Source organism: Scatophagus argus, chromosome 15, assembly GCF_020382885.2.
Source record: "Scatophagus argus isolate fScaArg1 chromosome 15, fScaArg1.pri, whole genome shotgun sequence".
Classification (NCBI taxonomy): domain Eukaryota; kingdom Metazoa; phylum Chordata; class Actinopteri; family Scatophagidae; genus Scatophagus; species Scatophagus argus.
Genome location: NC_058507.1, coordinates 20,753,374 through 20,825,462, shown reverse-complemented (window position 1 = coordinate 20,825,462; position 72,089 = coordinate 20,753,374). Strand labels below are relative to the sequence as shown.

General features: G+C 41.5%; 3 protein-coding genes and 1 non-coding gene across 4 annotated transcripts in view; all 4 read left to right on the top strand.

Annotated features, from left to right (window-relative positions):
- Positions 1–2,877, top strand: part of LOC124071991 (dehydrogenase/reductase SDR family member 13-like) — a 4,607-nt gene extending 1,730 nt beyond the window's left edge. The window contains exons 4-5 of the mRNA XM_046413107.1: positions 1,275–1,601; positions 2,285–2,877. Of these exons, the coding sequence (XP_046269063.1) occupies positions 1,275–1,601; positions 2,285–2,547 (590 nt within the window). The 3' untranslated portion in view covers positions 2,548–2,877. The remainder of the gene's footprint in view (positions 1–1,274; positions 1,602–2,284) is intronic.
- A 130-nt stretch (positions 2,878–3,007) lies between these two features.
- On the top strand, positions 3,008–6,166 carry LOC124071992 (dehydrogenase/reductase SDR family member 13-like). The gene is made up of 4 exons (XM_046413108.1): positions 3,008–3,794; positions 4,561–4,660; positions 4,702–4,713; positions 4,868–6,166. The coding sequence occupies exons 1-4, from the start codon at positions 3,618–3,620 to the stop codon at positions 5,125–5,127; spliced, it is 549 nt and encodes a 182-aa protein (XP_046269064.1). The 5' UTR covers positions 3,008–3,617; the 3' UTR covers positions 5,128–6,166.
- A 5,381-nt stretch (positions 6,167–11,547) lies between these two features.
- On the top strand, positions 11,548–64,097 carry gabrb1 (gamma-aminobutyric acid type A receptor subunit beta1). The gene is made up of 9 exons (XM_046413301.1): positions 11,548–12,044; positions 12,133–12,224; positions 12,311–12,378; positions 42,766–42,986; positions 53,309–53,391; positions 58,638–58,781; positions 61,792–61,944; positions 62,958–63,211; positions 63,533–64,097. Exons 1-9 carry the CDS (start codon positions 11,965–11,967, stop codon positions 63,872–63,874), a joined length of 1,437 nt encoding a protein of 478 aa, XP_046269257.1. The 5' UTR covers positions 11,548–11,964; the 3' UTR covers positions 63,875–64,097.
- trnav-uac lies at positions 28,457–28,529 on the top strand. The gene has a single exon. It is a non-coding gene; the product is annotated as a tRNA-Val (tRNA).
- Positions 64,098–72,089: the final 7,992 nt, after the last annotated feature.

The window sequence follows — 72,089 nt, the reverse complement described above, 5'->3', positions numbered from 1 at the left end:
ACATACAGCACCCACAACTAGTGCTGTACCTGAAATGAAAGTGTAGAACCATTTCCAACAAGGTGTCATATTGGTTTGATTAGATCCAAGTGTCTTTGGGATCTGCTACGTCCCTTCCTGACTATTTCAGCCCAGTCCAGTTTCACTGTCCACTCTTTCCACTTCTGATGACAACTGGGGCCTCCTGTCCTTCTGGTGGTCCACCTCCAGTTCTTGGTGTTGTTGATGTTGAGCTTGTGGCTCTGTATCGGTTCTCTTTACTTTTCCTTGTTGTCACTGTTGCATCAGACAGTGGAGGCAAACATTTGGAAGCAGAGCTGAAGCAGAAGTGTGAGGGAGGATGGCAGCAGTGCAGTTCCTTCCACCGCGACATGCTGCGGCTTGCCGGTGAGGGGGATCTGCAGGGGACTGCAGTCACATTTGCAGGAGCTTGTCCCTTACAAACCAGAGCTGGGTGCTGTTGAGAGCACCGGAGGAGTCACAGAACCAAACTTTCACAGCTTGCTTCCCTGCTTCTCCAAACCTTGTGGGCCTTGTGTGTCATGAAGACGACAGCCTCCTCCAGTCTGATGTCTGGCTGATATGCACTCAGCTTGTAAGAAGCACAGGTTTGTGGTCATGACGAGCGCTGGGCACGACCTCAGCCTCAGGGTAAGACCGAGGAGGTGCCGGAGAACTGGACCCCTGGCTTTGTTTACTGGGCCCTGGAGAACCTCCTTTCAGTCTGGCTGCTTGTTAGGGTGGGGCCAGTGGTTGGGGGCCTGTCATCTGAGGTTTGTCCAGATGGGGAGGACGGTATAGTCTGAAGAGGTGCGAACGCTTTCTCTGAGTTACTGTTGTAGTTGGAAAGTTTGCAACATTTTCTGCTTTCTTTTGCTTTTGTGTTTTTGTCTTTTGAAAGGCAGACTCTTCAATGGTCTGGTCAAGGCAGATTTTATTTACATCTTTACAATCTATACAGCACACAAGACCCCCGTCCTCAGACCCTCGTTTCAGGCAAAGTTTTTGTTCGAGAACAATGCAAAATTAGACAACAGATGAAAAGACGCTAAAAGCAGATCTGCTCAGACAGGTTAGGTAAGTAAGAGAGGCCTCGTTTATTAGTAGAAGGCCTTTATTCCACATCCCCCTCCCCCGTTCTGTTCAGTACATGTCAGTACTCCGCTAGTCTTTGTTCCAAGCTGGGCTAAACAAGTCCTGGAGCAATCTGTGCTCGAGGCAAAACAGCCACAGTTCAAATGTAAGTCTATTGTTCGTGGTGTTTGTGCCTTCAGGTCTGATAAACGGCGGAAAGACGGAGGACGGCTTCGGGATGATCTTTGGCGTCAATCACTTGGGTCACTTCCTGCTGACGGTGTTGCTCCTGGACCGGCTGAAGGCGAGCGGGCCGAGCCGCGTGGTGACGGTGGCCTCCAAAGCGTACAGAATGGGGAAGGTTGATTTCAACTGTCTGACGACGCACAAAGACTTGGATTTGGGCGGCAACGACTATCAGCTCTTTAAGAAGTACTGTCACAGCAAACTGTGCAACATCCTGTTCACCTACGAGCTCGCCAAGAGGCTGCAGGGCACCAGCGTCACCTGCTACAGCCTCCACCCCGGTCAGTAAGCACCAGCCCACGTCTGCCAGGAGTAACAAAATCAAGGAATGAAATGTTGGAGAGAAAAAGACAAAAATTAGAGATAAATTATAAGATCTGTGCATGTGAATCAAAACTTGACTTAGAAATGTTAAGAAATCAATAACTAAACATTTTTATGTAACTTTGCTTTTAGGCGAGTATTTTAATTTTTGTCATTCATTAGTCAGTTATTTGTTCCTGACAGAAGTGGACGTCCATACACCGTAAATGTATTGTTAGTCATATGTTTTATTTAGCCTGTAAGAGCAACAGCCTGCACATCCGTATTAAAATCCCGTCTGCTGACTGCTGGTACAGATTAATCTGTGGTGTGCAGCGCTCGTCCATATTCTTGTCCCTGGGGACATAAACATTGAATATATGAACCGGGGCGCTGCCGTTGGATACGAGTTCATGTGTCAGTCTTCAGTTTCTGGTCTCCTCAGCTGTCAGTCATTTAAAAAAATGCACAAAACTGTTCATATTCTGTACGAGGACGGTGGTTGATATAATTTTGACTTAATCGCAGTTTGAACTCTTGATTCTTGATGATTCTTGATTTTTGCACACATTACAGTTGATCTTTTCTGACAGATTTGGTCTTCCATGCAGATCAGTTAAATGTGTTGTTAAACTTTCCGTCCTTTGTCTTCTCTGTCCAGGAGCAATAAAAACGGAAATCGGACGTCATGGCGGCTTCTGGTGGAATCTCATTCTCACACCCATTGTCTTTCTTCTCTTCGTGGATGCTGAGTCCGGAGCTCAGACTACACTCCACTGTGCCCTGGAGCAAGGCATCGAGCCCCTCAGCGGTCACTTCTTCAGCCGCTGTGCGCCGCTGCTGAACATCGAATCGAAGGCGAGAGACGACGCTGCGGCCAAGAAGCTGTGGGAGCTCAGCGAGAGTTTCTGTGGTTTGTCCTAAAGCCACACCTGACACCTCGCTGTCACCACGAGACACTGATTGCAGGACGAGGTCTCCGTTTTGTGTGTGTGTGTTTCCTGTGTGGCGCTTTGAAAACAAAAGAGTCTGACCATCCTTGACGGGCTCTAAACCGTCTCTTAGGTATGTACGATAAAAATAACGTGTTTGAAAGGTTTGAAAGTGAAACTCTTGTTATCTGTCACAAGTTTGTCTTAAACAGAAGTAATGGAAACTCATCTGTTGTGATGTAACTGCAGTGTTTAATTAAAAACTACAATCAGTCTCATTTCATAAATCAAGTCAAAAATATAAAGTAATATCTTAAGTTTGTGTCCTGTGTTTGGTGTTTTGTTTAAAGCACTTGTAGCACACAGTTTACATCTGTCCTATACAACGTCTCTTCACATTTGTAGCACATTTTTTATTTTGAAGGCTTTGACAGGAAGTGCAGTTTTAGCCTCTCTGAGGGCTCAGGGTAAACCACTGGGTCAGAGGTCAAACAACAGGAGGAAGCAGACCGGATCAGTCGGACGGTGTGCCGGACTCTCCAGTCGGGTCTACAGACCGCCTCGGAAAACAAAATTAGATTCTAAGGTTTGTTTTGAGTTGATCTTGAGAACATTCCTTTATGATCCGACAACATGAGCTGGCTTCTCTGAAATTACAAAAACATGAGAAAATATCAAAGTTGATGGACTTGAAGTGAACCATAAGAAAAGTTTTGATCAAATGAATGAAAAGTGAAGAGAGTAAAGCAAGCCAAACGCTGGGGTCTACTTCTGGTTAACATCATGCTCAGCTGATGATGATGTTGTTCCAGGAAACAGGAAGTACTGACGTGCTCTACATGCTGTTGGACTTCAGTTAACTTACAGCAGCACATGGTAACGTCTTGTAGCATGCGGACAGAAAACGTGACACGTTGATGAAAGGAAACGCAGAGGAAGGGAAGTTATAAGGGCTATAAAACGTTAAATGTTGGACCTGTCGTCTCTTCAGAGAAGCTCTTTGACAGCAGACGCTGTGAAGACATTGTGAGACCGGTGAAGTGGGACACCCGATGTGGTCCAATGAAACAAAATGTTCACTGGGACAAAAATCTCCTGACTTCCGTCTTCCTCTTGATCGTTCAACAGACACCAGAATTCCATTCAGGGCAAACCTGGGAGAAGCCAAAGATTACACGCGGAGGACGCGTGGTCACCGTGTCCTCCATGGCTCATCGCTGGGGACAAATCGACTTTGATGTGAGCTTTTAAATTGCTGCTCCAACATACACTCGGAAGTATTTTTACACTTCAGGGACAACACTTTAATGTAGACTTCAGACACAAATACCAGAAAGTGAGCAAACTCCTGTCAGGACCGAATTATCCCAATTTCGACCTCGCGGTGCGTAGACCAGCACCAGTCATTACAGTCACTGCAGCTTCCTTCAGTGTTTCAGCTCTTGTTCCTTTTCCATTTCTTCCATGATGGGCTGTGACTCAGTACATTTACTCGAGTACTCTACATATATTTATATATAGTGTTCTCATTTGTGCACCTTCTACTGCATTACATTCCAGAGGGAAATATTTTACTTTTTTACTGCACTACACTTAATATTTACTTTACAAATTAAGACTTTAAAACACAATAAGCTTATAAAACACAGAAGATATGAATGAGATCAGTGTGTCGTGTCTCCTGTCACGTTTCAGAGTCTTTTGAGCTGTCGTTTCTCTGCTGGGTTCCATTTCAATAACCGTTCAAGCAAATTTGCTTAAGTTTATAAAACAGGCTTGACAGTCTGAAGATAAGGAAGGTTTCCCTCCAGCATTCCTCACACCTGAACAGATCTGTTTGTGTTCAGGCCTGACATGATGTCATCAACTCTGTCAGCCAAAGGGAATCCTTCATGCGAGTGCGCCCTCTGCTGAGAACACTCCTCAGTCTCTGTCAACACCTGCACAGGTGATGTCAGCACACGCCTTTCCTTGTCACCTGTGTTAATGCTGCTGTTGTGTGCAGGCTCTGGCAGTGAACAGACACCTGGGCACCGGCAGGTACAGCTGGCAGTTCTTCCAGGCGTACTGCAACAGTAAACTGTGTAACGTGCTCTTCACCCACGCGCTCGCCAAGAGGCTGAAAGGAACCAACGTGACCTGCTACAGCGTCCACCAGGTAACGCGCTCTGAGCAAACTAAACCCCATGTGTGAACTGAAATGAAGCGCAGAGCTGTGACGGTGGGTGCGCTCGGTATTGTGCAGCCTTCAGTTCGTTGTTAACCCCAGTGACACTTTAGACCACGTGTCTCTCGACCATCTTGCCCCGCAGGTGTCGTTCGGACCGAGCTTTCACGTCACGTCAGCCTGTGGCAGAAGGTTTTCATCGAGCCCGTGGCCCGGCTGCTGTTCCTGGACCCAGAGGCCGGAGCTCAGACCACGCTGCACTGCAGCCTGCGGGAGGGAATCGAACCTCTGAGCGGACGTTACTTCTCCTGCTGTGCCGCACAGGAAATGTGCGCCCAGGCCCGAGACGATGCCGTGGCTCGGATACTGTGGGAGGTCAGCGAGACGCTGTGTGGTCTGTCCTGACGGTGGAATGGCCACAGAGGACTTGTTCTTGGTCTTAACCGTGTAAATAGCTGTTACAGTACAAGCAGTGCTCATGTGTAGGAGTGTATGGGGTACTGCAGATGTCACTTGTACTCATCTGCGCATTATAAGCAGGGGACCTCATCATTTAACAGTGTACCTCTTCTATGTGTGTCAGGCAGTGTAAGGATAATACACATGCACACACAAGATTGAAAGCCAGTATCAAAAGTCTACAGAATAAATATATTTATCTACATTTGGCAAGATGGATTGAGCAGTATGCTGCTCTGTTGCTCTCTGCTCTGGTTTGTAATGTAGGTTAAAGTATGGTAGCCTCACTTCCAATCACGAGCTGTGCTTGAATGGGGAGTTCACCAAAGTTCATGGCGATGCTGAAAGATTCCCGATATGTTTTTGCCGTAGGTGGTCTGTGTCAGCCTGTGATGTCTTCATTTTTGTAAACTAAAGTGACACAATACAATACTGACAGCTGCATACTAATTAAATGAGCAACCAGCTTAACAATGGCCAGCGGTTTTTTACACTTGTAACAGTGATGATGTACATGATCATAAGAGTCAGCAGCAGAACACTTCCACAGAATAAAATACAGAGGCCTGTTCACACACAGAGTCACATGCTACACATTATTCAATCAATCACCTATCAGCTTGTACACAGGCCTGCCTACAAACCCACTGAGCAAAGCTAATGAGATGTTTATTTAAAAGACTGTATAAATATCAGGAATATGCAAGTGTTCTAACACCTAATCAAGCTGACACATGTTTACTTTTCAACAGTGTTGAAATGTGTTCACTCTCCACTGAGATTGCTTTAGTTGCAGGGTCTGAACTGATTACATGGATAGCATGAGTAACGTTTGTGTTTGCTTAAAAATGTTTAGTATGACTGAGTTTTTCGGCCCACTTTTAAAAATGAATAATTGAAATTTCAAGAATCAAGTTGTTATATTTTGGGGGAAATGCAATAGGTAGTGTATTGTTGTAAAAATAAAGCCAGTTTTGTTAGTGAAAAGTCATTCCATTATAAGACTAAAATTTATTTATAATAAAATTGTAATTTAAAACAAAATTTAAATAGTCAAAGTTAACAAAGTTATAATTCTGTGAGAAAAGTAAACATGGGATAAGAGTGTAATTTTGAAAGAAAAAGTTTATATTACAAGATAAAGTCATAGTTTCACAAGGAAAAGTTTCATTATGTGATATTAAAACATCACTAGACAAGGTTGTAATTCCACTAGAAAAAACCCTTAACAGTATAGTATAGTGTTACGACTGATGTGCAGAGGAAGAGGAAAGTTGGAGAAAGACCTAACTGCAAATGACTGAGGCAGAGCTGAACTCAGCTCAGTGATTTAATAATAGAAAGGTGGGGTGACGTGGGGCGCAGTGAGTTAGTGCAGTCACCCCATGTACAGAAGGTTGAATCCCTTTATAGCAGAAAAAGTTTCAGATCCATCCAAACAGCTGTATATGGTGCTGTAATACTAACTCTTTAGATGATTCATATTCTGTTCTTTCAGAACCTGAGCCTGGACTTGTTTGTGGAACATTTCATCACAAATCTTAATCTACACTGTATAGACATGACTGTAATTAATTCAATTCATTTGCACTTTGAGACACCTTTCATTTGTATATATTTTATGATATAAAGTGCACAAGCAAACATTTTAAACTAAACCATATATAAATACAAACATATACTGTATAGACAAAAGTATCCAGACACATCTCTTTATGGGGCTCTTTTACAGGGGTTGGGTTTAGTTGCCTTATTTCCAGTGAAGGGAAATCTTAAAGTTTCAGCATACCAAGACATTTTGGTCAATGCTATGCTTCCAACTTTGTGGCAACAGTTTGGGGAAGGCTCTTTTCTATTCCAGCATGACTGTGCCCCAGTGCACAAAGCAAAGCTCCATAAAGATATTGTTTGATGAGTTTGGTGTGGAACAACTTGACAAGCCTGCACAGAGCCCTGACCCGAACACCTCTGGGATGAACTGGAAAGGAGAATGCAAGCCAGGCTTTTTCACTGAACATCAGTGCCTGACCTCATTATTGCTCTACTGCATATACATGCAAAATTTACCACAAAAACACTCCTAAATCTTGTGAAAAGCCTTCCCAGAAGAGTGGAAGTTGTTATAGCTGCAAAGCTGACTATTTAGAATGCAATGTCATTAATGTCCTTCGTGACATAATGGTCAGGTGCCCTGAAACTATTGTATATACTAAGTATATTCAGAATAAACATAGTCATTTTGGTTATATTTTCCTGTTCATATTCTCCAGGAGATGGAAAATTTTGGACACTTGGTGATCTTTAATCTAGTGTCTCCAGGACAAAAGTTTTACTTCTATGCAAGAGATATCAAAATCTAAATCATGACAAATATTAGATTTAAACTTTGACATTCTTTTTGTTTATTTCAGACCAGAATTCAAGATCACTGTGTCTCACTGAGAATCATCTTCTTAAAATACCTTCCCCGTGAAAAAGAGTTGCTGGAGGAAATGAGAGGTACAAAATTCAGAACCACCAGGCCCAGCAGTAGAAGAAGCATTCAGACCCTTTACTTAAGTAAAAGCAAATCCACACTGAAAAATACTCCACTACAAACACAGAATCTTGCATTCAAAACCTTATGCATTATCAACCACATTAACTTAATGAAATGTAATGTCATGTGTGTTAAAGTAAAATGTCATCAATAATGTCAGTGTAATAAACTACATAACAAGTCATATTTTTTTGTCTTAGCATCATTTTCCAGAATCACAGATATATTGAGTTTGAACATCTCATATGTTGGAGGGGTCAGTAGTGGCATCAAACAGTGAGACGAGTACCAAGAAAGAGATACAGTTCCTCCAAAAATTTGTAAAAAAGAAAAATGATGTCCTCCAGGATTTCCCTGTGTTTTTCTGCATTCATTTTACCCTCTACCTTTACAATCCTTTCAGGGCCTGCTGCTGAGAAGCATCACCACAGCATGATGCTGCCACCACCATGCTTCATGGAGGGGACGGTGTGTTCGTGGTGATGTGTATTGTCTGATTGCCAAAAAGCTTCATTTTGTTCTCGTCAAAAAATCTTCTATCAGTTGACCTTGGAGTCTCCCACATGCCTCTGGGCAAATTCTAGTTGAGATTTAATATGAGCTCTCTTCAGCAGTGGTTTTCTCCCATAAAGCTTTGACTGGTGAAGAACCCAGGCAGCAGTTGTTGTATACAGTCTCCCCCATCTCAGCTGCTACTCTTTCAGAGTAGTCATAGTTGTCTTGGTGACCTCCTTCACCAGTCTCCTCAGTTTGTGAGGATGGCCACAGACTTACACATGTGCCATGCATTTGTTAATGATGGATTTCACTGAACACCAGGGGATGTTTAGTGACTTGTGATTTTTTTTTGTGTCTATTTACTACACACTTGTCAATTACCTTTTCTCTGAGTTGCCTGAAGCACTCTTATTTTCATGGTGTAATTGTAGCCAGGAATACTGATTAACCAGTGACAGGACCTTCCAGATGCAGGTGTCTTTATATTACAATCACTTGAGACACATTCACTCAGGTGGTGTCCATTTCACTAATTGTGAGATTACTAGCACCAACTGGCTGGACCTCTGCTGAAAAACATCACTCACTTTAAAGGGAGTGAATATTTATGTGATGACATTTACATTATGTTTAATTAATTCATAATGCTTTGTAGAAATCTGTTTTTGTTTTGACATTAAGGACATGTTATTATTATTTTTTTTTTTAATTTTTTGCCAAGAGAGGAAATGCTTTCTATAGGCATGGTATCTGTTTTAGCCTGTTTCAAATGATATTCTCCAGCCATTTCTGTGGCAACAAAACCAGAGGATTTTTATCAAGACATCAGGATGTTTTACAGCCGAAGGCCAGATATCTTTACTGTTGCAGGGACATTTTCCAACCATGTTTGCAGTGACCAATCTAGGCATTTAGCCAAAACATGAGCTTCTCCTCACCTTAACCACGTGATAACCTAACCAGACCTTAAAGGCATAATATGACACAATTATCTATTCAATTTCAATTCAGTTTATTCACAACAAAAGTTATCTCGTGACACTTTCCAATTAGAGCAGGTCTAGACCAAACTCTTTAATTAAGTTGTAATACAGAGAGCCCAACATTCCTCCTTGAGCAAGCACTTGGCAACAGTGGCGAGGAAAAATTGCCTTTTAGAATGCAGAAACCTCGGAGCAGACCCCGGCTCAAGATGGGCGGCCATCTGCCTTGACTGGTTGGGTTGATGTTGCTGTAAGCACAGATTCCGTAGAACAGTAGTTGATTAATCATTCACAGGCTGTCATATTGCCACCGACCTAAAAAGTCAGCATTTATATATTGGACACTTTGGGTCAGCTATTAAATCCTAATGAGACTTTTTTTAGGATGTTGCTGCATATTGTTCTTTTAAGCACAGAACATGAAACTGAAATGTAAAGTCTAAAACATAATGAAATGTAAAGTTTCAACTTATCTGTGGTTTGCAAAAGTGTTTAGTGCTAACATTTATCCTGGTGACTGGGTTGTTCGTGGTCAGAGGGAGGAGCAGGAGGAGAGGAGGCAGATGGAGGAAAAGCAGGAGCAGAAGGAGGAGCAGAGGGGGGGCAGGAGCACAGGAGGAGCAGCAGCTGGTGTTATCTGCTCATGTGGATGACACCTCTGGGTGCCCCACAGTGATTTGGAGGAGAGAATGAGAGGGGAGAGGGAAGCGTGGTATATAAAAATATACAGTGTACAATACAAACTGTATGCTATAAAATGAATATATGTATATCATTCAATGTGCACTGCATGTGTAGTTTTCAGTCCGTTATACTATGCATGAGTACACTTTGATTCATTATTTGAATCTTCAGACATGGCAGTGGAATCTAAAAGTAATGTACGTTTTTTACATACCGGTGAACCGTTTAACAATCTCGATTCAAGGAAACTGTGACCAGGTTTAAAACTAAATAAATAAATACAGAATGCATTCATTTGGAAAAAAAAAATGTTACTGAGTGTCACCAAGTCAGTGTAATATTGTTTATGACCACGTTTATGATCCTTGCTTGTGAACAACTGACCCTTTTAAGGTTACTGCTTTCATACCCAGTAATGATAGTATCACCTGTTACCAACGAACCTGTTCACCTGTTCACCTGTGGAATGTTGTGACATCAGTCTTTGTACTTTTTTCAATCAAGCATGTCAAAAACAATTAGGAAATGATCAAATTCTGTTGATTTATGTTTTACACTGTAACCCAGTTTTTGTTTTTTGTACACACGGATTCTAGAAAGCATCAGGACATGCACCATGCCACAGTTTTGCTTTTCTTCTGGGGTAATGTCACTCTCGTGCACACGTAAATGTACCCACGAGCTTAACCGGTGTCAAAGCTCCTTCCGCTCCTGTGTGTGTTTCACTGCATGTAATTTGCCGGGTGTTGCATGTGTGTGTTCAACTAAGGATGGGTCAAAAGCAGAGTATGTAAAAATATATATACTGATTCTTCTTCTTCTATTCTCAGCAGACTTTACTGCAAACTCCATTGCAGTACCCAGTACCACATGTGACTCTGTGGAAGTAAAGAAGATCTGCAATGACTTAAATCGTATGAGCAACTGAAAATCAAGTTGTGAAAGTAAGTCATTAATGAATGCATAATTCTCTCATCTAAGCATGACCCAGCGATATTTACTTTCACCAGCCATTCACAAACTTCTTCTGGCATACCACCCCTCAGAAACTGATAAAAGGTCATGTCTCCTATATTCATTCATCTTAGTTTCACTCAATATTGTTCCCATAGAGGGGTGTCAGGCGTTCTTAACGAAGCCGCACTGGCCCTTCAGGGGTTTCCAGGGGTCCTTCTAGTGGATATAGAGATGGTTCCGTGAGTGGCTGAAGGATGTGAGGGATCATTTTATTTATTCATTTAAGTGCACTAAACATTGACATAATGGCAATAACAACAGCCTCACGAATAAAATTGTGTTATTCTGTGGGGCAGTGAAACGACGGGTTAAATTCAGAGTAGTTCTTCTCCATTCCCTTCACGCCCTGCAGTCGCAGCAGAAGCCATTTCAGTTCCCGTACACCGCGTCTTATCTGTTCTCTCATCAGTTAGTCGTGCGTTGCGTTTTGTAATGCGTTTTCTAGGATTTTAAACAATTAATTAAGCCGGTGTGCAGCCCGTGACGCGAGCTGAATGGGTTGCCTGGCGGAGCCCCGAAAATGCGCAGCTCCTCAGATGTGCTTGTGTTGCATGAAGCATCTCTCTCTCTCTCTCTCTCTCTCTCTCTCTCTCTCTCTCTCTCTCTCTCTCTCTCTCTCCTCCGGCTTACTAAAGGTGACCGGGGAGCGCGCGCTCACTGCTCATTATTTAACGTCTTCAAATTGAGCGGCAGCGGAAAGACGAGCTTGACGCAGATCGGACGCTGTTGTGACTGTTGGAATAAGCTGGTAGGGCTGCCGGAGGAGGAGGAGGAGGAGGAGGAAGGGGGGGGTCTGCATGTGTATTGACATCTGAAGTGCTGGGAGCCTGTATGCGCCGCTTCATGCGCCAACCTTCACTCCTCAGGTGAAGCGTCCGCACCTATGGGCTGTTATTTTTCATCTCGACAACATTTTCTTTCAGGCTAATCTTGTCTCACCTCGCAGCTGACGCTTCGATGTTGATAAAACGACGCGCATGCGTTTCTCTTGGAATAATTTTGCAATCTAAGTTGCATCCCTGAGAGCTTGTGTCAAAGTCGTTGGCAGGATCAGAGTTAGTGATGTGGAGTACTCTGGACCGCGGACGCTGGGGGGTCTGCTGTTTGTCCCTGCTGGTGACTGTAGTCTGCGGGGCGCAAAGGTGAGATCTGATAAGACCTTCAATGTGTCATGTCTTATTTTAAACAGATTTCCTTACCTCTTCAATGAAATTTGTTTTCTGTCCTCAGTGCCAACGAGCCTAGCAATATGTCATATGTGAAAGCCACCGTGGACAAGCTGCTGAAGGGCTATGACATCCGTCTGCGGCCTGATTTTGGAGGTAAAAGCAACCAGTGCCCGTTTTGTTCACGTAACCTGCATGAGATGCTGCTGCGATGCTTACTAATACTCTGCTGTCACATACAGGCGCCCCTGTGGATGTTGGCATGAGCATAGACATCGCCAGTATTGACATGGTGTCTGAAGTCAACATGGTAAGTTCCAACCGTCCACATTGTCACTAGTTGCGATGCAGTAGTCTCCTCCAGGCGACAGCCGGAGTTTCTTGCGTTTTCAGTGCTCTCTTCAGCAAACAGACAGAGAGGCTAGAAAGCCGTGTCAGTCCGGTTCGCCCCTGTACTTGGTGCAGCGCCGCTCCTGAAGGAAACTAAAAAGATTCCCCGTGCTGCCCTCCTCCTCCTCCTCCTCCTCCTCCTCCTCCTCCTCCCACCCTGCTCCCTTTTCAGCACCGTGGAGAGATCCGCAATGTGTCAAAGCCAATCCGTATGCATCAAGTATTCCCCGCGGTGTCACAACCGGCGGAGGCAGAGAATTAACAAGACAGAGACCGACAGACATAGAAAATGAGAGGAGAGAGAGAGAGATACTGTTCAGGGATTCCACGCACGCATTTGCGGCCACAGTATGCGTGGAGAGCCCGGTGTCACAGAAGCCTCAGGGAGCGGTGGGAGAAACGGACACAAGGAGGAAAAGAAAGGGGAAAACAGCGTCTGTGTGCATGATTTGGTCTTTTTTTTTTGGGCCTGAATGCAGTAATTACATAACGACTGTCAGTGAGTCAACAGGAGGAAGGAGGCCCAGAAAAGCAGAATGTCTGCAGAATATGATTTGACCACTTAATACAGAGCATGAGTGCAGTGCTGCCAAGGTGCCCAGGGAATGCACACATACAAAAGCAGGCTGTGGTCGAGCAGAGGACCTGTGTGTGTGTCTGGGAGAGAAGTTCGGCCCTGTCACATTATGAAGACGTACTGGATTAGTATTTTGTGTGTGCTGTTGCCTTTACTGCAGCTTTACATACAGCCAGATCTCTGTTTTGTTAAGTGCCTTTATCCGCCTGGTTCAGTCTCTTATTAGATGTGAATATATCACACACGTCTTGTTCATGAAAAACAGACATTTGTAAGTGCGAGAATACGAATAGTTAGCAAACCTTCAACAAATTATCTTCATTAGTCCTTAGGAAGTTGTGCTCAAAGTGGAAGTAGAATGGTGGAAACAAAAGCAGATCCTGCTATCATGTATACGTGTGTTTGTTAAGATAAGATACAATAAGATAAGATCTTGCTCTCTAGCTCCTGCAAGCTAGAACACACTCACATTCAGCATTGGAATGTTGGAAGTGCTACAGTGTTGGAGTCATTCAGTATTGTTTTACAGCCTCAAGCTGCTGTATGTATTTGTGTCTCAGAATGATATAAGGCCAGCATTATGCTTAGTTGGTCCTCGGTTTTAAACAGTGGATGTGACTCTGCTTCTCATCTCCCTCACATTGCTTAAAGAGGAATTCTGATATGTTTAAAGCTTTGCCTTGTATTTGCATATTTTGGTGTGAACGTGATTCAGACTTAAGAGAAGTTTTGGAGTTGGTGCAGTAGTTTTCCTCGGCTGGCGCTCGTGACACGGCTGCAATGGCTGTAAAATGCTGCAATGTAATCCTTTGGGGCAACTTCAACCATCAGAGTTCTGCCCAAGAAAAGTGCTTTTTTGCCTATCATAAGCTGAGATTGTTACTCTAAGTGTCTGACATCCTTACAGAAAGGATCCCTATTGAGACAGACCTTTCTTGTGAAAGCGTAAAATCCTTTTTGTTTATCCAAAAACACAATTCTCGCTCAGGGAGAAGTCTCTGAAATTCAGAGGGACGCTGGTGGAAACATGAGTCAGAGTGAGACAGTGACTACAACAACTCGCCTCCCATGAGACTTCAGACTTCTCCTTGAGTGGGACTTGTGCTTCTGGTTAACGAGTGTCATACTGAAACAGTCTCAGTCGGTGATTGGCAAAAGAAAAGCACTTTTGGTGGACGTGGCTTTGACGGTCGGAGTTGCTTCAGAGGATTAAATTGCAGCCACTGCAGCTGATTCCAAAACAACTTTTGGTAAAGTATGAATATGTAACAACTCATATGGGTTGTTATAGGCTGATAGTGATGCCAGTCATTTAGTTTGAAGATACCACAGCAAACATTTTGTCTGTAGGGTATTATTTCTTTGAACATTTTAATAATCGTTCATAATCAATAATCATTTCAACCTTTTTCAAGACTTTTTCACTAGCGGCTTTGGTAGTTGTCTGCAAGTGGCTCTAGTCAATAATACAATCTTCTATAAGTCAATAACCTGCTTCGGGACAAAGCCTTCTACAATGCACATTTAAGCCCTCATCCATAAGTCATCTTTACATGAGACTGTGAATTTACACAAGTAAATATACACAGTGTTTGTGCAATTAACGATGTGCTGTCAGTGTGAGCCCAGGTTATGAATTGCTTATCAGCTTGACTCAGAGCTTTTAAAAGTTCCTATGGGAAATGGGCAGAGTCCACCTGATTAGATGGTGTTATTCATACCTGTCCACACTGGACCATGGTGCACTGCCTGATTTTCCATTTCACTGAAAGCAATAAAGGGGAGGGTTTATACTGCTTTGTCTGAGGGAAACTCTGGGACAAGATTCCACTTGAGTGGGAGCAAAGCTAAACCCTGAATGGTCTTATGACATACAGTAAACTGTGTATTGATTTTGAGGTAAAAATCTCCTGGCTTCAGGAAAGTGTGAAAGTGAGAATTTCTTTTTCAGCTCACCCTTTTCCCTCTACTTCAGTAGTTGAGATACTGTAGGTAGGTTCGATCAGTCAAAATTAAATTTTGTTGCCAGTGACAACGCTTCAGCAAATAGAAAGAGACAACTTCAGTGAGACAATGATGACTGAGCGCTCCATACAGAGGGGTGAAGATCCGCTGGTGGGATGTACACCCAATGCAAACAATCAAGAGGATAATGTGGAGTGACACTGAAGTTATCTAGCTATATATGAAATATGAAAGCAAAAAATATGAAAACAACTCAGTCATGTGAAATATCTCATTTCGCTAGATTTACTTTACATTTTTAATCTCTTTCAGCTCCGGTTTATAAGGTGCAAAGTTTTATTGTTTTGGTTTAGTCTTGCCATGCTCTTCAGCCTCAGGTCCAGCAGCGGCAAGGCAGTTGTTTTCAGTGAAAAAGCTCTGATGAAGCCACTATACAGTAATGCCGAGCGCCAAACGGCAGAGAGATACTGTTATAGACTAGCTAGTGCAGAAACTGCAGTATTTAGCAGCTAAACAGAGAGAGATTTTTCTCAGTTGGTGGAGACCCAAAGAGACAAGTGAGTGAATAGTGGACTTAACATTCAACAGCTGGACTCAAATTGTTCTTGTGTATTAGCGGGATGCGTAAAAAGGCAAATGTCTGCTAACACATTAGCTTATGCCACGGGTCACTTTCAGTTTGTTGAAGCCTTTTTCCCACGAGTGGCCAAAAAACAATTTCTAACAACAGCTTCGTTAATTTCAGAAACAGCTTCGTCGTCATTTGCAGGAAAGTAATGACAAACTGTCAGTCTTCTGACTGCTCATACTTATAGTCCCCTCAGACTTTGGTGTATGTCACAGTGTTCCCACATCTCGGGAAATAAACCTTGAAAACTGCAAGAATGAGACCCAAGGTATAATAAATCAGGATTATTCTCAGAGGCGTCTTGCACACACAACTGCACAATTTGAGAAAGCATTTGATCAGAGTTTATATATTAGGTGCCATGCAGTTCAGCTGACATTTTCTGTTGGCCTCTTCTCCTTCTTTAACTATGGGGGGTCATTTTATTCAACATAAAACAAATAAATATGGCTATGAAATAAAAACAATAAATGAAATAAATACATCTATCTATTTCAAAATGATGTTTTCCAAGACTACATTTATTTATTTCGCAGGACTTTTACTTCATAATGCCAAATTGATTTATTTCATGGCACCATTTTTGGCCTGCGATGAAGGTTTTGAAGGTACAAAAGGTACATTAAAGGTACATTTCCGCAGGATCCGTCATTTACACAATTCCCCTTTGATATTGATGTGAAATGCTTTGCAATATATTCTGGTAGCGCTGCATCACATTTCGAGAGAAGGGGCGCTGAGGTCATTTGCATAAAGCTGAAATTTTCCAACTTCATGCAAATGAGCAGCGTCCAGCAGGACCAGACACCTCTCGAAACTCCAGCCAAAAATGCATTAACTGTCTTTCTAAACTGAAGGTATATTCAGAAACTGCGTGATTTTTTTTCTCACCTCAAATGTTTTCAGAAACATCCATCCATCCATTTTCTATACCGCTTATCCGTCAGGGTTGCGGGGGAGCTGGAGCCTATCCCAGCTGACTACGGACGAGAGGCGGGGTTCACCCTGGACTGGTCGCCAGTCAATCACAGGGCCAACACACAAAGACAGACAACCACACACTCTCACACTCACACCTAGGGGCAATTTAGAGTAGCCAATTAACCTAATGTGCATGTTTTTGGTATTGTGGGAGGAAGCCGGAGAACCCAGAGAAAACCCACGCAGGCACAGGGAGAACATGCAAACTCCACATAGAAGGGCCCAGACCGGGATTCGAACCTGGAACCCTCTTGCTATGAGGCGACAGTGCTAACCACTGCACCACCGTGCTGGTTTTCAGAAACACATTTTCCCAAACTATTTATAAGATAAGTGCGAAACACGTGAGCGTTCCATCAATTGGTTCCTACTTCCTGGACGTCTTGCACATTAACTTGGTACTCGAGAAGTCTCAACCAATTTAAGACTTTTTCATATATATTGTTCTTCCGTAGAGCACTTATCCACCCAAATACTTCTACAAAATCTTCAGTGCATGCCAAAATGATGTCTCCTGACAAGCCATGTTGATCAGTTTCCACAGCAAGGTCAGCATGTTATCTCTGACACCGCTAACATCTCCTGTCCTATCTGCACAATGGCTTTCACTATCTGGTGCATTTGCTGTGACCTGAAGATAACCATGCCGCCTCATTTGCATATTTCAAATGGAAATAAATAGAGCCATGAAATAGATAAATAAATAAATACATACATGTGGCATTATGAAATAAAAGTGCCCTGAAGTAAATAAATATGGCATTAGGAAATAAAAGTCCTGTTAAATAAATAAATGCAGTCTCATGAAAAACATCAATTTGAAATAATTTTATTAATAACAGTATTTATTATTATTTATTGTAGCCATAATTATTTATTTCATTTCCATATTTAACTGTTGATCCTCTCAGTTTCTGCTTTGTCTGTCACCTGTCTTGCAGCTTCCAACCACCATTTCTCAGTAACCTCTCATCTGCTAGGACGTACTGAGATCCCTCAAATAACTTTCATCACACTCTGTGGTGAAGTAAACTTCATTGTTCTCACCTCTGATGGGAGAAAACATGTTTCCGTCACCCTCACACCATCTCAGTGTATCTCACTGAACCGATATCACAGTAAAACCTAATTTAACTGACAAACTGACTCTGCCATGCACCTCACTCATTTCCCTTCAGAGGACCTTTCTCGTTCATGTTCATGGTATTATTTGTATTTCTGACCATTGATTTTCTCATCTGAACTCAGATCAGGTCCAGAGTTGCCCGGTCACATGTGTCAGATGTGCTCTCACCTCCCTTCACTTCTGAAAGTCATTAAATGGGGCATAAAATGACACAAAAATCCTAAAATGTGTTAAATGAAAAGTAAAATGTCCTCGCATGCTATTCACGCACCATCCCATGAAATCATCTTTTGTTTTGTTTTGGTTTTTTTTTCTAAAACCTAATCTGTCATGTTCTAGCTGTGCTGGGACTCATTACAACCATTGCTTAACAGGCATTGCTTAAAATATGCAGCTGGTCTATTTTTGATGGAAGGTGCATCAAGCTGCATGGAGCAAGTGGAGTTAGGCAGGAAATCAGACATAGGAAAAGTATAGAGAATAGGATCAAGTTTCAAAATAAAACACCTGTGCTGATAGTATATCTTATATGAACAGACAACAAAAAGCAGACAAAATGCTACACTCTTGAAACATTTAGAATGAGGTATGAAGCCACATGAAGCAACTGCATCATAGGTGGGACACAATGCAGCTGTACTCAGTGGACTCAAACAAGTAAATGTTACCGTTACTTTTTACTGGGTACAGTAGCAAAAGGGAAGAGAGAACTGTTGAAATAGTGCATTTCTAAATCACAGCAAGGTCTTTTATGGACTAGCTTTCACAGAGCAATTTATTATGGAAAAAAAACATGCACACTGGGGTCAAATAAATGCAGTTTCAACAAGGGACATTCCATCTGTTTTTGTTCCTTATTTTGGTCTTTGGGCTCAGTTTAAAATGAGTTATGTTTAAAAGGTCCCCAGTATCCTTAGGAAGTATGACAATTCCTCACCTCATCATTCACATCCAGTGTCAGTGTTCAGTGCCAATGCAGAAAGATGCTTTGCCCTTGATGTAACAAGGCAGGAAGTGGAGAAAGAAAGCAAGAATTTCGTTCAACATAATCAGAGGTTTTCACAGATTTTAGAGTATAAATAACAAATATACTCTACAGTTATACTCCACAGCAATTACATTTTTTGGTAAAATTGTCACAAATATATGGCAGTCATTTTCATAATGATTTGTATAAACTGTGATCAAGAGATTGCTGAGTCATACAAACAGCATACATTCACATAAATTATTAATCAGCTGATCCCATGTTCCTGTTGCCATTGTTGTTTCATTTGATTTTTCACACACACCAACAACACAGAAAGTAGTGCACATACCAACTTTACACACCTCTCTGACATCAGACTCTGTGGTTCTAGTGGAGCTGCTACTCGGAAAAACCAGATGCTAGTTTGTACTTCTGCCCCTGTTGTTGCATTTTCTCAGCAGTGTGAAGGCCATTTTGGCTATCTGTAACAGCAGATTGAGCTTTAGTGATGTCCCTGATGCTTCATGCATACAGAGAAGAGAGAACCAAACTTTTCTCAGCCAAAATTCAAAACATGTCAATTGATGCCAAAAGTAAACATTGCTGTTACAGTTGGCGACTGAGAACACCAGGAGGAAGTGAGCCTGTGGTCATGTCTGCTTTATGACTAATACATGGAAACAAGACAAAAAAACTGGAAATGTGTTTTCTTTATTGTTCCTTTAAGCTTCAAAGTTTTGCTGAAAAGCACTGCACTGATCAGGCACAATGCAATGGACCCTAAGGATCCAACAGAATATCCCCAGATGTGCTGTGCCCCTTCTCTGTCAGAGCTGTTTTTGCAGAACAAAAGGGGACCCACAAAATATTAAGCAGGTGGCGCTAATGTTGTGGCTCATCAATGTATATTCCTTTTTGCGCCCAGCCCAGGGGAACATAATCATCCAGTTGCACTTAAAGGCACAATGTGCAGAATGTTTCGGCTGGTGTTTAAAAACACACAATTCAAAGTTGCCCTCTTGTCTGCACAAAGAGAGAGATCGAATGATCAGAGAAATAAAACATTATTTAAAATCAGATGAAAATTGAGATGAATTGAGATGAAATTGTTGGTGGGAAAATTGTTGATGAGCGGGGCAGGTGCAGGGAGTTCGGAGGGAGGGCAAAGCTTGGCTGGAGGATACCAGTTTAATTTGAGAGACATGAAAAGTAGGATGAACTCTCAGCTAGGTTTGACCACAGAAAGACCGACTGTTTAAACAATGGAGAACAGACCCAAAAAACAGAGAGATGTGTCTTTATCCAATAACCAAACCTCCTGTTCTACTTAATGGCTGGAGGGTTGGGACCTGACATGATCCTCTGGTTGGCCTCCGAGGTGCAAAAAGCAGTGCCACCCTGGCATCCCTCTAGAACTTGTGACAGCACCGAAGGTGGTGTTGTACAGATGGTACCACCAAATCTGTGTTCTGGGAGGGAAAAGCACCCCAAGGATCCTTCAAAGGGTGACATATTAGTGGCAGAGCTGGTCAGGGAATTATGGACGTACTCCACTCAGGATAGGTGTTCACTCCAGGAAGCTGGGTTGGAGGATGCAAAACACCAGAGGGCAGACTAAGATCTTGGTTGGCTCTTTGCATTTGTCCATTAGTCTTTGGATGAAATCCAGAGATTACACTGACTGAGGCCCCCGGGGTGATGGTAAAGTCCTTTCAAACTTGGTGACTTGAAGAAAAACAATGTTCAAAGGGATGCCGTGAAGTCTGAAAACATGGTTAACCAATAAGTTGGCAGTCTCTTGAGCTGATGGTAACTTGGCCAGAGGTGTGAAATGTACAACCTTGGAAAATCTATGTACTGTTGTAGGCACAGACGGTGCAACCAGACACATACTCCCTGGTGTCAGCTCCCATAGACCTCCACCAGAAATGGCGTTTGAGGAGACACAGCTTGGTGTACCTCCCGATGGCAACCTGGTAGTGTGCACCCACTGAAGCACCTGGGATTGTACCAGCTCAGGAGTGTGAAGACAACCTGAAGAGCTGTTTCCAGGGTCAGGGTCGTGTTGTTGAGCTTCATGGACAGCTGATTCACTTGCACAGGAACACAGCCACAGCCACCACTAAACTAGGTGGAAGGATAGGATCAGGAGATAAATCACCATCAGATTCGGCAAACTGATAGGAAAGCACATCAAGTTTTACATTGCTTGACTTGGGTGTCAATATCAGGGAAAAGTTAAATTGGTTAAAGAACAAAGGCCACCTGGCTTGCCCAGAGTTCAGCCTTTTGGCTGACTTAATGTTAACTACGATTGGTCCAGACCAAAAAAAGGCATCTCAGTCCCCAGCCAGTGCCTCCACTCCTCTAAAGCAAATTTTGGAGGGTTGGTGTTGAGGAGGGTGAGAGGGACTGGGAGTGGTTGCTCTCATCTTCCTGGTTATTTAGGCTGGTTATCATATTTGGCTATCTAGGCTAATAGCAAGAGAGACAAGACTGTTTAGGTTAGCAGGTTCAGTGCAGGTTGACAACGGTCTGTTAAAGGCGTTTCCAAAATAGTCAGTGTGATCAAACAACCTACTTTAAAATGTTCATTTAAACTTAGGTCTCAAAAGAAGTAGTAAGTTTAAGTTCACATGAGAAAATGGCCTCTGCCCAATCTAAAGCTCTGTCCATTAGAAACCCTGGAATATAATTTACCTTAGACTGGTTAGTAAGAAAAGTCAGAGGTCTTTGTTTAAACACCGTGTAAACATTGTAAAAAGAAACCGCGGCAGCAGTCAAGATCACCGAGGATCTGCCACGTGGGAGTCCCAGAGAGTTGACTGGGTGGTTAATAGGATAGATGTTGCTGTCGTGGTAGGAGGAGTAGCGGCTGGAGAGGAAGCAATGGTTAGAGAGATGTCTGATGGGTTAGGTCAGAGGACTGAGTTGACAGCACCTGGTTACTTTCCAAAACAGAGGTAATTGCCTGGTTGTGCTGACCAAGCATGGTGCCATGAGCTGGGAGTGCCTGCCGGAAATAAGTTGGTTCATGCAGGGTCCATATTTTGCCAGATTGTTTTGTTAAGGTTTAGACAAAAATGGAACCCCAAAAGAAGAACACTGAAGTCCAATAGATTGGTTGGTTGGTAGTTTAAATAAGGAAGTTTTCCAAAAGTTAAGTTCACAAGCACAAGTCTCTGGAATTAAAGCTAACAATAACTCGACCAACATGGGCAGCAGTCTGTCCTTCTCCAGGGAAGAAGGAAGTGGAGTGAGAGCCTGAACACAGGAAACGGGTATTAAATCCACAAAACAACACAGGACAAAACTATGACACTGAGAGTCAGCCTGACATGAATACCACAAAGTTCCAGGTAGCAATTTGGCAATCTGGTCAAAGATACAGGACTGCCCAGCTCTGCTCCGGATAGGCTTGAGGGGAGACACACTACACACACACCCACATACAGTGAGAGAGAGAGGAGAGGGGGAGATGACACATAATGGAAAAATACCAGAAACAGAGCCCAACACACAGATGATGTATTTCTTTAGTAGAAGTGGAAATCATGGCACAAGAAATTATTGCTGCTATCAGGAAAAGTCCAGGGGTCAATGAAAACAAAATTATTCATCCTCAAGAGACAATGAATACCCACATCTAATTTAATTCAAAAGTAGCCATTTATTTCATGTGTTATTTAAAAGGAAGGAACCAGTTGACTGTAGCACTAGACGAAAGTTCAGGAGGCCAGTAGAATGACTAGAATTCAATTTCAGGGGATCATTGATCCGTTCCTGTGAGCACTAGTTTTCTGCTTGTTTACCAATGGACAAAGAGTTTGCAGGAAGAAGAAGCTTCGTTCAGATTTCCCTGAGGTCATTTCTCATGTCACATTGGGATAAATCAAGTGACCTTGTGCGTGACATTGACGCAAGGCCTGCAGACACAAGCATACAGGCCCTGTATGTTTGTGGAGCTCCACCTAACTTGGCAGTTAGTGAACAGATTACAGAGAGATTTCAAATCATTGTCAGGCCTGTACTGGCCTTAGTCATCAGACATGCTGTGCTGTCAGAAGCGAGAGCAGCTGGTGAGGTAAAGCAACAGCGACATGAGGTTTTGCTGTTCGCTTGCTGAGGTCCAGCTCCTTCTCTCAGGATACAGACTGATCGGCTGTGGCATCATTTCTGCCTGGACGATGCACAGCGCTTTCTGTATTCATGTTTGGAGATACAGTTTTAAATGTCCTGCAGCTGGAGTTTCGCCATTTTCCCAGAATTCCCTGCAAATACAAGGATTTCTCAGTCAATGAAATGTTTTTGTTAGGAAAGTAGTGTGCTTTTTTTCCTGTTGAGTTCATTAAAGCCATAAAACTGGCTATAAAACATGTTATATTGCTACAAGTAGTGCTTTGTTGCTATGTACATGCCAGTGTTTGTAATTAGTAATAACAAAACAATGTATAATAATCTGAAAACATTTGGATTACTTCAAAATCAGACGCTGAAAATGTTGCCCCTAAAAAATGGACTCAGCCACAAAAAGCCACTTGGGTTCCACATATATTGTTTTTCATTTAAACTTTTCAAACATATTCAGTGAAGATACAATTCTGCATATTCAGCATTTATAGTTGGTCGAATTAAAGGACTCTTACAAAAACAATACTCACACAAATTATGGGTGTACTGTGCAATGGTTTTGTTGCTCGCTTTTTAATTAAAGGCCGTATGGAGGTTTTGCTGTTGTAACTCAAGAGCAGCACTTTATTCAAAATGTTTATTTTCCATTTTTAGTGTAAATAAAAAAAATAATAAAACTCTTAAATTACTCTCTGTTTTTAAATGTGGTAATTACATATACTAGTAATAATCATTCAGACAACAGGGTTGTCAGAGAAGATATTTGCTATATAGTGCACTATATTTACCCTCCACTGTGTTATCTGAATGTGTATGCTCTATATAGTGACCTCAGTAATTCCCACAATAGAAAAGACATATCATGCACACAAACTACAATGTGATGTATCACATTTTGTAGGTGCAAAAACAGTAAACACCTGTCGTTGATGAATCATAAATGACCATAATTAGTGGTGGCTATGCAGTACAGTCTGTACAGTACACTGCTGAGTGTCTGTTATACAGGAGGTAGTGACTGAGTGAGCTTCCAACACAGCTGACAAGAGCTTAACTAAGTTTTGCCTAGCCCACCTGATCAGACCGGCATAACTTTGCACAATCAGATTTGACGTTCCGCTTTAAGGTAGATTTCTCTAGTACTTGAAACGTGTAAGAGAATTCAGGATCCCTGTGCTGTACTTTAATTTGCTGTGCTTTACTGTGGCTAAGAGAAAAATAACTAAAGGTAAAGGTAACTCCATCCTGCCTGTGAATATTCTCATTCATCCAGGTCATGGTTATCTCAAGGAAATTCAATCGAAAGCAACTGGACTTAGTTATTTGTCTTTGAAGACGTTTCACCTCTCATCCAAGAGGCTTCATCAGTTCATGCTCGCTTGACTAGGCTGGGACTAGTCCAACTAGCTGGTGTGGAGACCCAGGTATTTAACCTCTGTGGAGGCATTCACATGACCAGTGGTGTCATAAGCTCGTTTAGTGTTCCATTGTGACAAACGACAGTCGTTGAGACAGTCGTTGGGGATGGTAAAGTTGGTTTCGACTTCGTTACTGCTCTGTTGTGTTGTAACGACAGTCGTTAGAGTCACATGGGGTCCTTTGTGAATGCCAGTTTTCCTTAGAGGCTAAGTTGTGGAATCTCCTGGGAAGAGATGAAAGGGCAGCATTGTAAATTGGAGATAGGTGGTGTCGCAGACCTCCTCCTCTGTTGAGAGATGGTTTTTCTAATTTCACATAGATGGCTTCTTCTAGAAGTTGACCCCAGAGCTGAATGAGCTGTTGGAAAGCAGGACACATCCTGACACCATCCTGTTCACTTTGCGCCTGTCAACACTAGAATGAACTTGTCTTTTTCTTTCTGCTTTAGAGCCTGTTTGCAGTTGAAGTCCAGCAGAACAGTTTGACTTGTGTTTTGTTGCTGATGAGGAGAAGTTGATTTGTTACCAGCACAGTGATTTGGTCTGCCTCAGTGCTGCAGTGTACTTCCTCGGTGATATCTGAGCGTGTCTTTGCATGAACTCTTTGAGCGTTATGTGTTTTGATGACACACCTTGTGATTGAAAACACTGTCCCGAGGCTGTAGAAAGCTTGCTGCTGCCAAAATCAATCAATAGCATCAAGCAGCTCATCAGCTTCTAATGAAAATGTGAACATTGCCTTCAGTCCCATCACCATCTATCTGTGCATTACACTGACAGCCGACTAATACGATTACATAGCAGTCAATGCATCTGATATCTTTGTCTATTAGTAGCCATTTAATTCATCTTAATAGCAGTAACTACTCGTGAATGCTTTGAAATGGTTTCACATCTATAGACCTGGTATTACAGCTCTCTTACAAACTTTTGTTGTCCACTGGCTAATATCATAACCTATTTACAATTTCAAATTTTACCGACATGATTTTTCAAAAAAGAGAGATAAAAGCCTCATACAGACTGTGGTGCTCATTTAGAGTGAGTCATGTGTTATCGGTGCGCGTCCCAGCAGCTGTTATCGATTGGCCCGGCAGAGTGATGTGTCCAGCACCACCTCAGGATTAGGATTTATGAGAAGCTCTGCAGACAGCACTTCATCTCTGCAATGAGAAGATATCAAGGTGTCAGGATGTGTCCTGCTTTCCAACAGCTCATTCAGCTCTGGGGTCAACTAGGGTCACATAGCTTTACAGCTTTAATGCGCCACATTAGTATGGGCAGTTTAACTTTATAGAGGCCCGTAATTCAATAACTGCTAACAACTGACAAATGCCAATGACATATTAAGACTAACTGTAACGAGGCTAGTAGGTCACCGTGTAGTAATAGTTTTCAATAATGAAATAGTTAACATTAATGCAATACTGTAATGTTAAATACTCGGTTCACACACATTATAAAACATGTTTTCTCACTTCCATCTATAGTGGTACCTAGCAATGCATGGTATCTTTGCTTTTTTGCTTTGCGTTGCGATTTCTGCCTCCACCTATATATAAAACAGGAGAATTAAATTTTATTAGTGTGTTATTTATTAGTTATTTACTGTGTTTGCTGTGTTGAAAAATGACATTTGAAAAGTTCAACCACAACATTTATTTCACTGAACAGTGTTCTTTCTAGTCTGGATAAATCATGGACTTCACTCAACACTTTTGACTACTTTTTTTGAGAAGGTAGATAAAACTAAACATCTTACAGGGATGTGTAGGGAGAATTCAAATAATAAATTGATGTGTATCCCACCAAAGCAGAATACTCAATAAAAATATAATGGCAACACTTTTGCTTTGGCTCACAAGACTTTTTAATGTACACTAAAGACTTATCTCAGATTTTAAGCACACATTTGTGATAAGCAGTACAGAAAATGGATGGATGGATTTGTCAAAATCCAGTCAGTATCTGGTATGACCATCATTAGTCTCATGCAGTGTGACACATTCCCACACAGAGTGATCTGTGGAATGTGGATCCACTCCCCTTCAGGGAAGTGGATATATATGGCCAAGAGCTTGAAGATGCTGTTGTACATGTTAATCCAGAGCACCCCAAACATGATCAGTGGGTGACATGTCTAGTGAGTCTGCAGGTCATGCAAAAACTCGAATGTTTTCAACTTCCAGGAATTAAGTACAGATCCTTGTATCATGGGGATGTGCAATATCATACTGCAGCATGAGGCCTCAGGAACTCATCATGGTCTTTGTGCATTCAAACTTTCATCAATTAAATACCTCCACGTTTATTGTCCATAACTGAAGTCTGCCCATATCATAACCCTACCACCACCATGGGACACTCTGTTCACAAAGTTTGAGCAAACAGTTCAGTCCCACAAGTCATACACATTGTCTATCTTCAGCTTGGGAACTCTTCTCCAAAGTGCTGCTATATAAGGTGAGCATTTGTCCACTCAAATCAGCTATGAGGACATACTGCAGTCAGATCAAGACTGGTGAGGACGTGGGCAGTGAGCACAAATAGTTCCTGACAGTTAGAGCAGACATTCTTTGGTTTCACAAACCAGCTATTGCATCAGCTATCAAAGTGGCGGGTTTCAGACAATCGTGCAGGTGAAGAAGCCGGATGTGAAGATTGTGGACTTGTGGGGTTGCCTGTGGTCGGTAGTTATGAGACCAGTTAGATGTACTGCCAAATTTTCTGAAACAACACTGAAGATAGCTCCTGATAGTCAGATGAACATTCGGTTCTGGCAGCAGCTCTGATGGACATTCCTGCAGCCAGCCTGCAAACTGTGCTTTCTCCCAAAACTTGTGACTTGTAGAATAGTGTTGTGTGATAAAATAAAAGGCCAATCCAAACTTTTATTGTGACCAGCCCAAAGCACACCTGTGCAATAATCATGTCCTTTAATCTGCATCTTAATATGCCGCACCTGTCAGCTGGATGGATAACTTTCCAAAGAATACTCACTAACAAGTCTTTTTTTTTTTTGGTGCATAAAATAGTCTTAATCTTTTTTATTCAAAAACAAAAGTGGTGTATTTATATTTTTACAATACTGGTAAAACTGTGTTGTATAACAAGAGGGTCATTTTAAGTTTAATTTTGTTAAGGATGGGAATCTGCATAGACCTTGTTACAAAACTATACAATACTTCTACACCACCTTAACCTTTTCTTTACTCTTAGCTGAACTTTTGGTATTATTGTTTTTCCTAATGGAGGATTAGTTCTGCTACTGAATCCTTGTTGCTGCTCACATTATTTAAGAGCTGTTTCTACCAAATCGAACTGTATGACTGTTTGGATTAAATATGCCTACGCCTTCCAAATAAAATAAAATAATAAAAAAAAGCAAGAACAAAAAAACATCATTACATCACAATTTGGTCACAACGAAATGAATGTCAGCCAGCATTTCTCCTATTTGCAAATAGCTAGATTTCCCTGAGCCAAGCTTAATAAAGCTCCCTTTGATCACATGGTCAGAGATGGCATATCTGAGAAGAGAGATGAAGAGCAGGACTGACCTGAACTGGGCAGGGAGCTCAGCCTACTGGGCGAAGGTGAAATATGAGTCTGTGGACAACACGAGGCTGTTTCTGAAATATGAGCCTGTGGGTTTTATGATAAATGTTATCCTGATCTGTATGCAAACCACACAATGGGGAAAAGAATCTGATGCAACTTTTTATATAAATATAAATAAACAGTGATTCTTGGTGCATCCCATTATCCTTAGGTATTACACTCATCGTGGATTTTACTGCTCTTCATAATATAAGGAGATAGCATGTCCTGCATGTACAAAGGCGTACGGCAAGCACATGAACATCGGGGCAGCCTATTCATGTAATTCCTAGAAAGGGTAGTAAAATCAAACCTGGTATCATTCCCAACGCATCTCATATCACCCTTCTGGCACATCCCTCAGCACCTCATTCAGAAACAGAAGGTACCCTTGTTCAACGTGATGTGACACCTCCAGGTTTTAATGCACCTCCAATGCAAACACGTTCTCATCAGTATTGGAAAATCATCACTTTACAAGTTCATGTCCCATGGCAAAAGAAACATGGCACTAGATCTTATCCTAAACCTACCACATAGGTTTTTTTTTTTTGCCTAAATATGTCCAAACTTGTGTGTCAAGTTAAGGAGATGGTTTAGCTGGTTCCATAGTGTAGCGGTTATCATGTCTGCTTTACACGCAGAAGGTCCTGGGTTCAAGCCCCAGTGGAACCAGTAATTGTTTTCTGTCCAGGATATTCCCCTCTCTACCTTTACCACTTACACCAGTGAACATCCAGGGCTCTGACATTGAGATGGTACCTGGGTGTTCACCTCAACCATAAACTGGACTGGTCACATAACACAGATGCCCTGTACAAGAAGGGCCAAAGTTCCTTGTGAGGTCCTTTGGAGCGTGCAGGCCCCTCCTAAGGACTTTTTATGACTCTGTGGTAGCCTCTGATATTCACTATGCTGTGGTCTGTTGGGGACCGGGACAGGAAGAGACTAAATAAGCTGGTCAGGAGGGCCAGCTCTGTCCTGGGATGCCCACTGGACTCCATGGAGGAGGTGGGTGAGAGGAGGACGTTAGCCAAGCTGACATCCATCATGGACAACACCTCTCACCCTCTGCATCAGACAGTGGAGGCTCTGAGCAGCTCCTTCAACAGCAGACTGCTACACCCTCAGTGTAGGAAGGAGCTACAGCAGGTCCTTCATTCCCACTGCTGTTAGACTGTATAATTCTACGGGCTCGTCCTCTTTTCCTCCCTTATGAGGACATGTATACAGCTATACAGTATACAGCCCTATACTGTACTGTGTGTACTTGTATATTGTTAATTTATTTTACCTCTATATTTTTTTGTAACTGTTTTTGCACACTTTTTGTTTTGCACTCTTCTTCTGTTCTTGTTAGCTGCCACGACAAGTGAATTTCCCCACTGTGGGAAGTTTATCTTATCTTATTTTATCTTATCTTATAGGTGCCAAAAGGTACCTTGCTTATGTGGATGTGATGCACAAGGACAAGACAAAGAATTGGTGTGTGATGACCTGGGTTGAGATAATATTGTAAAATCATAGTTGACAAAAACAAGAAAGTTAAAGGTCTAATTTGTAGCATTATGCGCATAATCACCTGAAACAAGCTGAAACACCATGTTTCTAGAGTAACACAGAACAGACAAACCAAACACCTGCTCTAGACATGGCCTTTCACTTTATTAGAGGTGAGGTCTATATGCTTAGATATAGATAGGATGTTGAGTAAAGGGGTATACCACTGATAGCAATCTGCAACCTTCCACTATATGCCATTAAATCCTGCTCACTGGTCCTTTACACTTTAAAAAGCCAAATTTCTGATTTAGATTTTTAGATTTTCCCTTTAACAAAGCAGTCAAACTCTCATTCAGTTCTTGTCTCTTGGTGGTGGGAGTTGTTCTTCTCATCCTTGTATTTACTTCTACCAGAACCTTGACTTGTATTGAGTTTTCACTTTCTACCTGTATGGAAGTGCATGATGCAGTTGGCATGGAAACAAGGGGAGGGATGGGAGCATGCTGGCTGACTTGGCAACAACAACAGGTCTGATTGGTCACACAGTGTCAGTATCTGTCTTTTTTTGTGGATTGCCATGAGATCTGTTGATTATATCAGCATTGGAAATATGTACATCACTGACGATGCAGTGATCGTAATATAAAAATAGACCATGACATTACAGTGGACTCGGTTTTCTGCTGAGTCAGAGGGACACTTTCCTCCATATCATTACATAACAGCATGGTTTCTGATTGGTTCATCACGAGCAAATCAGGACACCTCAATCTAAATCAGAGTCCTGTACGTAACCATAGCAACAGTACTGATGAGTCATGTTAAACTGCCAGGTAAAGCAGATTGTTGAAGTCAACCTTGCTGAAAATGAATACAAAGGCACCTTTAACATTAAATTCAATTTAAATAAAAGCAACTCTTTTAATCAATTCACCAATAACACTAATTCCTGAGAAAGCTTAAGCTTTAAACATCCCACCATTGTGCACCATCTTGTCACTGACTGTGCCTGGTGTTGAGCAGGTAGCATGGGTTTATCAGTGTTCTCACTGAAAAGAGCTGCCTGCTGCTGCTGCTGCTGGGAATGAGGATGCAGAGAGAAAAGCTGTGGGCTGTAACACCAAAACAAGGAGCTAAAAGGGGCTGAAAATCTCCTTAGGGCTGAGAAGAAGTGCAGAATTGTGTTCTCAGTCCATCACTGAGCACTACTGCCTTTTTAAATCAGAAAAAAGGCTGCAGAATAACTGCACTCTTACCCCACCACCTAAACCACCCCCTTTCTTTATGATTTCTTCTATGCTGCACCCAGAGAAAACAGTGGGTAGGGAAGAATTAGGTCAGGCAGAAGCACACTGCAGTGGGGTTAGCGTGGCATTGGTGCCCAAGTTCTGCTGTGCGTCTTGTTTGTTTGCTACTCTAAAATATGGACAGAGAGAGGTAGATAGATATGCAGACATACAGTGTAGAGAGAGAGAAAGAGAAGAAATATAGCAGCCTTTCGCACATCAACACAGACTACTGAAGGGAAACAAACCAAGGGCATTTACTGGCCCTGTTCTCTTGTCTGCCTGGAGTGCAGTGCAGTGTGGTGCAGCAGCAGTGAGCTCTGCCTCTCCCTGCCACCGTGCTTTAGCACAGCTCATATGCATAACAGTATTCAGCTCACGTTAAGGCCATCGCTCTGCCATGGATACACAGGGGTGCCAGAACTGTGACGGCAAAGTGGGTGCTGAGGGGAACAGCTGTTTCTAATAATAGTCTTTTAGAAAGTCTTCATCCCCAATGGGACTGTAACCCCCACCCACATCCAACACACACACACACACACCCACATGCAGGTTGTCCTCCTTCTTAATCTGTGTTCTCAGCTTTATGAGGCAGTGGTGAGAAACTGCTGCCTCATGAGAGGTGATGTCATCTCCAGTTTATTATTGGCCACTAACATTTCCAGTGGCTAGCTAAATGGCGTATCCTTCTTTTTTATTACTCATTACTGTACTGTTGCAATACACAGAGAAGGACACTTGTATCTAACTTGTCCTCTGTTACTGTAAATAGATATTTGATTGTAAAGCCATGTCATTTTCCTAATTGTAGATATTCACAGGTGAATGAAGCAAGACTTGGGGGGATATGTACTATACATTTGCAAGTGAAACACTGACACAGTTGAGTTGAGTTTAGTTAAGTTGATCTGTTATCAGTTATCCAATTGTGAAGTAATGTGCAGTTGCAAAGTTTTATTCTATCCTTCACTCCGAGAGACAAGTGAAATAGTTGTGCACAGGTGATTGTTGAGCAGGAATAATAGCCTGACAGAAGAAGAAAAACAGTGATAAAAGTATTAAGTTAACTGTAAAAATTTTTGAAAGTGAAGAGAAGAAGTGAGTGCCATACAGTAGTAGTCTTGGATTGGTCGACCCCCCATGATCAGCAAAACTTACCTTAATGCCTGGCACTGACAACTTAATAAACATATTCATGTAATTAATTAGCTTGTTGGGAGGATCGTTGTAGGTTTCATTGTTTTTGATGACGTTAAAGGTCAGCCAATGACTTTGTCTAAAATTCCTTACCAACATGATATTTATATGTATGATATTTTTAGTATGGAATCTGATTACAAAAGCAAGATTACATGAATTTTACACTATGCAAGCACTGTGGTAGTAACAATAACAACATAACAACAGGTAATACCAGTGTTTCTTCTTCTGGGTTAAAACAGACTAGAATGTGCAATAGCATATTGCTGCCTTCTGTTTGCCCCTTCATAGGGGCAGCAGTCTTAGCAGGGAAGCCCAGACTGTCCTACCCCGGCTACTTCCCCCTGCTCGTCTGGGAGAACACAGAGGCATTCCCAGGTGAGGCAAGAGACATAGTCACTCCACCATTTCCTGGACCTGCTCCTGGGCCTCCTCCCAGATGGACATGCATGAAACAACTCCCCAGGGACATGTACGGAAGGCATCCTAAATGAGTTCCTCTCGGTTGTTCAAGCTCTTCACCCTATCTCTAAGGCTGAGCCCAGCCACCCTGTGGAGGAAACTCATTTTGTATTGTATTCACTATCTTGTTCGTTCAGTCACTACCCATAGCTCGTGACCATAGGTGAGGGTTGGAATGTAGATTGACAGGTAAATTGAGAGCCTCGTCTTTCGGCTCAGCTCTCTCTTCACCACAATAGAAAGGTACAGTGTCTGCATCACAGCAGACACTGTACCTCCATTTTTCCCTCACTCCTGAACAAGACCTCAAGATACTTAAACTCCTCCACTTGGGGCAGCAACTCTCCTCCGACCTGGAGTGGGGAATCTACTCTTTTCTGGCTGAGAACCGTGGCCTTTGGACTTAGAGGTGCTGATCTTCATCCCAGCCGCTTCACACTTGGCTGCAAACTGCCCTAGTGCAAGCTGGAGGTCACTGTTCGATGAAGCCAATAAGACCACGTCATCTGCAAAAAACAGAGACGGAATCTTAAGGTCACTGAACCCTCCGCAACTTGGCCTAGAAACTCCATCCATTCATCCACCTTCTATACCGCTTATCCATCAGGGTAAGGAGCCTATCTGGAGCCTGGAGCCTATTCCAGCTGACTACAGGCGAGAGGCAGGGTACACCCTAGAATGGTCGCCAGTCAATCGCAGGGCTGACACACAAAGACAGACAACTACACACAGTCACCCTCTCTCTCTCACACCTAGGGGCAATTAACCTAATGTGCATGTTTTTGGTATTGTGGGAGGAAGCCGGAGTACCCGGAGAAAACCCACGCAGGCAAGGGGAAGAACATGCAGACTCCACACAGAAGGGCCCAGACCAGGATTCGAACCCAGAACCCTCTTGCTATGAGGCGACAGTGCTAACCACTGCATGGGTCATTGTAAGGTCAAGAAGTAAACTTTCCTCCTTTTAATCAGGTAGTCAGCTAGCTAGTTTATGTCCATCAAACCCTTTTGACGAAGAAGATGGCGAAAAGAAAAAAATATGAGGAGTACCGTACATTTCAGGACGAATGGACAGAGGAATTTGCCTTTGTGGAGAGAGCAATTTCTGCGGTGTGTCTATTATGCAATGATAGAACTTCATCGATGAAACGGTCAAATATAAAGCGGCACTTCGATACACACCATGCTTCATTTGCATCAAAATATCCAGCAGGGAACAGCAGGAAAAAGCATGCCAAGAGCTACTGTGCAAAATGCAAGCCAGTCAGCAGCAACTCTGTGTATGAACCCATCAAGGTGACTGGAATTCGGCTAGCTTTGCTGGTTCTTTAGCAATAGTAAGGAATGGAAAACCATTCACAGATGGCGAGTAGCCTCAACGCCTGCATGAAGCTTAACCTCACCACGTATCAACCAGACTACAAGGCTATCAGCAAAGCCATGCTGCATCAGAAGTTGCATAAATGGTAAGAGGTATTTAATTTAGAGACGCGTTATACTTTAAAAAATCAGTGTTGGTAAATATTATATGGCTCTCACAGAAGTAAATTTTAAAATATTTAACTTTCATGGCTATCTCAGCCAAAAAGGTTCCCGACCCCTGCAGTAGACTTTCCCAGGGAGGCTGAGGAATGTGATCCTTCTATAGTTGGAACACACCCTGCAGTCCCCCTTCTTAAAAAGGGGGACCACCACCCTGGTCTGCCACTCCAAAGGCACTGTCCCCAATGACCCCGCAATGTTGCAGAGGCATGACAACACTACAACATCCAGAGCCTTGAGGAACTCAGGACGGATCTCAGGTATTCCTTCCACGAATCGATGATATCCTCAGTCGAGGTCAACAGCCTGCCATCCCACTGTAAACAGTGTGGAGGTAGTGCTGGTTCCCCTTCCTGACTCACCGGGTGGTTTGCCAGAATTTCTGGCAACCAACTGAAAGGCTCTCTCCATGGTCTCACTGAACTTCTCCCACATCTGGGTTTTTGCTTGTGCAACTGTCTGAGCCACGTATTGTTTGGCCTGCCAGTAGTTGTCAGCTACCACAGAAGTCCCACAAGCCAACCATGCTCTGTAGGACACCTTCTTCAACTTGATGGCCGCAGTTCTGAACAGCCGTCTCAGGAATGGCAGTGTGGAACACACGTGCCCTTTTGGATTCCATGCAGTTGAAGCTCTGCCTTAGAAGGGAGTTGAAGACCATCCTGACAGAGTCATCAGTCAGACGTTCCCAGCAATCCCTCACTGTTCATTTAGGTCTGCTGGGTCCACCAGGTGGTGATCAGTTGACAGCTCTGCTCCTCTCCTCACTTCACCATTGTCCAGAACAGAGAGGGTAAATTACCAAACTCGAGTGTGCGTCATGAAAGTCAGACACACTACACACCACTTTGACCTCCACACCCTTGCTTTTCCTTTGGCTAAGCAAAGGACACGTTGCTTCCTACAATGGTATGTGGACATAAATCACGAGGTGCTGATTATCCAATATTGAAGATACTGAAAATACATTTTGAATATTGTATAATATATGAAGCATTCATTTGCTAAAACAGATAAACGCCATTCTTAAAATGAATAAACCAACATGAATTTGACTTTTTCTATAGTGTACAAGAAAACACATGAGTTAGGATTATAAATGAGTGCAGAAAAGTTTGAGTGATTAAAGAATGAAAAAAATAAGCAAAAGAAAAAAAGAGCTGAATCAGTAAGTCATTTGCATGCCTTTTGTGTGTGCAATAAGCTATTAAATTTTTAAAAATTGATTAATGAAGTGAAACAAACTGGCATTAGGCTGAAAAACATTTTTGGCATATGCATCCAGCAAGCAAGTTTAATATGAATGAATGTGATGCGAACTTAGAACCCTTTATCTAGTTCATCCATGGATGAAAAAGCCCAATGATATAACTCTTAGTGTTAACACTTTTCAGTTATTTTACCAGCTAAAACTTCAATGCAGCTGCATAGTAAACATACAATTCCACTGTGTTGTGACCCAAAAATGAGGCTTTGACACATTTGCTCTAGGGTGATTTAAATCAAACAGTCTCTTTGGGGCATTTTATGTGAAACTTCTGAATAGTTTAAGAGATATTAGGCTCATGGTGGTATTCAGAATCAATTTCTCGAGGCCAATAAAATGTCCAAAGCATAATTAATAGCAGTCTACAACAGTCACATTAAAATAAAGCTAATAAAGCTAAACTAAAGCTTTCTCCTTGCTGTCATTTGCACATGGCTTGTGATCTTGAGTGTTCATATCTGTTCATAAAATACTTTTTATGATGTAAGACTCTGAATGCTCCAGTTAAAGTATTTAGCAGTTTAAAGAGCTAGCAGTGGTTGTCTTTAGGCTACCCATGTCTTTGTGTTGTTCTGTGAGCACAGAGGCAAAGTGTTCAGATGTGCCTCAAGAACGTGCTTGCCTTTTTTTCACAAAGTTTCTTTCCCTCCGGTTTGTTGGGAAATGCATGCCTAAGCATCTTTGCAAACTGCAACGAATGCTGGAAAGCCGTGAGAGCTGTGAGTGGAATCTTAACTGCAGCTTTGCACCTCAGATTAGCTTGATAGAAGAGCACTGATGCAACATTCTCCTGGCAGCCTTCTACAAAGGTTACCTGCAGTCAACTGAAACATTTTGATGAGTAGTTCATCAGAATGCCTGCAAGGCTTTTAGGAGCTAATATAAATTACTTAAATGAATTACTTTATACATTATTTTTATGCCTTGTTTCTACGTGCTTTATTACCTCTGTCATGTTTTTTTTTCTTACTGACCTTGAGCAGATTGCAAAGACCACAGCTGCACATCCTGCGAGCTAATGATTAACGTCCTTTTTATACATTACTTGTCCTTGTCTCTTACTCCATCATGACAACCAATCAATATGCAGGTGAAGACAACCAGGCATCTTAGATTGGGTGTTTACAATCCAATTTAAAAATACCTTCATTTATCATGACATTGGTTCGGAAACAGTCTCTTCTCAGATAAATCATTTTACACAATACAAAATAATATGGGTTTTTCAACTGTGTATCTACATGTCTTTAATCCACCACCCACAAATATTAATGACCTTAGCTAAATGTTTTCGTAATGCAAAACAATGAATGGGTTTTCTTTTCTGAACCAGAGTTCACGAAGAGTTCAGGGTTGGTAGTTTGATGTATTTTGACATATGTCATTTAATATACAACCAGTCTGCTGTCAAACCAAGAGTGTTTTCTATTTTTTAAAGGATGCTGTACAGCTGAGAATGTCTGGAAAGAGAGAGCATGAGTGTTTGGCCTCCATAAACCTGAATATATGCGGACCATCTTAATGTGCTGTGACACAATGCATTTCACACAGTGTAGAGTGTTATTGCTGAAATGTAGTCTGAGAACGAGGGACAGCAGCAGAAACACATGTTCCCTGAGGCTCAGACATCACACATCAGCTTGCAGAGCAGCAAAACAACAGCACTACAAAGAGACAATTCAGCATGTTAAAGCTCCTGAAAATCCTGTTTTTACCCATGTTTTGTCTCCATGTTTGGAGCCAAGCAAAAAAGGATTTTTGTACAACAATAGCTAACATCACCAGTCAGTCAAGTCTAGTGCATACTGGACTTGTATCATACACTGGACAACGTAGCTCCAAAGAACAACATTTAGGAAGGCAGTTACAAACTGTGGTTTTAATTTGTTTGGTTTGTAATAAATGCCGTACCAATTTAAATCAAGTCTTCATAGTTTAAAAAATATTCAATAAATAACCAACCTACTCATACATAAATGACTGAAAAGGTCAACTGATCACCCTGTCAAGTAATTGCTTAATTCTGGGAAGATGTCACCATGTTCTTGCCACCAAGTTCATTTCACCAAAAACACAGACAGTCAGACAGCATGAAAACAAACTATTTAGGTCCAGTAATATTTAATAAAATAGCTCAGTGCTATGCGCAAATGAGGCAAATTTGACTTTGCTGAGCCAACTGCACGACTGACCGTAATTTTACTCCGATAATAAATGACAGTACAGAAAGAGACGTCATCCTTCACCCAATGCAGAGTGAAAGAGCTCATTAAGTGGCTGGTTGTAGTGTTGTCTGGTAACATATCAAAAACACGCATTGTGTTTGTACTACAATTTCTACTCAGTGTCGTACCTGATCTGTCACTGTTATTGTGAGGTTACTGTCAGTGTTATCGTACTGTGATCCCATCAGAACATCTAGAGATGATGCAAATCGATAATTTGTGCTTCTTTCTTTTAAATGTGATGTTTGTTGAGTCAATCTAACTTGTTTGACCATGAAGTATTGACATTTCACAAGTCATTTTGAAGAATTATTGAGTGTTCTGTGATGTGGCAAGTGGTGCAGGAGACAGCTGTCAGATTATTCAACTCAGAAGAGTGGAAGAATATTATTGTTATGGAAACGCTGACTGGAGAACAGATACTTACATCAAATTATACGAGCTGTCATAACTTTATGATGGGATGAAGATGTGGAGGAGCAGCAGCGGTTCAGTGGAGTTAGGAGTAGGTGGATACGCTGACCACGGGACTGAAGCAGCTGAAGTCTTTGGGCTGATGTGGTGACAGGATCAACTGAAGGGCAGGTGAAGGAGGGAGCTCCAGCTCTCTAAGGAGTAGTGGAAAGAATTGGAGCGAGCATTCCAGTGACTGTTCCTGCTACTTAATAACAACTGACGTTACATAACATAATCCACCTCAGCAGTCTGTGATGTGGCTGGAACAAGTTATTTTTGAAAAGAAGGTACAGACTGCATGGAAGGTTGCAACACTCATCCCTCTGACTGCCCAGATTCCAAAGCATGGTGTTCACTTCTCTCTCACATACACAAGTAGCCTACTATTCAGGCACACAATGACACTGACACACACAGTTGTCCAAATGTTCCCCAGCCTTGTAACTTTCTTGTTTTGCACTAATTGTACTAACTCACCTAAGCACAATTATAATCTTCAAAGATACATGAGAAATAACAGTTTAGAGAAAGTTATTCTTTGTGTTTAGTCCACATTAGCCTTGACAATATTCCAAAGCACTCTTTACCATGGCCTCTAGTTTTACAGTAGGGTGGTATGGTGGTGTGCTGGCAGAGGAAAATAAAACAAAGCCAGTCAATCATTCTGTCAATATTTATTTTTCAGCACTGATCCTGAGTCCTTAAACCCACTGGAGTTGAGAGCGCGTCTTTATCACTTGACCAATTTAAGACGACGTAGCTGCAAGACGCAGCCTCGCTGAGTCTCTGTTTTAATTTGTGTCAAAAGTGGGGACTTCAAACCATAGACAAGTTTTTAAATTTTGTAATATGTCAAATAAAACCCGAGTTATGATAAACAATATGTGCATTGCTTTTTCCTGAACACTGTCATCACATTTGCTGCGTGTTTGGTGCGAGTTTTAGAAATGATATAAATAAATAATATAAATAAGTTTTAAGTTTTATAAATAGTTTGTGGTGTGTTTCATTGTGACACCTGATTCAATTCAATTCAGTTCAATTTTATTCAATTTTTAAGTGCCAATTCATAACACAGTTATCTCAAGACACTTTACAGGTGTGTAAACAACACAAACAACCAAAGAGAAGAGAATCAGAGAAAAACAGGTCCCAGGGCAAAACCCCACACTGAGTAAGCATATAAGCATATAATTGTGTTGTAAATAGCTGTACAAAAACACCTGAGGCATTTACTGCATTTTAAGGTAAACAGTTGTAAATAACTTGTTGTTTGCTAAATTTGTACATATTTTTTTTAAAATTTACAATTTATATTTGCATTCTAAGTTATAAAAATGGTTTGTTAAATTGGTCATGCGACGAAGACGCACTGGCGCAGTTCAGTCATGACTCTGAATTACACATAGTGGAGCATGTTCTGTCACAAATCATCTTTGGCTGGGGTACAGAACATTTTAACCACATCACAGACTGGTTGAATTTTGGTCTGTTATTAATTTAATCTCAGAATTGACATTAATTAGTGACATCCGCATGCAGTCAAACTCGTGAACTGAATATTCAGAACACACCTGCATCAAGTCAGTACGTACACCTGGTGAATATCAGACATTACATTTAGAATAAAATTTTATTATTTTTGATGATGTTCACCTTTCACACATAGAATTCACATTGTGTGCCCATGCATAAGAACTTCACCCGAAACAAGCTTTGCATTGGCTGGACCTGAAGTCAAAAGCCGCTCCATGAGCTCAGTCGTGGATCAGCGGTTAGGGTGTCTTTTTTACATTCCAATACTTTCTTGGTAATACTGCCCCCACTCTGCCTCTGTCTCCTTTGTTGTTTTTTTAGTTGGTAAGGTTTCGGCATGAGAAATGATATTGTTTAGGATTAGGGTAATACTAGTAAGGTAAGTAAGTAGGGCGGGTCTTGTCAAAAGATTCATAATAATGCTACGTGAGCAGCCAGATGGGGATGTTGTCTCTGTCGCCAAAGCCGTCAAAGGCTGTAATGAAACTGGATCTCATGAGGCCTGTCCTGAGAAAGGAAGAATAAGAGTTACCTTTGCCACAGCCGTGGCCACAGGTTTATTCAATTCAGTTCAGTTTTTCAATTCAGTTTATTTACATAGAGCCAATTCACAACACAGTTATCTCATGTCACTTTCCAATTAGAGCAGGTCTAGACCAAACTCTTTAATTAAATTGTAATACAGAGAGCCCAACATTCCCCTTGAGCAAGCACTTGGCGACAGTGGCGAGGAAAAACTGCCTTTTAGAAGGCAGAATCCTCTGAGCAGACCCCGGCTCAAGATGGGCGGAGACTTTCAGTCATTCGCAAACTCAGAGATCTGTCCGTCTCACCTCAACCTATCCCACTATTATATAGCATCATCTAGCCCATCCTTTTATATCGCTCACTGTATTTCTTCACCATACCAACAGTCGCAAACAGGAACAAACTCCTCCGGATCACATACAATGCCTCAAAAATAATTGGTTTGCCTATTCAAAATCTGTCTGATCAAAACCACAGAGCCCTAACACACTGAACACTCACCATAGCCCAGGATCCCACTTGCCCACTTAACCCACTTTTCTCCTTGTTACCATCTGGCTGCAGATCCTTTTCTCTAACCTGGAAAAGGGTACAGTTCAAAAAAAGCTTTGTACCCTCAGCCATTGAAGCCCTCAATAAATCGCCACACTGAGTGCTGAGTGTGTGTTGATATGTGTGTTGTTATCTGCTAGTTCTTTCTGTCCGGTGTGCTGTTATTGTATGTATGCATCCATGTACCAGCTGTGTAAGCTGTGACAACAAATTTCACTTTGAGACAATAAAGTATTATATTGTAAGCTTTATGGGAGAAAGTTACCGTTCGAGTTAGAGAGCTCATTTTAAATCTCAAATGGAGTTTGCACAAAGTCATGTGGAGGACTCCAAGGTCGACTGAAAGAAGGTTCTTTACTCTGATTGGTCCAAAATGGAGCTTTTTGGCAGTTTGGCATGGTGGTGGCAGCATCATACTGTGGTGATGCTTCTCAGCAGCAGGCCCTGGAAGGTTTGTAAAGGTAGGGGGTAAAATGAATGCAGCAAAATAGAGTGAATTTTTAGTTTTTTGGGGGGTTTTTTTGCTGATTCAGTCTGCAAGAGAACTACGACTTGGGTAAGGATTTGTTTTCCATCAAGACAATTACCTGAAGCTTAAGGCAAAAGATACACAGAAATGGTTTAAAGACAACAAGGTGAACACTCTGAAGTGGCCAAGTCACAGCCCAGTCCTCAATCCAACAGAGAATTTGTGGCTGGACTTGAAAAGGACTGTTCACGCCCAATCACTGTGCAACCTGGCAGAGTTTGAGCAGTTTTGCAAAGAAGAATGGAGTGAAATTACAGTGTCCAGTGTGCAATCCTGATTGAGACCTATGTACACGCCTCAGTGCACGCCACAGTGCTGTGACTGGGGCCATAGGTTCATCTACTAAATACTGACTTGAGGGGGGTGAATATTTATGCAGTCACTTATTTTGCATTATAAATATTTTAATTAATTGACATTACTTTTTAGCAATCTGTTTTCACTTTGACATTAGAGATTTTTTTTTAAATTTATGTCAAAAAAATCAAATGTCAAATCATCAATTTAAAAGATTATTTTATTATATTAAAACTATGATTCCATTTTTAAAAGCGATACAAGGGGAAAACATCCAAGAGGGTGAATACTTTTCATATGCACTGTATAAATGTTTGTACCATTTATGTATATCTGCATGTAAATTGTTTTTATTACTCATTCTTTTAAGACTGTCTAAGAAGTCTTTATCAAAACTTTTTTGATCCCACAAAGTAGACATTGCCTTCATGGTTTTCCACCAGAAAGTCAGTTGGCGCAGTATAAAGAGCAACAAAGCTGCATTTCAGAAGAAAGTCGTGGTGAATGAATGCATGAAGCAAAAGACTGTCAAGCTGGAAACTTCAGTTTGTGTACCCACATGAGCCAATGTTGACTTTTTTGTTTTTTAGCAGAATTACATCATATTATTATGAGGAGTTTAAGTATCTCGGAGTCTTGTTCACGAGTGAGGGAAGATGGGAGCGTGAGATTGACAGGCGGATTGGTGCAGCGACAGCAGTAATGGGGTCGTTGTACCGGCCCGTCGTGGTGAAGAGAGAGCTGAGCCGCAAGGTGAAGCTCTCAATTTACCAGTCGATCTACGTTCCTACCCTCACCTATGGCCATGAACTTTGGGTCATGACCGAAAGAACGAGATCTCGGATACAAGCGGCTGAAATGAGCTTTCTCCGCAGGGTGGCGGGGCGCTCCCTTAGGGATAGGGTGAGGAGCTCTGTCACCCGGGAGGAGCTCAGAGTAGAGCCGCTGCTCCTCCACATCGAAAGGAGCCAGTTGAGGTGGCTCGGGCATTTGTTTCGAATGCCCCCTGGACGCCTTCCTGGGGAGGTGTTCCGGGCATGCCCCACCGGGAGGATGCCCCGAGGAAGACCCAGGACACGCTGGAGGGACTATGTCACTCAGCTGGCCTGGGAACACCTTGGGGTCCACCCGGAAGAGCTGGAGGAAGTGTCTGGGGAGAGGGAAGTCTGGGTATCCCTGCTCAAGCTGCTGCCCCCGCGACCCGGTCCCGGATAAAGCGGAAGAAGATGGATGGATTATTATTTTGGAACTTCTTTTGAACCATAATGAGATTTCTTGACTTAATGTTCTAACAATGGTCATTTCACATAATAGGCCAAAGCCCAGATAAACATTGTCAAAATAACCATTCAAAGTTCCTTAATTGCTCATAGACAACTTTTGCAACCATTTTACTTTCAAAATGAAACTTTGTTGTTGCTAATCACAGATGTCACACTCTGTTTCAACTCATAGGAATATTACATGAGCTATCAGTCCTTTCATGTTGATGTGCTAACCTTCCTTTCACCTTGTCTCATTCCTGCAGGACTACACCATCACCATGTACTTCCAGCAGTCCTGGAGAGACAAGCGCCTCTCTTATACAGGCATTCCTCTCAACCTCACCCTGGACAACCGGGTGGCAGACCAGCTGTGGGTCCCTGACACCTACTTCATTAATGACAAGAAGTCCTTTGTCCATGGGGTGACAGTGAAGAACCGGATGATCAGACTGCACCCTGATGGAACTGTGCTCTATGGTCTGAGGTAGGAGCTGTTTTCACTCTCCACTTTATAGATCTTTTCACTGCAGAGACTCAGGCTTCATTCACACTGCCTCTGGGCTCAATTCTCATTTATTGCTCTCAGATACATATTTTGTTTTTCTCTGAGTGTTCAGATTGTTGTTTAAATGTGGTATTAGATTCCAGTGTGAACTGTTGATGGTGCAGCAGAAACAGAAACACGCACACACACGCTCACACGCAGCACAGTTTATCATGTAAATTAAGCAGTAACCTACCACAGCTCTTGCTAACTGTAGCGAAATAAATCAATAAACAGCAATAAGCTAGGTCGTTTACTTAAATGTGAATGTTTGTCTTTTCGCAAAAAATGCAGTGAAAGTATCAAAGTAAAACTACTCTCTCTCTCTCGCTTTTTGAAGAAAAAAGTTCTGCTTGTGACCAATAATTAAAAATGAAATTATTAGATTTTTATTACTGATGTTTCAACATGGAAGAAGAATTTTACTGCTGTGTCTGCTCGAAGCAAAGCTAGTTTCAACTTTAGATACAGTCATGTAAGTTCTTGGGAGTCAGGCACCCCTTAAGTGTCACCATATAAATCTGAAATGATTAAAAAAAAAAGAAAGAAAAGTTGTGATAGATAAGTCTGTTTTACATGTTGGAAGGTTTCTATATTTTTAATAATAACCCTTCTCTACAACTTTGTGCCTCTTAACAGTTAAAATGAAATAATCTGCATCTCAAGTGTCTCAAAATTTTACTTAGGTACAATCCATAAGTAAATCTATTAGTTACTTTCTCCTGCATGAATTTAATACCTATTTTTGAGGCAGCAGTACAAACTTTTTTAATCCAAGGTACTGCTAATGATTTTTTGTTTTCATAGCATCTCCCCATCTTTCCCATGATGTGCATATACATGCAACCTTTTCAGTTAAAAAAACACAGTAATAGATGCAGTAATGGAGCTTTATACCCCACACTTTTCCTTTCCTCGAAGGCTTCCATTAGAGACTAAGTGTTGCTCTGTCTATGTCTCCACTGGAGCTTTGAGGCAGAACCACTTGGTAAATTTATGAAGCTTCTCCTGGTGCAGTGTACACATGGCTGTGCCCTCTGCAGCAGAGCACAGCTGCGATGAAGTGAGCTGTGTGGAGTTAACAACGGGATGGTCACTGTCAGTAATTCAGTCCTCGGAGTTCAAAGGCATGGCAGGCAATGACTTGATGACTTGACAGTTTTTAGCCTTTTAAATATACGCTACGTAGACAAGAATATTGTGACACCTGACCATTACTTCAATAATATGTGTGTGTGTGTATATATATATATGCACACACCCCACATATGTTCATCATATTCATCACTTTCGTTTTGTGTGCATTGAGAAAAATGACCACAGAGCATTAGGGAGTCCAAAATGTTTACCACTGGTGTGTTACGTCATCTGATCATCTATTACAATTGTGTATATTCATGTTTGGTTGATGGGAGCAGCATGTGTTGATGGTTTTGGCTTGCTTTGGTGAGCACCATCATGATGCACAGGATTTGGTGATGGTGTGGCAGGTGGCTGAGCAGCAGGCCTCTGAGCAGCACAGGAACAGAAGCTACGTGGTTATTATGGCAACACTTCATTTGGAATAAGACACTATGTTGACTGTAAACCCTGTAGTACACAGCACCTGTTGTAAGACACAAAATAAGATATGGCATGATGATTCAGTGTAAGACATGGTCCTGTTTATACAGTTTGATTCATCCATCCATCCATTTATCCGTCAGGGTCGCGGGACAGTTTGATTCAGTCTATGGTAATTATTACCAACCTATGGGACTATATCTGTATTTTAATAATCACAGTGCTTTTCTCATCAGGATGGTGGTTGGGAAAATCACTGTTTAGGAAAATACAGATGTGGTCATATAGGTTCTTAATGTTCTCAAAAAAAAAAAAAAAACTAAATTGAAAAGTTGTCAAAGATAAGGAGGTAAAGGATAAGTGCAACAACAACATTCTGTGTATATTTGTATCTTACATATAAACATGAATTCTGGTGTACAGTTTGTGGCCCTGAACATTTTCAGAAATGGAACCAGTACATGGCTGAAGTATTTTGCATTGTATCTCTAGATCCAAATGTGATACCTTTTGCCTGTATTTTGATGGAGTGATTGTTGATGAGAAGGAAATCATCATATCTGAGAACAGGCTAGACTTACAGAGCAATTAACATAACAGGACTCTATAAACCAGCAGGAGCATTGGTTGATGGAAACTGTACAGTGCATATCTTGTCATTTTATTCTTGCAATTCAGAAGCTTTCTGACTCTCGTATGCAGCTGCTCCTTGAGATTGACCAGACTCTAAATGCCAAACTCAAACGTGCAAACACACTGATGTGCTGGTTGATGCAGATATAGATCTTTATGCAGTTAGTCATGGTCTCTCTGTGTCTATTTTTTTCTATTCAGTCGATCTGTTTTGTTTTTTTCATTTGAAAAAGAGTACTAGGTTTGTTGCCCCAGAGCTTTATGATGGAGGTGACAAATGCAAAGTTTGCACAATCCATAGCTGCATTAGCCCTGAACTGTACAGCTGCAAGTCTGTAAAGACCAGGCGCATCACCTTGCAGGAAGTTCCAAAAGAGAGCTGGTTTTCACCAGATAGGCTCAGGTGGTGCACAAACACACAAGCACGAAGCGGGGAGGGGGGAGGGACAATGTCAGAGTGAGCGAGAGAGTGCTCTCCATTTAGGCTCAAACAGGAAAGAGCATGTTGAAAAGGACAGAGAGCAGTGGCTTGATTTGTCCAAAAACAACACTGGCTGGCCCTGCCTTCATGGCTGAGTGAACACAGGCCTTGTGGGCTGTCCTCACCATTCCCTCTCCCCTCTAAGGTAAACACTCCTCTGTGTGTCCAGATAAGCAGGGCCTGTTTTCCAACAAGTCAGTTCACATGCAACATATCCCCTTTAAATCATCCAAATCTCCTTCAGTTTGTCCTCTTTCCATCTTCTGCCTTTGAGTACCATTGAATTCTTAGCTTCCAGAATGAGAGATGGCATTCAAAAAAGCACACAGTACACTGTAAATTCACTGATAGTGTCGGGCATTTGCATCTGTGCATTAGAATTCATATCTCAGCGAGTCCGTCTGTAAGCGCCAAAAATGATCCAAATGGTTGTTGAGTGCTATTCACATGAACCACTTCTGTGAAGTGGTTAAAAGAACATGGTGACGTGGTTTGAACAAAAATAATAGCAGTACACAGTACTTTTATATTAAAATCCATCTCTTCCACTCTGGGAGGTTTTGCATGTCTGTAACACCCTTGAGGTCACTCCACGGGAAAACATAAATTAGAGTAACATGACTAGAAATGCCCCAATTCTGCAGTTTTTACTTGCTAGAAACTACATAAATTCAAATTAGTACTCAAAATATAATTTGGTTTTTAATTTTTGTTCAAGTTAAAAATGCATTCATCCATTTTCTTTACCATTTATCAGTGCATCCATGTAATCGTGACTACGGGCGAGAGGCGGGGGACACCCTGGACTGGTCGCCAAAAACAGACAACCACACACTCTCACACTCACACCTAGGGGCAATGTAGAGCAGCCAGTTAACCTAATGTGCATGTTTTTGGTATTGTGGGAGGAAGCCGGAGAACCCGGAGAAAACCCACGCAGGCACAGGAGAACATGCAAACTCCACACAGAAGGGCCCAGACCGGGATTCGACCCCTCTTGCTGTGAGGCGACAGAAATAGCGACTGCTGCTCAGACAAGACAGTTCAAATGTATTATCTGACAATAATATGCAGTAATAATCATCACAATATATCTTTTGAGGTTAATATTTGTTTAGCATTTATAATCACCACCACTACTTTCTCCACTTTTCTTTGCTCTCTCTCATGTTTTTTTTTTTTTTTTCAAACATTGGGGTGACGTTTCTTTCCTCCACTACTTTGGCTTCAGCTTTTCACAGTTTCTGAAGGAGCTGGGAAAATTTCTTTCACACTGGCATACTGCAGAATCATTATCCCCTGCAGGCTCCCACAATTATTCACCCAGTGTGCTCACTGCCGACACAAGAGCTATATTTAGGTTCGCCAAAATGACTTCACGACTGACTGGCACATACACATTTTGGTTGCCAGTGGCTCAACACCTTGGTTTGGCAAAGACAACATGTAACAGCCATAACAGTCTGTGTGTTTATAGCACACACACACACCCGGCAGCATCAGACCTGCTTCCCTGTGACTAGTGGAGGATGGTTGTCCTCAATAGCAAAAGAAAAAGATAAAAGACAGAGAAAAATGACCGAGCAGCCAAGTTTAGTCTGTGCTGCTGAGCCTGTGCTGGTGCACAATTCACAGAGCTGCTTGTCCTGGTGGACATATGGTTGTATGTGACGGTCTCACAAACACAAGACAATTTGATGTGATAAATGAGCATCGATTAAAGTCTTTTGTCCTGTTAGAGCGTGATGACAAACATATTAAACATTGCTTGTTCTTTGCAAAGAGATAGGTAGGAATGTGTGAATTAATTTGCTTACCACAGCCAATTAATAGCTATCAAAATGCAGTTATATTTTACACATGGTGGAGTCAGATTACTTTAAGATATAGGATGACAGTTTATTGTAATTAGTAAAAAAATGGATAAAAGTAATCTAATCTGACTACTTTTAATTACTTCGGAATTGAACGCTGAACATACTGCATCTTACACTAAGAAAATGGACACAGTTACAAAAAACTGAGTTCCGCAAATAAAAAAATAAAAAATAAAAAAACATATATATATATACTTAGCATCTCAAAACATTTTCAAAACAAACACAATTTATTCTGTCCGTTCAGTATTTACAGTTGGTCAAATCAAATGAAACTTGCTAAAACAGTATTGCTGCTGCTATGTTTTAATCAAAGGCCACATGGATGACTTTGCTATTGTAACACAAGAGAAGCACTTACTCAAACAGTTAATCTTCCATTTTTATTGTCGTAATTAAAACAAAAACATTAAAACACGAAATAAACAAATATCCTTTAAGTCGCCACAAAGAAAACTGACAACTTGAGGAGAGTAAATTACTTTTCAAGGACTACAGGCCTGTGGCTCTGACGTCACACATCATGAAGACCCTAGAAAGACTCGTCCTGGAACAGCTCAGGCCCATGTTCCAACCACTTCAGGACCCCCTTCAGTTCGCCTACCAGCCTCGCCTTGGAGTGGACGATGCCATCATCTACCTGCTGAACAGAGTCTACACTCACCTGGACAAGCCGGCAAGCACTGTGAGAATCACGTTCTTCGATTTCTCGAGTGCGTTTGACACCATCAGGCCGGCTCTGCTGGCTGAGAAGCTGACAGAGATGCAGGTGGATGCCCCACTGGTGTCCTGGATCGCAGACTATCTGACTCGCAGTATGTACGCCTGAAGTGCTGCCTGTCAGATGAAGTGATCAGCGACACTGGGACTCCACAGTGGACTGTTCTCTCTCCCTTCCTCTTCACTATTTACACCACAGACTTTACGCACTGCACAGAGTCCTGCCATCTTCAGAAATTTTCTGATGACTCTGCAGTGGTTGGGTGTATCACTGGGGGGGATGAGAGAGAGTACAGGACGGTAGTGGACAACTTTGTCACATGGAGCGGGAAAAACCACCTACAGCTCAATGTGACAAAGACCAAGGAACTGGTGGTGGACCTGAGGAGGACTAAGGCTCCAGTGACCCCTATCAACATCAAAGGGGCCACTGTGGAGGTGGTGGAGGAGTACAAATACCTGGGGGTGTACTTAGACCACAAACTGGACTGGTGCAAGAACGTGGACATGGTCTACAGAAAGGGCCACAGCCGCCTCTACTTTCTGAGGCGGCTGAGGTCCTTCAACATCTGCAGGACGATGCTGAGGATGTTCTGCGAGTCGATGGTGTCCAGTGCCATCACATATGCCGTTGCCTGCTGGGGCAGCTGCCTGAGGGTGAGGGACACCAACAGACTCAATAGAATCATCAAGAAGGCCAGCCATGTTGTGGGAGAGGAACTGGACTCTCTGACAGTGGTGTCTGAGAGGAGGATGTTGTCCAAAATAAGAACTATACTGGACTTTCCCTCTCACCCTCTCCACAATGTGCTGATCAGCTACAGGAGCTCGTTCAGCCACAGACTTTTACTCTCACGATGCACCACAGAGCGACACAGGAAATCATTCCTGCCGGTCGCCATCAAACTGCTAAATACCTGTGTTTTTAGATTTATACTTATCTTGCTTTTTATCCTATTTTATATCTTTCACTTTCTTTCTTGGTCGGGAAAAAAAAATTTCCCCTCAGGGATAAATAAAGGAATTCTGATTCTGATACTCTTATGTACAGTCGAAAAATAATGACTTGAATTGCCATATTTTAAAGACATCATCAAAAATCAATTATTCCCAGTGTAGCTATAATCTGATTACAATAATCTGGGCTGATAATATTTACTTATTTTCTAAATCAAGTTGCATGAGCCCAGTTGTTTGAAACTTTAACCACTGACTACAGTGAAGTGTTCATTTACTGCTCTTGCAATAACTGAAACTGTCTTCCAGCTATAGGCATTAATCAGACTAGTGACAAAGACACAGATGTCTGAGTGCCTGCACTTTCTTTTAAACAGTGCAGATCAGCACTATCTAACATTGTCTTCTTTAAATGAATGAACAAATCATGTCTCTCAGCGCTGACATTTTTACCAATAAAACGGACCTGAAACCTCTGAAATGTTCCTGAACGGTCAATTAGTGTGTATGAACAGCATAAGACTCCAACTGCAGTTCACATTGTTCATGGTGGGATAGGATATGTTCTACTACATGTGCCCCAGTTGGAATGTGGATCAATCGGAGAGCCCGTTTGGTCTCAGTCCACATTCAAGTGCTTTGAAATGCCCTTCTGCAGGCTGCTAGATACTGCCTGCAACAAAACTCTGACTGGACAAATCAGCATCAAGTTCTGTGAAGTTTTTCTTAGCTTAGGTCTTCTTTTGTTTTGTTTTTTTCTGTTTGGGTTTTTAGGCCTTAGATCAATTCGGGTTGCTCACAATTCCCAATGTACCCAAGTATGTATTTCCAAACTCCAGAGGAGGACTCAGTAGGCTCAATTTGCAATACAGACAGCAGCATTCTTGCCAGCTCTGGTCATCTCAGCTCAAGGCTCCTGGGTCCAAGGGATCTCATTCTACCACATTGGCTGAGAGATGCTGTCAACAGATGTACCAGTCATATTCACTGTGAAGTATATTCCCAATAAAACAAAATTTAATATCATACACCACCCTGCCACTGTGTGATTTCACTATGTGTATATATTAATTATTTTCTTGTGTTGGGGCTGCTCATATGTTATACTCCTTATCAGTCCATATAAGTCCACAAAGGAAGCCTTATCCAACACAGCCTTACACAACATCTCATTATTATATTATATTATATTACATTATTGTATTATATTGACAATAACCGTGATGTCAAAAATATTAATACTGTGTAAATAATACATTTAGGATAATGTCATGTAAATAATCCAGGCCTTGAACATCTCTTGAACATCCTTCTAAAAGGAAGTTTTTCCTCGCCACCGTCGCCGAGTGCATGGTCACGGGGGTTTTGTTAGGTATCTCCAAAAATTAAATTAAAGAGTTTGGTCTGGACCTGCTCTAATTGGAAAGTGTCATGAGACAGCTGGTTATGATTTAGCACTAGATAAATAAATTTGAATTGAACTGAATTGATTAACTGGCCCTCACATCTCTGAAAACACTGAGGCAAATTAAATCGGATAAATAAAAAAAAACAGGCATCTTATTGACCACATATCTGTAATATTTTTGTAACACACAGGTCTATAGAACCTGTAAATAATTTAAGAGTATGTCTGCCTGTCACTTTGAAGCTGTCTGTCTTGACAGAGTTTTGAATGATTTAAAAATATAAACACAGTTGGTCCAGTGAAGACTTCCTTGATTTCCATAATGGAACAGATGAAATGCAGCGTCCCTGCAGTACTTCCTGACAGGTTACAGAGCTGACACTCTATTTTTACTGTTCGTCCACACTCTCTGCACCTGCTTTATAATTAATCTAGTGCTTCCTAATGCATTCAGTGTGTTCAAGACATGCATTGACAGCCCCAGAATATTCAACAAGGTAAGAAAGAGATGAATATTCATGAGGGGGGGGGGTGGCTTTTTACATCCCGACACTGTAACAGCTGAGTACAGGGAGATGTGAGTGTAACTCAGCACTCACTCTCAACCGAGTGAAGAGAGATGACCAAGGAGGAGCATCGATGGATTTCTTGGCTTCATAAGTCACACTTGTCATCCTTTTTCTCTTCTCAGTAAAGGTTTGCTTACAAGGACTTATTTGACAACATAGTTCATTTCAGTTCAAACTTAAAGGTATGACATGTTTACAGTGCTGCATAGCAGTGATGAGAAGAAATCCAATCCACTGCCACATTCAGCATCAGGACAGAGTGCTTATTAAAGATGCAGATGATACAGATACATATTAAATACATTTCCAGCTACCTATACTTACATCAAGTCCAAATAAAACCCTCCACTAGACCGTGTTATTTCAGGTGAGAACCTTTCATCATTCACAATCCAAGAGAGTCCCACTGCTGATGGAGAGTCCATGTCCATGTGTGCCTCTGACCCACAGAGCCACAAACAGGGACCCAGCCTTTGTTGCCTCTGTTGCAGGAACTGATTTGTGATCTATAATGGATTTCATCCAGCAGTTTCCTACTGTAATCACACATAATACGTGTGGATGGAAGAATAGGTCCACTTTGCAGCTCATTTTTAAGCTGTCAACAATGTCTTACTGCCTTCATCGCTGCTTTGATATAGCAGTGTCTGACTGAGCTAAGCATCCCAAAGGAACGCCCTTACAAGGCCGGACAATATGCAAAGAAGTTTGCATTGTGCACGGCCTAGATGTCAATCCAATCATTTTATTTTAAAGTGTATTTACACAAAGCGGTAGCATCACTGCTCTTTGTTGACTGCCAGTGGCACCGACGAATAACTAAACAGTAACCTGCTTCAGAGCACAATATTAGCTCCTTCTTATCCACACTTTTTTTTTATCTAACCAGTGGTATACGCTTTTACTTTATTCTTCAAGATATGAAGTGAACATGCTTTAGTCTCACCTACATGGACCTTGCTTGCGAAAGTGTATCATCACCGAGGTCCATCATTCCAAATTGGAGTGGATAATGTTGACTTTTGATTTTGAGCGTATAAATATAAACATAAACACATAAAATGGACAGGGGTTAGCTAATTACTCTGATTCCTGTTTCCTCACTGTAATCACACTGGAACAGTATTCACATATATCGTGCATACTGTTCCAGTGTCCCAACGATCCCCTCACACATGTTGTGCAAGTACTGTATATGTGTACAGGGATCATTTTTCATGTATATCCACTGCTAACAATTTTGCAGTTTGAATTATTGTGACTGCATGCCAACAAGGATATTGCTGGTCCATAACCCCTTTATTTTTTTCCATTACAGCGTATTAAATGTTATGAGGTTTAACTGTGTTTACTGTTCTACACAGACGTCTAAGATGATTGATCCATAAGCAGCAGTATGAGGAGACCAATACAACAAATGACAATGGCCTCTCTCACACTTGATGAGAGAGGCCATAGGCATTTATTGTATTGGTTACTGTACTGTTAGTGGCTCTCAGAAATTAAAAAAAAAAATCACCTATTCTCTCCTAAACTGTCAAACTGAAGTGTTTCCTCCTTCAGATATAAGACTTCGGCGGCTGGTGGAGGGGGGGGGTGTTTTAGTGTTAATTCTTAATTACTCATAGTTGTAATTAAGATTGAACACAAGGCTTTTCTCCCCTGCAGTCGTGACTTCAGCAGTGCAAAGGCAATTATGGGAAAGAAACAGATTCCAGTCGGAAATGTAGAAAGGTTTGCGTGACTGAAGGCTAAATAGGTAGGAAATGTACTGTGAGATTCAACGTGTGCGTGTGTGTGTGTTAGGGGTAAACTGTACAGTTAATTCTGTTATAGAGTCAAGTGTTTTCCCTATCAGGAAAGTGGAATCATTTTCTCTTTTGAATCTTGAATGTTGCATGCATTTTGGTGTGGACTAAATTTCCCATTTGTGCACATAAAAGAGGATTTCTAGTCGTGGAAATGCAGTACTGTAACAACACAGTGCAAGAGAGCTCATGATGAATTTTTCATTAGATATGTGCACATGACTTAAAACCTTTTTTTTCTTCTAGGATCACCACAACAGCTGCCTGTATGATGGACCTGCGCAGATACCCACTGGATGAGCAGAACTGCACCTTGGAGATTGAGAGCTGTAAGTGATAGTTTATGTATATGTACGAATATCTCAGCCCAAACTCACAGTTTTGCCTCAGGTATCAAATATACCGAATGTCTCTTTCGCACCTTGGATCAGTTGGTTTGGACCAAGGAAACAAACAGTACACTGTTGCTGCTTAATTTGATACATTTAGTATTCTGGCTTGTTGAAGAGGAGTAAACATGAGGTCATGTGGACTGACTGACAACTCATTGACTAGGCAGGTTTTGGTGATGTCATCATGCACCATCAGATTTACATGGACCCACAGAGTAAAGAATTTCAAATTTTGGTGACTGATAGCCCGTCATGCTACCTTTAATGTGACTTGTATTTCTAGTGGTGTCATGAAGAGCTATAAGCATCAGAAATCCAGAGTGTAACTTCACCTAATCTGTTAAGAATACATATAGACAGGCAGAAAATCCATGAAGAAAAGCATGCTTTAGTCAGGGAATGAACACTTCATTTTGAGGTATCAGGGAAAATCCCTGCAGTCGGATAGTGATGCTTATACATGTTACCATGGTTATGAACTGTATAATTACTCTGGTCAGCCACAACATTAAAACCACTGTCGAGTGAAGAGAATAACACTGATCATCTCATTTCAATGCAATCTTCTGCTGGGACACCCTCGGTCCTGACATTCATGTGGATGTTATTTTGACATGAACCTCCCACTGCATTCCTTTATGGCAATGGCATTCACTGATGGAAATGGCCTCTTTCAGCAGGATAATGAGCACAATGTTTAGTAATGGACACCATTAATGCTGAGACACGAAACATACGCCACCATCCAGATGACGTTCAGGGACGTCACGGCTTATTCCAGCGATCTACACTCTGCTTGAGTTACAACAATGTGGCTTCGTAGTAAAAAAGTGTGAGTACTAGACTGACCTGCCTGCCTTCCAGACCTGTACTGAAATACAAATTTATAATGGAAAAAAACAGACATTGTAGCAGACACTCAACTGGCCAGTAGAGTCTTTAAATCATGCCAATGTGTACGCATTTTTTTAACAACAGTGCATTAGTGATAATGGATCTGCAGCTAGAGTGAAACCAGGTGTAATGATTTAGATTTCCCACTCACATATTTTAAAATCATCTCTAATGCCAAATTTGGAGGTCTTCTCGCAAACATTAATTGCACAAGGGAAAAAAAAAAATAAAACAGAGGCCAAAATCATAATGAAGCCCATCCAGTAATGAGAAGTGGCTAATTCCCTGAAATCCTGCAGCTGCCTTTAGATAAGATGTAGAATCTGAAGACAGAGACTAGCTGGCCCAATTAAATTGGTCTAATTACTGAAAGGGCAGCAAGGGCCTTTTTCACTCCAGTTAGGGCTGTAGACATAGCCCAGAGAGCTGCCAGAAAAAGTAAAGCGAAGGCTTTATTGTTGTTCCAGTTCAGCCTGTGGGAAGTTGGAAGATGTTCAGCAGAAGAGTAGAAAATGAGAGGCCCACTTTCTGCTTTATAAGTCCCACACCAATGATTTAACAATGATGTATTGTTTCTTCAGTTCCTCTTCTGGAGGACACAGTTGTGTGGATGTTACATCTGATTCTGAACCAGCATAATAATTTCACTTTTTACTTAAGGTAAAAATGATGAGACGAGATATACTATTAATGTAGGATGATATTTATTTCAACATACATGAGCATTATCACCATGTTTTATGGCAGAAGTGGCATAACTGTACATGCAAATAATAACAAAACCTGGCTCGAGTCACTGAACTTTCTTGCCCATTTGCATTCCTCTACATTCCACAATAACAATTAATAGTTACAGGACAGAACAGTTTCAGAACAAAGAACATTTCAAGAATCCGGTCACTTTACGATTTCAGCCATCTTAATTAAAGTATACTGCATATAATCTGAAAGTAAAAAAATGTATTCCCCAGGGGTTTGAGGGTCTAAACTGAGTTTGTTCATCTTTTGAGCATTAAACTGTAAGACCTATTTTTGTGTTGTGTTGTTTTGTATTTTATGTGGCTAATTTACATGGTCACAAGGCTTTGTGCATATATGGGAAAAATGAAGGAATATAAACGAGACAGCACAGCAGTTATGTACTTGGATAGTCATGCTAGCTCAAGATGTTAAGGATAGTTAAGAACTCTAAGTTGAAGAATACGCCAGAACATCATGTGAGGCTACAGGAAAATTAATGAAGTGCACTGGTTTATTTAACCTGTGTTTTAATTGTGATGCTTAATGTTGCTTGCAAACGACCTGGGCTACAAGTAAACAGAATTTGTTGCTCGGTTAGCAACGCAGTCAACAGGCTACAGCTGATGTTCAGCACTAGGCTTGTTGAGATAAGCCGTGATAAGATGTGTGTAAAATCGATCACCGGTGATTGCTGCACAATGCGTGCCGGTTACATTTCTGTCCAGCTTGAACCCAACTTGCTCTGACCTCATGCAGGTTTGGAAAGTCAGTGCAACAATACAACATTACGTACTTTTCCTTTTTGTTGAATTGGAGAGATTTTAATTTTGTGTCAATGATTTTGAACGTTTATGCTGTTAACAGGACACATGTTGCGTGGATCATGGTGCCATTTAGTAGTCAGTAGTACTAGAGAGAAGAAATACATTTATATAATAATCTGCGTACAATATATCATTGTTGTACATGCAGGCCTGTATTAGCATTGAATTGGTTTAATGTGTTTGCAAACAGATAAACTTGTGTGAAGTGACATGTGAGAATTAACACTTGTGCAGATGTCAAGAAAGAGGAAAGAAATATGAGAAAACAGTTTTCATCATTGATTATCTGTCAGATATTTAAACAGTTTTTAATAATAAATATATTTTGAGAATACAATCTGTTCAGCTGATTTACATACAGCAGTAATCGTATATGATTTTGATTTACATAAATTTGTATAAAATGTAGTTTAACTTTCATTGTAATGTCACAGATTGCCTGTATAGTGTTTTAGCAGGCTATGGCCCGTGTGCAAACTGATATATGGGTCTGATATAACATTTTAATAAACCAGAATCAGACCTAACAGGATGTGAGTGCTTCTGTGACTTCCTCTAAAGACTGAAGGCTGCTGAAAACTATCTGACTTGACCGAAGCTTTTCGGCTCCACACCCTGATCCCGTTCCACTTTCCAGCAGAGGCGCAGTTTATCTCAAACAAGGCTATTAGATCGCAAGAAACTGAGCTGGAATATTACCTTAAAACTGCACTCAGCTTCGCTTGTCGCTTGCTGTTGTTGTAGTTTACCTGCTGCTGCACGCCCACGCTGACGTGCACAGCACAGACACACAGAATGCAGAATGTGCACATGCATCTGATTGGGTTAAAACTATGTTGCAACACTTTGGAGTAGAAAGTATACTTTGAAGAATGAAGGCTTTCCCCGATATTATGAATCTAAGTTGATGCACTGCCATTTTTTTGTTGAAAATTGAACGTGAAATTTTACTGGGACACAGCACATAAATACTGGAGCACATGCCCCGTTGCACATGCTATGACCTATTTAGTTGAGCGTCCTCCAATGCAGAGAAGAGCTTGTCAAAGTGTGGTGAATAGTAGGGTTGTGTGTGAGGTGCAGGATGTAGGGGGCACTGTGGGCCAGTGGGAACAAGATGTGGATGATGAGAAACCTAAACTGAAGCTGGTAACTCAAGAAGCGGGACTCCCTTACATGATATGACTGTCAGACTTCAAGCCAGTCAAGTCACAAGGAGTCAAAACAGACCATTCAACACCATAACCCTTCAGCAATTAAGTTTTCTTGGGCTGCACAGCTAGCAAGTTGTAAACACAACATCAACATAGTATCATATTTTTTTTAAGCTGGTAAATTTGTTACCCCATGCCAACTCCTTAGGGAAATACACTGTATAGACAAAAGTTTTGGGATGGTGCTGTTTTTCAGGATTTGTGCCAGGCCCCTTACTTCCAGTGAAGGAAATCTTAATGCAGCCCTCAGCTCTCGAGGGCTGTCATACACTGGAGACTCACCCACAAAGTCTGCCACAGCAGTGACATCTGGAGCATTTCGATTCAACCATAATTATCGCTGGTGTTTTTGGTGTCATCTCCCTGGCACGCTGCTATATAAACAGCTGCACTCGTCTTTGCAGTCTGTGGATCAGGCAGGCTGGGTGATAAAAATGTTAAAATAGTACATCTCTAACACAGAAAATATTATTTATATTACCTGCAAAAATGACAAGTTTGTCTCATTAAGGATTCAAGGATTCAAGGAGCTTTATTGTCATTTCACACATGTAGAAACATGAGGTGGAACGAAATTAGTTTCCCCGGTCCTGGTATAAGCCCAATAACCTAACAAAGTACCTAATGCTATAAATATAAAACAACACTATATAAATATAAAAAACAATCAGAATAAAAGATATAAACAATCAGACTAAAAGATATATAAACAGTGAACAGGGAGCAACAATATTTACAGCAGCAGTACTGTGGTATAAGAGAGATAGCAATACGCCAATAATGTGGCTGACCACACCTCATTTTAAGACCGACATGCTCATGGGTACACAGATGGTGAAAGTGTATTTACTACTAACACTGTGGGGACTGGACATGAAAAGGACACCTGCAATGTGCATGTGTTTCCACTGGGCATAAGTGGCGCACAGTGGCAATTTTGTTGGTCAGTGGCACAATCGTTTTCTGCTGCCTCAAGATAGCAATGTGCCAACAATGTACCTGACCACACCTCGTTTTAACACCAGTACACCTGTGGGCCCCCAGATAACAAATGACAACTGCATCCGTCTGAAAATAGCAATAACAATTGTGCTGTACTGGGCACTGGATGTAACATGTTGCCCCCGAGGAGAGATCAGGTAGGACATTCACATCAGTCAAAGAGACAAAGTCTGTCTCACTCACATTGCTCATATTTTTCCTTCTCCAGGTTGCAGGGTTTATGAATACTTGGGAGTTTTGAAAACTCCCAGTATTTTTCACAGCAGCCTCCATATTCCGTGGACTCCAGAGGATCCAGGGAATATGTTCAGCTCGGTTTCACATATTTGTCACTGCTGTAATTTATTTTTATCTGGCTAGTAGATTCCTATTGTCTCTGACCATGCAAGAATAGGTTCATAAAGTTTTGTACTTAATATTCATCGGCACCTGACCTTAGAAATTGACATGTGATGGCACTCTGCTCATGTGTTTTTAAGTTGAAATTGGTTTTCCATGCTTTTCTCAGATGGATACACCACTGATGACATCGAGTTCTACTGGCAGGGAGGAAGTAACAGAGGCTCAGTCACTGGGGTGGAGAACATCGAACTGCCACAGTTCTCCATCATAGACTACCAAACCCTCTCCAAGAAAGCTGTGTTTGCCACAGGTAACAGACCCATAAAGTATAAGGTCATCCTTTTTTACCTATCAAATAAGATGAGTATACATCACTAATTCTATCAGTGCAGAGACAGCCATGCCATACTGACAACTCTGCTGCTCTCAAAAAAACTGTTCTCATTCTAATTGCTTCCACTTTGCTGCTTTGCTTCTGTGTCGAAAGTGTTTCACTGAAAGACGTGTATATGTTTGAATGAAAAAGTCACAGATTATTAAACACTGATTATGAATGAGCAAATGTGTGGATCAGCAACATCAGACAAAGAGAGAGATGCTTTCACATGTAGCCTGTCTTTTACATTGGAAATATTACCCATAGAGAAGGAGAGATGATTTTAAAGAATCACCACAATTTGCAGGTTGATGACCCCAGCCAATCAATGTGTTTAAAAATGATGCAGATACTTGACTTTTTGCAAAAAGGACAAGTTGGGGATGACATTACAAGGGGTCCCAATGCCAGTTTTGATAGTGAAGAGGTTGTAAATGCATGTTCATAACCATATAATGACCCACACCTAATAATGAATACATCATCTCTTCTTGGGTGCTAATCAATAAAATTAATCACAGTCACTCCTACATTAGGATGCTCCTTATTGACTACAGCTCCGCATTCAACACGGTCATTCCTCACAAGCTCACCCACAAACTGTTCTCCCTCGGACTACACCCCGTCCTTTGTGACTGGCTCCTGGACTTTCTGACTGGCAGGCCTCAGTCTGTCGGAAAAGGGAACAGGTCTTCAGCCAGCATCGTCACAAACATGGGCACACCACAGGGGTGTGTCCTCGGTCTCATCCGTTACACCCTGTTCACCCACGGCTGCGTGTCCTCCCACAAGGACAACATCATCCTGAATTTTGCAGACGACACCGCGATGATAGGACACATCACCGACAGAGACGAGGTGGCCTACGGGAGGGAGGTGACCACTCTGGTGACATGGTGTGAGGACAACGATCTCACACTCAACACAGACAAGACCAAGGAGATGATAGTGGACATGAGGAAGGAGAAGAGCACTCATCAGCTACTGCTTATCTGGGGACTGGAAGTGGAAAGGGTGAGCAGCTTTAAATATCTGGGGGTCCACATCAGTGAGGACCTCACCTGGACACTAATCACCACACAGCTTGTGAAGAAAGCTCAGCAGCAGCTGTACTTCCTGAGGAGGCTGAGGAAGTTTGGCATATGGCCAAAGATCCTCAGCAACTTCTACAGGTGCGTTGTTGAGTCCATCCTGACCAGCTGCATCACTGTGTGGTAAGGCAGCTCTACAGTCATGGACCACAGACGTCTGCAGGGAGTGGTGAAGGCTGCGTCTAAGATCACCAGGACTCCTCTGCCCTCTCTGCAGAACATCTACCAGTGCATAGTCCGCAGGATGGCTACCTCCATCATCAAGGACCCCACCCACCTCCAACAAGGTCTGGTCACTTTCCTCCCTTCAGGCTGGAGGTACAAGAGTGTGAAGTGCAAGACCACCAGACTCAGGAACTCCTTCTTTCCCTCCGCCATTAGACTCCTCAACAGCTGACAGGAGTCTGTAACCATAGACTGTAACCTTGCACATACTGACTGTTTACATCCAGTAACACAGTAACTGCACCTTAATATTCAATAATTGCACATGTGCCATGCTGTTTACCGCCTGACAGTTTTTTTGCACAATTATTCATTCTATGCTGAATTTTGCACAACAGCTGATAGCACACAAGCACATTTATGTATATAGCTTTACATTTACCTTACTTATTCATAGTTTATATTTTATATTTACTTTTCTTTTCAAATTGCCTACTTTGTTAAATTATTCTATTCTCTTTAGTATACCTTAAACTTTTATCGGCATTCAGTGTGGACAGCAAAGTAAGAATTTCGTTGTACAGGGAAACCTGTTACCTTACTGTGCACATGACAATAAACGCTTTGAATCTTTGAATCTTGAATCAGTTGTTACCATTAATCCTGCATAAACACATTACTAGAACTGTCTACATATGCATTTAATATGCCCACCTATAAAGCCTGATTGTGTACAGTATAATGGCATGTGCATGTGTTTTTATTCTTTGTCTTGGACTGAAACAGCAGTTATAAAATATTCATACATGATGGAGTTGGAGAATTAAACACATTTTTCCCTGCAGAATTGCCTGTGATTTACTTCAGCACAACTTTTGGTACATTATGCCTCCTTCATAAAATAACAACACAAGCAATTCTTAGTATATTGTGATTGGAGTGCAGCAGAACCAAATTAAACCAAGAACCAACAAGTACACTGAAGACTGGACCACTGATAACCTTGAGCCACATAACGTACATGGTGTGTTGCATCTTGTTCAAGACACTCTTTTTCCTTTTCTGTGCTTGCTCCTCCAGAGATGAATGTGCAAAGCAAAGAAATGTAGGAATGAACATGGCTTGGTATGCATTGCATTTGGCTTCCATCACATCTGGACTTCGGAGTGGAAGCTGCAGTCCAGCGCACGTGCTTAATAATGGATTCTCTCCACAGTTTTAGGGCTTCATGCTACCTCTGCTTTGCAGCAGCATCCAACGCCTTCCCCAAACCTCTTTCTAGTCAGAAAAAATGTAAGAACAGCCAGGCTAAACAAAAACTTTTACAAGATACTTTTACAATAGTGCCAGATGTCAAAGAAATGGATTGTTCCTTCTGGATACATAGCCTTCTGCACCCACTTGACAGCCTATAGAGTGGGTCACAGCACCTTAATTATAATAAGAAGAAAATGTACTTTTAGGTAGGATTGCACAGCTGACTGGCTCCTTCTTCAACTTCTTCCAAGGCTGTGAGCCAGCTCAGGTTATTCTAACGTTCCTGTTGATATCTTTATACAAAACAAACCCATGTCAGATGATATAGTAACCTAGTATAAATGTACTTTGTAAATATGGCTTTTGTATAAAGTGTTTTATCTTAGTCATGTATAGCCCAATTCAGCCGTCCTGTACTTTGTCTTTCACAGGTTCTTATCCACGCCTGTCCCTGAGCTTTAAGCTGAAGAGGAACATTGGTTATTTCATCCTGCAAACCTACATGCCTTCCACCCTAATTACCATCCTGTCCTGGGTCTCCTTCTGGATTAACTATGATGCCTCGGCTGCCAGAGTAGCCTTGGGTCAGTGATTCTTCTTACAGATTAGCAGTTGTGTTTCCCAATATGATTTTTAGTTGGTGACATGGATTTATATGGATCATGTTATGATGCCAACATATAGCTCAAAAGCTTTCAGCACTGTTGAGCCCATATTTTTATTTCCAGTTAAAATAACAGTAGATCAGGAGTGTTGTCTGGTTTGATACCTGGTCCCCTGTGTTTCAGTTTCATGCATTTTTTTAAGACATGAAAATAAAGCAGGCTGGAGACTCAAAATTATGTGCAAAAATGAATGGGATCATATGCCAGTCATGGATCAAGGTGTCTCTGTATTTTTCACCCAGTGCATTTTGGTATAAACTTAAATAATCAATTATTAATTCTATAAATTCTACAAAGAATTTGTAGAATTCTACAAAGTAACATGCAGTTTGTTTTTTATTGGTCATTTTTAAAGCATTCATTAGCTATTACAGAAAAACTCTCGTCAGTATTGGAAAAGAATGTGTAGGGACTCGCTTCCTAGCCTTATCATACATGGTCTGCATTTTTGATGTGTGGCCTCTACATTTACATTTACATTTGGCAAGTTCTTTTTCAGCAACACTAGCACTGAGGAATGGCAATGTCAGTTGGCCCACCATTCTGGCCCAGATTGAAATATCTCAATTAATATTATGTAAAAGATAAATTTTGGTGACTTTGGAGGATCCCTCAAGATCTCTCATTTCATTATTTACACCTAGTGTCACCAGCAGATCAATGTTTTTAATCCTCAAGTAAAATATCTCAAGATTCACAAGATCTTAAAAATAACTAAATTTAATAGAAATCTATTCATACCTGAGGCTAGTTCTCACTGGAAATGATCAGCAATCCTTTTTTAACAACTACAGACTGTATATGATGGTTGTTTTTAGTACGCGCTAATAAAAGCCTTACTTTTTCCGTAGCTATGGTGCTCCTCCGCTATTCAGTCTAGAGGAAAGACCTCGTTCTAACTGTCCGTCCCCTCCACATCTGCTTGTCTGCAGGTATAACCACGGTGCTGACCATGACCACCATCAACACCCACCTTAGGGAGACTCTACCTAAGATCCCCTATGTTAAAGCCATTGACATTTACCTTATGGGTTGCTTTGTCTTTGTCTTTCTGGCCTTGCTGGAGTATGCCTTTGTCAACTACATCTTTTTTGGTCGAGGTCCTCACTTGCAGAAGAAGGTGGCAGAAAAAGCTGCTAAGTCTAACAACGAGAATAAGAGCAGACTGGAGAGCAACAAAGTGCAGGTGAGGAAAGGCTTGTGAGCAGTTTCATAATGTTTTTTTTAATTATACCAAGCCAACAACTGGCCGTCAGGTAATGTGTTACTGATTACTGTGCTATATATGGACAATTTTCATTCTGAAAAATGTCACCTGGAAGTAAAAAGACTTATTTAATCTCCAAATTCATTCAGATAATGTAGTTGAGTTCACATAAGAATACATGCACATATTTGGCCATACAGGGCGCTGCTTGTTGTTAGGGACACAGCCTTCGATTTTGCTGTGTATTTAGGTTTTGGCTACTAGTTGAATTTAATGAAATCTGTTGATCTCCTTCCTCAGGTTGATGCTCATGGAAACATTCTCCTCACCAATCTAACCAGTGAGATGAGTGGAACAGATATGATGGGTGCTCTCAATGACCCTCGGGCTACCATGTTCTCTTATGATAGCGCCAGCATACAGTACCGCAAGCCCATGACCAGCCGAGACCTGTATGGACGACCGGCCATTGACCGGCCAATTGGCCACAAGAAGGGCCGCTTGCGGAGGAGGGCCTCACAGCTAAAAGTCAAAATCCCTGACCTCACGGATGTCAACGCCATAGACAAGTGGTCCCGTGTCGTCTTCCCAATCGCATTCACTTTCTTTAACCTGGTCTATTGGCTTTACTATGTCCACTAGGGTGGCAGAAGTGTGCATGTGTGGTTGCACTACTGCTTATGATTTGGCAGAAAAGCAACCTAAATCTTGTACAGCGATGGAAGTAGAGCAGCATTCAGTAGGTTTGTATAAATCCTGTTTTGGAATGAGGAGGACTGTATATCTTTTCACTGTAAATACAACTTAATGTGTATATATATATATATAATATATATACACACACACATGTATACATATATATATATATATATATACATATAAAGATAATATATATATGTGTGTGTGTGTATATACATACATATATATACATATATATAAAACAGAGTTATAATTTATTAAAAATCCTATCACTTTTTGCTGTACTCATCCATACAATATAGATATAGATTTAAAAAAATAATATAGAAATAAAAAGACAGTAAAGGTATGGTATTGTATGGTATCTGTTCAAACTTGCCAAAAAGTCCTTAGTGACTCCAACTTGAAGGGCAATGATCTTTCATATCCATTTTTCTTAGCTTCTGTTATCTTACTTTTTGCATGTGAATGGAACACAATTTTAATTTGGTCAAAAAACAAGAGAAATGGAAGCCCAGTGCAAAACAAGCAGGTAACTACTTTTAAGACTTTTAAGACTTTTGGTTGAATTCCATCATCATACGATAGTCCTTATTTGTTCAAAGCTCAGTGTTCCAGCTGACTTATGCACATAAACCAAACTCAAACTCAAACTTCCTTCCATTTCTGTTAAAAAAAAAAAAAAAAAAAAAAAAAAAAAGCTTTGCATGGCTCTGCTGAGCCACTCTGTATTATAATCATTATACTGTATGCTTTCGAACAATCATTGCATTTAATGTAATACAGGACCGATATTAATTGGAATTCCACTAATTTCTCAAGAACATTGCAGCCAAATTTATACCTACGATTTTCTCACATCTGTGAGCATGTACAATGTAATTTTCTTAAAAAGAAATCAGGTAAGGAATGACCAGTGATGTCACCACACAAATTTCAAGCCCTGATAAAACACGCTGCTGGTGTTGAAACACCTTGACGTTACAGTTAGAATGTTTTTATTACATACCTGAAGTTATACTAACTGTTACATTTGCATAGAGCTTCATTCATCCCAGTGTGTTAAACGAAAGGACAATATGTGGTCAGCATTAGGTCAAATTATTTTCCAGTGGATTGCCTTTTATTATCATGGCTTATGTAATCAGGGACAGGTATTGGCTGTAAGAGCCAAGTCTGAATTTGTTCAAACTCCATTACCGCAGTAATTAAAGATCTTTTTTTGAGCTTTTTTCAGCCTTCATTTGATTAGAAAGCCGTGCATAGACACAGAACTGGGGAGACACTGAGGGGCAGATATGCGGCAAAGGTAGGAATTGAACCCAGGACTCGTTCTCAGTGGATGGAGCATATACCCCTTGGGCTGAGCTAAAAGGGCACCCCAAAATACATTTTTGGTGACAAACTAGTGGTGAGGACAGCAAGTGTATGTAGCCACTAGGCAGTCCACTATATTAGGATTCCTCACCTTGTGAATTATATGCAGTACAGGAAGTAGCCTGTCCCTCGCTGTATATAGTGAGGTGGAACATGAGAGGGTATAGAGGTTAAGTACATGAAGCACTATGTACCAAGTGTGACTTGCATAAAAGTTTGTGTCCTGTCACAGATCTGCAATTTACATCTGTCATTTAACTTTTTCAGTCAAATGTAAAGAGTTCCATGTAATCAGAATCTGTTAAAGTTATTGAGAAAAAAACGATACTAATCAAAACGTTGGTGATTACAAAGGGGTAACATGCCAGCATATCATTTTTGGTAAAAAGCTTATGTGTAGAATATAACATTTATTTTATTGCTTTGCATTTTTTCAGTATACAGGAATACTTTCTTTTCTTCATGTGTCTGGACAATGCACATCAGCAAAGCCAACGGCACGCAATCGAGTGCAACACCATTGCGCTGTGGGAAGTATGCACTCAAATTTGTTTGTCTTTTATTAGTTCTCATGTTTGAATTTGCAACCACCTCTTGTCTGCCAGTCAAATTAATGTACACTGTTTGCTGTGATTTGATTGTTTGACTTATTATATTTATGTGTTCAAGGTGTTTTTCAGTTCAGCAGACTACATATTTATGTTTTATGACTTTAAAACATTTGTAAGAAAAGTAGTACAAAGTAACCAATTGTCATTACTTTATTTTGGTGGGGTAAGTAAAATGATTACATGACTTATTATATTTTTAACGTGATCAATAGTAATCTTACATTTCAAAAGTAATCTTTCCAACAAACTAAGACGTGTATTTGTGTAAACCCTTTTTCTGATCAGAGATTTATCCTACATTTTGCTTGGTAAGCCTAAGAGAGTTTTTCTCAGCAAACAATTCTGGTGGTTTTATTTTTATAAAACTCATAAAACAAACAGGAAATTAGAGTTGCTGGCATTGAGACATATGCAAATAGTAAAGAATGGAATCACTTCTGTTTTGGTCAGTGGTCCCTGAGAGTGTTTGTATGCAGTGAGATGTGAATGTGGATCAACAGCTGAGTTCTCCTGAAGGATAATTCCAGCCTGTTACAACTTTGGCCCTATTTTCAAAGCTTTGGCCATACTATCTATCAGCTAGATGCTAACACTGTAATCATTAGGTAAATTGCTGCGATCTGAGAACGCATTCTCAAACTGAGACACGTCAAGTAACAAACAAGCATCCAGAAAATCAAACAGGTTGTATACAAACCAGCTGTTATCCCCAATATGAGATGGGGACACATTTGGTGGGTGAGTTAGCCTCAGAGACTAATGTTCCTACTTTCTCACTTTTACTGATAGAAACTAAGGCCAAAAATAAGAAGAAATTATCAGATGCAAAATCAAACTGTAAAAAGTTTTCCGCAGTTGTGAACTGTTGCAGCATAGAATGGCAAATCGTAGGACAAATGTGAACTGCTTGTCTTATCAGGGCTTTAAACAAAAAAAGCAACAACAAAAAAATTTAAAAAAGAAAAAAAAAAGAAAAAACAGACGGGACACAATAGTAGCAGTGTGCTCTTTCCTCATGGCTGAATATTGTGCCTTTACCGAGAATCTCAATATTTTCACAGGGTTTAACTTCTATCTAGTGAGTAAAATTTAACACAAATCATCTTGTACTTTTGTAGATTAAGACAAACAAGGAGAACCAGAAACAGCAGTGGACTCTTAAGGAAATTTTCTGGGGCTCTAAAGTACACTACCAATATCTAAGCGTAGATTGTAGATTGACATTCCAGCATTACGATGACAATCTTTTGAATTCAATGCTGAAAAAAAAAAAACTCCTGCGAGGCAAGTCTCCACGCTGTCAGTGTTGCTGTTTCTGGGCACAGCTTTGTGGACGGACAGGAGGCGAAAAATAAAAAAAGGAAAAAGAAAACAACTTGGCTTTCTTCACAACAAAGGACCCAGAGCAGATGGACACATGTTTTCTGTGGACACACAAGCTAATGGAAAACCCTGAACAACTGGTTTGCCCACAGGCTGTGGAGAAGGAGGGCATGTGTTGGACTCTTATTGTGTAAAAATACTGTACAGTTTTTCTCTCATGCTCTATATGTGCTCTGAAATGGAATGGGGTATGGTTGTGTTTGTGTCTGTATGTGTGTGTGTGTGTGTGTGTGTGTGTGTAAGACACTGCAGGAGTGGTTGGGTGGATGTCTGTGTGTGTGAGAGAGGGGGACAAGAGTGGGAGCATATGGATGCATGCAAGAGGGAGGAAACACAAAATAATTTGTGTCAATTCATAGAGAATTCTAAGTATAGAGTTTAAATAAAATTGCTGACATCTCTACCAACTACATATACAGTGTATTTTTGCTGGCTTATCCCAAAATATGTCACACAGGAGAATGTTTGAGTTTTGTTTTTTTTCATTGCTCATATTATATGTTATCATGATGCATTTTTTGCTTTTCTCTTGTTAATTTAGGTGTAAATATCATGGAGAAACAAATGTCAGGTGATGAAGTACAAAGAGCAGTCCGTACATAGAGCAGGTTGGGGCAATGGACAGGTCAAACAAATGCAGGACTATTACCCAGCATGCCAGTGTTTGAGTCTTATGAGAAGCCAAAAGTCACCATAATGGGTTTGTTGTGATCTTGATCTTTTCCAAACCCAACCAAGTAGTTTTTATGCCAAAATGTAACTGAAACTAACAGTCACATGGCTATGACTACCGAGTTCACATGACAAAAGTCACCTGACGTCATCCTTTCCTGCACATCCAGAACTTATGCAATGTGGATGACAGTAAATGTACCTTGAAAACTTAAAATGCGTTGAATTACAGGCTGTATGTCCTTGAAAGTTACGTGCTACTGCATGCTTTATATGCCATCCCATGTGATCACATAGGGGTAGGGGTTGTTAATAGGGGCTATTGTGCCTCACCAGCAGTCTTTAAACAAAGAAGGCCTTCCCTGGCCTACATGCAAAACCAAAGCCTGAGAAACCATAGTCCAAAACAGACGAAGAACTTGGTTGGGATTACCTTTCCCAGCATGCTCCATGTTAGCTAACCTGCTGAGCTGCCTCAAATCCACAGCTGCCTTTGGGTGAGATCCGCCAAGGCCAACCCTGTGTGAAGAAACACACACACCATCTGGATTCCTGATGACGAAAGCCACAGATTGTCCCCTCTCAGAGTGTCAGATGCCTGCAGATACGGAAGGAGTAGCCAACTCGCTCTGCATCTTTCCAAGACGAAGAAGGACCGCTCTTCTTCACCACGTAGACGTCGCTTTCCCTCTATCACCACGCAGAGGAGATTAGCCACCGGTAATGCCATTAGCACTATGGACCTGCCACCTCGTCTGCATCAGCAAGGTCACAGCCATGAACTTCATCCACAGAAAAGAATAGTAAGAGGCTTTTAGCTCTGGGCAGAAGAAGTTAATCAGAGTGTGTTTTGTTTTGTTAATTGCTGTTTTCCCTTGTTGCTTGCACACGTTATTGTTTGTTTACCTATTGTTTTGGAGACTGTGAATGCTGCTTCTCCCTCTTCTTCTCAATCCTTACTTACTAACCAACAAATTATTATGTTTACACTGTCAGGGGTGTGTAGATGGTCAAAATGGAAACGTTATCTCCCACTCGGATCATCCACCCCCCTCCACCCTACTTTGTTGCTAAGAACACACATTTAATATTGAGACACCAAACTATGTCTGCCATCTTGTTCTCTCAACTCCCACGTAACGTCACTCCACCGAGTCTCATTCATCATCTTGCTTTCCTAACCTGAAGCCATAGTTAGTAGTCATGGGGATGATATGATTTATGAACAGAAGTGATACTGATTTGCAATTAATGTTGCTAATGTTAATAAATCCTGCTATATTAAAGAGAAGCTTTCCTGATTTTACCTGTATGTTGTGAGCTGGTTGATGCACTCTTTCCACTCTTTCGCCATCACATCTTCCCTGTTCACCCTACAGTGCCGATATCTTTAAGTTTTTGACATTTTCAAGTGAACACCCCTTTGAAATTTAACTCACTATTTTGGTTATTGGTCTGGGTTTTCCTAGTGGTGCCCCACATCTTATTAATCTTTATTAAAAAGCCTTATTCAATGATTAATAATTATCTTAGTTTATTAGTAATCAATATTGGTGACCATAATTGCTCCTACACAGCACATCATAATGGTGCCCCATGTGAGACCCTGAAAATACCAGGTTTAGCACAAGATCCGTGCATAACCCAGAATGCATCATTTTTGAATTATTCATTACTTTAGAAAAGGTTCTTCAATTTATTCCTTTTCTCTGTTACTTCTCTTTGCTACTTGCCAAGCATATGTGCTATGTGATTTGTGGTTTGTCTTAGATGTGTAGTACTGGTTAGTAAGGCTGTAGCAGAGCATCACTACTTTCAGTAGATCCCTAACACAGCAGCATAGTTACTACCCATAGAAGTGACAAAGTGCAAACAATTTGCATGGACCACAGTAATTTTGCACTAAGAGTCTTCTTGTATTTTTACTTTGCATCTGTAAATCTTTGTAAAATGCATGATTTCGCTGCTACACTGACTTTGTTTTCTTTTTTTATTCTGTTTCATACTGTTTTTCAGTATGTACAGATAAAACCGTGTCTATATCTTCTATGGAGAGAAGCCACACAGAATTTCATTATACTTGTAGTATAATAACAATAAAGATTATTCTGATTCTAATTCTGAAGTGGTAAACCCCTAACTGACCCCTACCTGATTAGGTGGTGGAAAGCTCCACAGCATAGTATTGCAACTTGTAAGTCACAGGTTGGCTATGTCACCTGTGCATTCAAGCCAGCAGTCTAGCTCTATTCGCTCACAGATTGTGAGGTGAATTCCCAGACACCCCAGTTGGAGCTGAAGAGGCCACTAGACACAGATCTGAAGGACATCCTTGCTCTACAGAAGAGCAAGACAGACTCAGCAGCTCCAGTCTGAGCAACTGCCACAATGCTTCACAGGAACTACCAACAGCACCAACAATCTGGTTGGAAAGAGTGCATCATCTAGGACATGGTGGGCTGAATGTTAATGATCTGTCATTGCAGGGTCTAACTGCAAGCTGCAGAGCATCAAGCACAAATCACCTAGCTGCAGAGAGAAAACACCAGAATGTGGCAGAAAGTGCAAAGTGTACAAGCTGATTTGGAGCATGCACACAAGGACCTTGTGATCCTACATGCAGATGTTCACTGTGCCCAGTGAGAAGCAGAATATAGGCATGGAGGGGACTGCAGTGATCAGGCAGACACAGCTGCTGCCATGGCAAATGTTTCAAAGTGAAACAGCCCTGTCTTGGAGGACGGAAGCCCTCCAACTCAGACACCAGTCCACTTCCCATCCTCTAGGGCACACTAGATTCCAAGCTGCCCCTCATGGCACAACCTCTAAGTGTGCATTGGGTGACCCAGTCAGTTCATGCCCTGAGGCTGTGCTCCCATTGACCCTCAGTCATGCACGTTTCAACATAAGAGGGGGAAGTTACTTCCACAGCCACAGTGGTGCAGACCACCTCAGGTTCCCTCTAGCTTATGAGCTGTATGCTTTGTGACATCTATGTCTTTATTTCAATAGAAATCCATCCCCACAGCCACGGGGAAGAAGTCATCCTCATTGCTACAGCGACCTGAGAGACTCTGGCAGTTCGGGCTCAGATGGTTAAAGGTCATATCAGCTCCAAGGTTTACGCATATGACAGCTTGAGTACCTCGCCAAGGGCATGGAGCATTTTGACCCAAGTAGCCCAGAGGCTAGCATTGATGACCACCTCCGGGAATTCAAACGCTCTCTGGTCAACTTGGGCAATGCCCCATTGCGTTTAAAGCTCAAGTTAGTCTGGAAGACCCCGTCTAGGAGTGTTCATGTGTTCATGGAAACGCTGCCACATGAAACTCGAGACAGAAACTCAAATCTCTGGAAAGCCCTAAGCAAGAAATATTTGCTGTATACCGACAAAGCTTCCATGCCTCAGTGCCTTTGCCATTGTGCCGAAGAAACACCCCCCGCACCCCACCCCCAAGTACTACAGGAAATCAAGAAGTATGTGCAGCTGGCATGGGAGATGCACATGCACCCTAGTAGAGGGCACAGCAGTCCTTGAGTTGATGCTAGCATCCTGGGGATCCAAGCCTCAGAGAATGGTGACCTAGGACTTGACGTCAGAGCGAGGCCTCAGAAGCATCAATCACCTCCCCACCAGGTTGAAGAGCAAAACCAGGGTGATGGTGACCAAATGATGGTCCAAATGAAACCAGTGCAATCGAGCATCGCCCAGCCAAGAGCGTGAGGTCACCCCAAACTAAGCCCTAAACAAAGAAACCCGAGAGGCAAAAGCCGTGCTAATGCCCTGAGAGCCATGAACCAGGACATGGAGAAACTAATCTAATCTAATCTAATCTAATCCACCACCACTCACAACATCCCATGCCCTGCCTTTTTGACATCCTTATCCTACCTGGTCCAGAGGTCAGTGCCCTAGGTATAGGGAGGTATAAGGCAGGCGTATCAACTTCCTCACACTACTTGACACCATCCATCCATACATCCATCCAGGCAGGAACTCTCCTCCAACCTGGAAGGGGCAGACCACCTTTTTCCGGTTGAGAACCATGGAATCGGATTTGCTGATTCTCATCTCAGCCGCTTTGCACTCGGCTGCAGTGTGTGCTGAAGGTCCT

Excerpts from the sequence above, each read along its gene's own strand:
- LOC124071992 (XM_046413108.1), top strand. The coding sequence starts at position 3,618 with ATGAAACAAAATGTTCACTGGGACAAAAATCTCCTGACTTCCGTCTTC. Across the intron at positions 3,795-4,560 it reads GGGGACAAATCGACTTTGAT|GCTCTGGCAGTGAACAGACA; the intron begins GTGAGCTTTTAA and ends TGTTGTGTGCAG.
- gabrb1 (XM_046413301.1), top strand. The coding sequence starts at position 11,965 with ATGTGGAGTACTCTGGACCGCGGACGCTGGGGGGTCTGCTGTTTGTCC. Across the intron at positions 12,045-12,132 it reads GTAGTCTGCGGGGCGCAAAG|TGCCAACGAGCCTAGCAATA; the intron begins GTGAGATCTGAT and ends TTCTGTCCTCAG. Across the intron at positions 58,782-61,791 it reads GAAAGCTGTGTTTGCCACAG|GTTCTTATCCACGCCTGTCC; the intron begins GTAACAGACCCA and ends TGTCTTTCACAG.